General features: G+C 34.9%; 1 protein-coding gene and 1 long non-coding RNA gene across 2 annotated transcripts; both read left to right on the top strand.

The window, feature by feature from the left end:
- Window positions 1–26366: 26366 nt before the first annotated feature.
- On the top strand, window positions 26367–48319 carry LOC115449731 (carbonic anhydrase 3). The gene is made up of 9 exons (XM_030177617.2): window positions 26367–26401; window positions 34923–35032; window positions 35449–35532; window positions 35976–36030; window positions 37208–37234; window positions 38457–38624; window positions 42522–42769; window positions 47495–47707; window positions 48124–48319. The coding sequence occupies exons 2-9, from the start codon at window positions 35018–35020 to the stop codon at window positions 48232–48234; spliced, it is 921 nt and encodes a 306-aa protein (XP_030033477.2). The 5' UTR covers window positions 26367–26401; window positions 34923–35017; the 3' UTR covers window positions 48235–48319.
- An 8227-nt stretch (window positions 48320–56546) lies between these two features.
- On the top strand, window positions 56547–60683 carry LOC119191128. Its single transcript, XR_005113382.1, has 3 exons — window positions 56547–56758; window positions 58153–58179; window positions 60596–60683. It is a non-coding gene; the product is annotated as an uncharacterized LOC119191128 (long non-coding RNA).
- Window positions 60684–64058: the final 3375 nt, after the last annotated feature.

Here is a 64058-nt window from a genome sequence, read left to right as displayed (position 1 = left end):
AATAGAATAGTAATCATGTAAGTTCGAGTTGCACTTCAGCGGTATTTCAATGTTAACATTACGACGTAAATAATAGTGTTCATGATTATCATCACCGTTGAGCACGAAACGCACGCCATAGAAACGGATTCCGATATACTAGTAACAACTAAGATGCAGATTTGCGTCTTCCTTGCATGAGAATATGACACGTATACGGTAAATTATTTTCTGAAATGTTGCCAACTATGTGCAATATGAAACCAATCCACCGAGCTTTTACATCCTAATTTTCTTGTATTTGCATGCTCAAATCACTCAAAGGGGTATTAAATTTGGAAGCATGCGGACTATTACAAATCGATAACTGGTATGAGGATAACAGTGCAGGCAGATAGTCAAGCGTGGCGTGCTGGCCTCCCATTAACGCAACGTAATGAATCGTCCAGCGACTTTGTTCACCACTACGAAAGTAGGGTTGCCGTGTCAGTCAATTCGGACTCCCGGGGTACGTTCGCTGAAACATTTTGGACCATCGTTGTGGAGAGTGATTTATGAAATAATAACATAACAAATAGAACGTGCAGATCATACAATCATGTAAAATCAAGTGTACTATATAGAGATCGAGTTTGCTCTTGGTCGCATCGCTTCATAGCTGGTTTATCAAATGCTACCTAAAGGTTTTTGAGGTTTTAAATGAATATCCTACCAAACTCTTATGTAAGACAGTTTCAACTACACAACACGCATATGTATTACTTTCTACTTATATTTTCGAGTAAATAAATCCATAGTTGTTTTCTTTCTTATCTTTATATTTTATGGAGACGCGAGGCGCGAAGCGATTTTACACGCGTTTGCTTGAAATACAGCGTTATTTGCGGTAGAGGCTGCGCACAGAACGGCATTTCTCTGTTTCAGTGACACCCGCGGCGGCCTCCGCGGCATCGCATCTTCTGTACTGTAGAAATAACAAGTTCCAATTTTTCATCATTGACATTGCAAGTTGCAACAAGTACGCTCCCATCTCTCGCCAACACAAAACTAGTCAGTTTTATTGCGCATCTTCTCCCGCTGCATTTCGCGTGCGCCATAGCGATGCTCGCTTTGTGCACCGCTACACGACTGAGGATCTGCCACGGGCGCAGCGGCGGGCACCGCCACTCTTCTCCGATCGCATCCTTATAAACGTCGTACATTCCGTATGTTGGTGTTTACGCGTAAGATGACGAGGCCGATGCACACGTCGCCACACTGTAAATGGAAAAAACGTCCGTCGCGCCGCGAGACGTCACGCTACACGCGACGCGCAAAGCCCAGCATCTCCATAAACGATGCTTTCGATCTATCTCAGCCTGTTCTAAAACTCATGGTGATTGTGATAACGCCATTGATTCATAACTAAATTTAAAATTAGTATAATAATAATTAATTAACAAATTTTACATAATAAAAATATTAATTATTACGCAGGAAGATTTCAATTTTTCAGTAATTAAATTTTGATTGAAAGAGTGACTTGCGTGATATGCGTATAAACATGGGAGGTCTAAGATATTTTTTAAATGTTTAGATTACATGTATTTACCTTAAATACTAATATTATAATACAAAAATACTTCAAAGAGCATCCCCGAAAGTAACATGTACTAATCGTTTAATTAAAACCATTATTATTACATAAATATGAAAGGAAACACCCGTAATAGATTTTAAGTATAACGATTTTTATATTTACGCGAATGTTAAACATCAAATTAAACTAGTTTTCGGATTTGATCACCCTTTTGTTTATATACTTTGTATTTTAAGTAATCAACAAATATTTAATGACAGGTAAAATCATTACTTAAGAACTTAATGTGAAAAGTAAAGTTTACCTAAGACTTAAAATGTCCGTGCTCAAAAGTCAAAACGCGTAAATATTATAAATTTATCAACAAAAAAAGTATTATTGTATGTACTTATAATCCCACATAAGCAGAAGGAAGCCGATGGCGATTCTAACACGAGTAAATGTTAAAGAGAGGTAATCCAGGCGCTTATATAATATTTTTGATTTTGGTAACCCTGGCAGTGAGGGCGGCTCGGTGGAGCGTACCCGCGAGCTCGCCTCTCACGCGATCTTATCGCGCCTTCCGCGAACATCGCATCGTACTGCCCACCCGTGTCTGTTCCGTGACTGCTTTACACCAAGTTTGTTATTTCTTTATTCATACTAAGGACATTCAGTAAAATATTAGCCGGTACTAGTGTAGCACAACAAGCAATCAAAAGCACAGATAGTTCAACGTTGGGCAAGTGTGGTGTGGAACGCGCGTAATGAGCTACGGATCCTTTGACCGGGTGCACGAGTCGCGCAAACGCTAATTAAGCAGTGTGGATCTGAAGCTCCCCTAGAATTAGCGTGATTGTCGTTCATTGCTTTGCGGTCTGCTTTTTAGGCAAACCAAATAAATGTTTATTATTATTTTTTTTACGTTGTATTATGTTGTGACATTTAATGATATCATAATATCAAAATTCAAAGCGTTCGACATGGATCAGTGCGAAGGCCCAATAAAGCCCGTGCAAATATCAACGTGAACTTTAAATGTCACCATCGTTGATTCGTGACAGCCTTCGTCAAAGATACCAACGCGTAGCCATAAAAGCAGTCGTTGGACGGCAATATCTTTGTACAAATCAACTTCAGTGTCAAAATATTTTTAATGTTGCTAATTCTATGGTATATAGATTAAGTCGGGAATGCTTACTACACGGGTGTAATAATAAATGAAAATCATTAAACAAAAGGGCTGTTCTATCTAGATAGGGTGAAATAAGAAAACTTTGAAAAAAAACGTGTTGAAAAATAAAGCAACTCATATTTCATAGATTATAGTAACGAGAATAATGAGCATTGGGGAAGAATTTATGAGTGCTAATCTAAAACTAACACGTGCATTATATACTAATCAACCATTATATACTAGTCAAAATTTCATTCGAATCGAATCAGTAGCTTTAAGGTTCCTATGTTTGTTTTAATAATTATTTGTAAAAGCTTTTAATAATAAAAAAACGTGGAGGTGTTATTAAATTATTCAACTAATTATGTGACTAAGTGAGAGTAAGACCTTTGCATTTATCTCGATTAAAACTAGCCTTAGGATACTACGTTAAAACAGTATATGAGTCTATCCGATTACCGAATTTCATCCAAAACCGTCCAACATTTTTTGCGTTTAATTCCAACAAACAACAACTCGCCCACTCATTAAGATCATAAGTTAAGTAAAATAGACATTTCGATTGTTTATATCTACGTAAAGAACTAGCTATAAACATCAATGAGTTTCACATTAATTTTATGTGTTACATACGAGTGCTAATGACCGTTTATTACTTTTCTATTGGAACTATAAACGTAGAGTAACAATGAAGTAATAAAATGTCAATATTACCAAGGGATACCAATCAACTGCCACCCTAAATAATTCTACCCTCGAATCAAAGTTAATACGACACGTGAAATGAAACGTGTTACGTTCTACGTGTCTATTGTAAACTTTAGTCCCTAATAACAATTCACATACACAATGGTCAATGGACATGTGTAGAAAAGTGCGGAAAATAAACAAATTGGCCAATGTATTTAAGAGGACTTATTGAATTTGTTATTAAGAACATAACAAAAGTCGTCAATTCTTTTCTCGTAATTATTTGAAAGCTATAATTAATTAATCAAATTCACAGACAAAAGAACAATAGCACATTAAGAAAATTCGCAATTCAATTCTTAAATAGTAAACTCATTCATAACCCATACAAATGCGCGCGCGATGTCGGCTACGAACAAGGCTCATCTCATTAATCTGGGTTTCAGAATAAAACCGGGGTGTGCCAATGGTGACAACGGAAATCCTCGCGGTCGCGCAGCTCTGCCGTGATAAATCCTTTCGTGAAATTTGCTACAAATATATAAAGAGGTTCTTTGGTTCGAGACCGTGAACTCCAATCAGCACGGTCGACGACAACTGTGATAAAGCATCCCACGTAACTGTAACCAACTGTACCTGGCCAATGAAACTAATTGTGTATTACGAGAGATCAGTCTTTGTTGATTGGTGAGAAAAATTATAAAACAATATACTATTTGTCGTGAAACCCATGGGAAATAGTTGCAACAATAAGAACTGTAACGTATTAAACAGAAGTTTCACAATGTTATTATTGATGTCTATCAGTTTGTCGTGAAATTATTACAGTATACCGTGTAATATGCTACTGAATGGAACGTTTATTATCATATAAATGCATTTATCGGTGACCCTTAAATAATTGCATTCTTAGCCATAAAAATATTTGCTGTGTTTACTAAATAATGTATTAAACAATAACATCAAAGAAATAATGACCAAGTATCACCACAACAATTAATTAAGATGCGACGCGGAAGAAACAGCGCCGTGTCAGCAGAATACCTTGCGCGACAAAGGCACACTCAACACGTATAAAATAGTAGTGTTGGAAATTTAATCACGTTTGTGACCACAATGTCACACAGCAATTGCTCCCCGTGGTGGCGCACAACACGCTCGAGTTAAGTAAACAGAGGACATTGTGCGTGTCGGCAGCTTGGCCAATGTTTCACGGGAATTTGCGACTCACCTCCGACTAACAGAGTCAACAACTCGCGCTACATGAGACTACGTAGTTATTAATAATAAATTACTTTATGGGACGTTATGTGTAACACCCATTATAAGGTTGCTTCGACAATTGTTTACTCTGTGGTTGTTATATTATTGTTAACTCACAAAAGAATCACCAAAAGTCCTATCATCACGAAGTAAAAATAACCATATCCAAAGGTCGCTGCCACCAGACTACAGGTCGATAAGCTACGAATTTTAAGTTAAAATTTGCGACTATAAGATCCTCTAAAATTAATAAAAGGGTGCGTCACCCTCCTCACAAACGCGTTGTATAATTTTAAATGTAATTGTGTTGTCTAATTTTTTATCATTGATTAATTGTCACCAATATAATATATTCAAGACAAAAATAATATCCCTGTATGTATGTACCTTACATTTGATACCAGACAAAGCCATGGCTTTGGCAATTTATCAACGCACAACGGCACAAATGGTGCAGTTATGTTCAAGATGTTCGAATGGGGCTCTTGTGGGAGTAAATGAAATTTGTTTTTCTGTTATATCTGTACTTTGTTATGAAATTTTGACGATCACTGTACAGGTAAAGTGATACAGAATAATACGAGTAGTCCAGTCTAGATCAATGTAGCAATTTTTAGGCTGTCTGGTACCGCGTGGTTGTTTATTATTTGTAAGCTCCAATGTTTTTTTTTTAATTCCCTTAAATTTAACATCAGTGACAAGTAAACGATTTTTATTTTAGTGGCATTTGCATTTTGTTTCGCCGTTTTCAGGATTGTAAACTCAGCATGACTCGGAATTAATTTTCATGCGTGAAGAATGTGTCACAACACGCTAACAAAATACGTTTTGCTAATTTATTACAAATCATGTCTGCATTTCACTTAAATGCAATCAATAAAAAGTGAAAACCCAACCTCAGATTACATAACAACAACAATTTATTTTATTCTTTCGCTTTGGTTCTATATTTTCACCTTTGACAAACCTACTTACAGTTAGACATTTTATTATCACAGTTAACCTAAGAGCAAAAACCTAATATTGTTTTTGTAACTTACGTTATAGTCAGGGAATTCACTATGATACATATATATCATAACTAACGACCACAGTTTATTTGATATTATACATATTATTTGATAATGTCTTAATTATCAAGTATTTACATGTTGTATATTTAAGTCAAAATTCTCTTATATTTATCTTAGATCATAATATGATTTTAAAATCAATTATTAAAACCGAATAAAGGCAGATCTTCAACCCGTTCACTTTTTTTTATTTATATAAAGGTAATGGTTGCTAGGAATATATTTTATCGAACAAAGCTAAGCTTGCCTATAACTAAACACAAAATGTATGACAACACGTTTCGATCACATCGGGCCGTCGCTCGTTTATATGATAATCTATTTTACCATTTTCTGTTAACACGTGATATCAGACTATACAAAGCGACATTCTACAAAATTATAAGTAGGTCGGAAATTATAAAACATTACTACACGGTCCACCGTCACTCGATAAAAAGTAATCAATGACTGTATAGGATTTTAAACGTGGTTGGTTAAAGTTTTCATTATAAATTTCGAAATGTCTTCAATACTTTCAAGATTCATTGCAATAAGTGTGATGAAAAACTAATTCAACCATTTGATGTAACTGTTGTGGACATGCTGAAATTTTATTTTGTGAAAAGTTAACCAATCGCACCACGAGTTTACATTTTTGTGAAGATAAATAGTATGAAAGCATTGGACGGGCGAACGATTAATCTAAGTTTAGAAAGTAAACAAGAAGGTGAAGTGATCAGCGGGAGCGTTGTTCAAGTTTAATAAGCGTTAGTTAGCGGGCGGAGGCGCGGCACCGGCAATAACGCCGCTCTTATCTCCGGTACTCCGCGCCGCGTGGTGGTGAACAAATTATTGCACTCAGCGTTTCTCTAGCCTACTACTAATATGTCGATCAAATATAATTGCTTAACGCCGGATTACACCGTGTGAAAATCCGGCCACCTCTGTCGAACTTTTAAAAACAACCAGTATTCATTGGTGGCAACACGGCAGAGACGGTAACCAAGTGCGGAAAAAGTAACACTAAAACAGATGTAAACGATTGTACGCTTTTACTTTTCACAATAATTATCTAATATATTATTTTTTTAATACAATCACCCGGCTAACGATTAAATGGTTCATCCTTTGCCCCCCCCCCCTCCCTCTATGCCATAAATTACCAAAAAAAAAATTTAAAACACCAGGAGCATACCCCAAGAAATTTCACTTTCCAAATAAAATTAGGAGGCTATAAATACACGATGGTATTTTCTCAAAGACAATGGTATTATCACAGTTGAAGTGACCCATTCATACTATAGAAAAAAGTATGTCTACAGCGTTCTACACTTCAGAAACTTATGAGACAAAGATTGTTTATTTTTAGACATTTAAAATAGTGGATTTTCACTGTTTGGCATTCATGAATGTCCAAAATCTTATAATTTCGGGAAAAAAATTACCATTTTGAAACCGCGACAATAATCCTATGCCACTTTGATTTCAAAATTCTTATTCGCAATAATTAGGGACTGATTTCATATACATATTCGGACATACACATTACGAGATCAAAGAGAACACTTACAATTTCAATATACATAATTTAGCGCTGAGGCTCTTAAATTGAATTATGGAAGATGTCATTATAAAGTTTGTAGATAATTTTACCACCAGAATTAACACAATGTGGCATAAAACGGCCGAGCGTAAACATTAGCTCGTGAAACAGGCAATTAGGATTTTAAATGTAACCGAGGCTAGCGCGCAAAAGCGCAACACTGTGCATGCTGAGTACAGAGAAGGCAGGTCGTCAAAGCGCGAATAATCTCATAACCATCGTCCGGACGACATGGCCAGCTTATGCTGAGCGCCCTCAGGCTCACTGTGATATTTCTTTGAGAGAACGTTCCAAGTCGAGCGTCGAAATACTAACGCTACAATGTTTTTTATAAAACGCAAAATAAATCAATCTATATAAATTATGTAGTTATTCAATGGAATTTCATTTGTGCGCATCGAAATTATCCTCACGATAATTTCACCACAATTTCGGCTAAGTCAAGTGGGGACAATTAAACGGCTTAAAGTTTCGCAAGTAGTTATTGGCCGTATCGAGTTCTCTAGCGGTTCGAACACTTCAATTTCTCCGCAGTCATTGATGCGTAGCAGCAATCGGGCGCGGCTGAGCGATTCGTATCCGATCCACGGCCGCCACCGCCACCGCCGCCGCCGTGACGTGGCGCTGCGCTGCGTTGCAACACTTGCCTACAGCACTCCTTCCGACGTAACAAGGCGATTAAAAGAATCGGCGTGATCAAATGCAATAAATTTTGCCTACCCTCATTCGTGATTTGTAACGGTTATTAACAGCTATTTTGTATTTTACTGGTACAGTCGTTAAATTAACGAAAGTAAAATTATAAAAAAAGAAAAGGAAATTACCATTGCAATATAATATAAAATTATAAACGTGGAAAATATTTACGTATTAAAACAGTAGGACAACGCACACGTGGATGCGGAGAGGCCTAAGCAGAGGGGACTCTGCGAGCACCACACTGATTAAGGTTCCATATTTAATGAGCCACTCACATGAGCTCGGAACGAGCCGGCAAACTTATTTCAATACGACAGGGCTAAATGTTATTTGTGCCACATACGAGCGTAAAAACTTTTTCAACGACTAGTTACGAAGCATCACAAATTATAGCCGTCTAAATTAACCAGTATTATTCTTAAGCGATTGATTACACAGACATCCTAAAACTTAGTGTAGGAGCATTATTGTCAAATGGCTGGTGTTTTCGAATACGAGTGAAAAATCGGGAAATCGGCGGGAGAAAGTATTCATATGTGAAGAGGGGCGGTACGGCCGGGCGAGAGGCTGCAGCGGCGGCGGCGGCGGCGGGTGGCAGAAGACGGCCCGCGCACAGTTTAATTTCCCACGAGGTCGGTCTCTGCGCCGCAGAGCTCAGCCCGCGGGAATTAATTGCCAGTAATGAATAGTAAAGTGAACATCTGTTAATTATGAATATCTATACTTAAAAGTTCAAACGTCTTGACACGCTTAAAAATCATTCGTCACATTCATTTTAACTCCCCAGTGTCTTCTCTCAACAAAACCACATCACAGGACTTTATGCTTTTACCACATATAGAAAAGACAAATTATGACACAAACTTTCCGCACAGTAACAAAATAACCCAGATTGGTGTTTTCACACGGATTGCAGTATGGAACAATACACGTAGGCAGTAGCAACTACAAAGTCGTTGTTAAAGTTCAACGACCTCACAATCTTGTTAGAACGCTGAATTTCCTTGCATTTTAAACGATTCTAAACTGTAAAATGATCGTAAACGTAACAGTTTGTGTGCGCGAATTGATCTCGCTTGAAAAATAAGTAAAATGATATTAATAAAGTTATTTCCTATAATATAATAAGCAACATGTCTACGATAATTGTATAAGGCTCCAAGGTCACACACATACAATCAAGTTATAGAAAATTACTCAGTCTTTAATTTTGAAGGTCAATCATGCCAACATCTGCGTCGTGTTGTGCGGAAGATAAACTTGTTATTTTTTAGTAGTATAAAAATCAATTTTAGTATATGGCTAGCTATAAAGGAGCGGTGTATAGTAATGACGTAGAGAAAAAAACGTTGGCCCATGCGATGATGCGATACGATAAAACGTTATTGACACAAAACAGCGGCGATAGGTATGTGGTGTGGTATGCGGTGTCGGTGGATCCGCGCGCAACTATCACATGCTGCCGTTACAATCGGTAATGGGGTGTGCAGTTAAGGCGTGGGTTTATTGCTTCCTTGTGGAGGTGCGTCGTGGGAACAGGGCCGGAGATAGTCGCTCGTTAGAGCAGCACGCGTCGCGACTCTGCCTTCATAGGGGTTGGCCTTAATTCAGCAACTACTAATATTTTCACGATAGTTAAAATAGGTTATTATATTACACTTCTTAATTTGGAGACTATAGAAATAACGAGTTGATTTAGGATGTTAACATTTTACCGGTTATTAATAATATTCGGCATATAACGTTGTATGACTTCCGTCTAACACAGACGCTGGCGGGGCGCTAGTATTTCATCACGTTCCTGTGTCGGATCGGAGAAGAGAAGTCCGCCGTGTTGCACCATTGTGGCAACGGTCGCGAGATCACGGTCCAGCAAACTCTCTAAGAGTGCCCCAGCATGGGATCTCCAACGCAGAGCTCTAAGAGCAGTCATCGTCGCTCTTAGTGTCGGCCATGGTCGAAGGCTAGAGGTGGCAGTGACGAAGGAGGCGCCGGGTGGACGACTGTCTAGCGCCTCGTGCCCTGTTCGGAGACATCTAGAGAATTCCGTCACGGAATCTCCTACATGTCATAAAATACACCTAAATGAAGCTTAAGCCGCTAGACGAGCGGCTGTTGCTTACTCCAATTTATATGCCTAGAGGTGGACGACTATGTTGGTTGTCGGTCTTCCGCTGTCGAAAACGCTAAAGGCATAATTTACAGTTGGGGGGGGCATTTTAGCCACCCCCGATCTTACAGCCCAATGTAGCTGAGAGATCGATAAAACGTGCCAATCACTCCTTAGTGTTGGTAGAAAAAAATGTTATAAGGCAGAGACGATGCAATTTGCACATTTACTATATTAGACAGTTGTATTTTTTATTTGTAACTAACCTGGTTCTAAAACTTCAGTCGCAATGGAATCTGATATTAAGAACCTAAACAGTTTTAAAGTCAATTACAAATATCTTTAAATATGAAACCGAGGCACTCCAGGACCTAGCACAGGAATATTTGTGTGTTAGCAAACCTTACGAATTTGATAAAAAAGGATTTGATGGCGACTTGATGGTTCGTCATTGCACTGCATAGTTTGATTCTGGACACCGCCGTATTCAGACAGATAAATTGTGAAATGTCTTCGAATATTCATGTCTTGCTTAAAAAGTTGGAAAATGTTTTTTTTTTTCAATGAATGGTACAAATTAAGAGACGCTCCACACACTAACGTCTATAAAAAGTGCTAGAAACTGGAAATTAGAAAAAAAAATCTAGGCATAGATATTTCTCAGAAAAATGTTATTGTTTTAAGTTGCCTCACGCTTCGAAACCGAATGAAAAATTATGCGGTGTTCGTTCAAACACGTCGGAACATGACCATGCGACGCGCTTACACAACAAAAATATTAATTTCATTTTTATTTCAGACCCTAAATTTTTGACCAACAATAGCTGTGTAAACCATCAAAATGGCGCAAGTCAAACCAAAATCTATATGTTTGAATCGAACCGTTTTTCTATCTAGGGGGGCTCCTTTAATAAGTACGTTAAGTTAGTTTGGTAAAATATGTTTTGTACAAAAATTCAAATAGCGCGTTTTAGAACTAAAATTCGGCAGTTTATGACACTGGCCGCATGTAAACTTCAAATAGTGAATCGCGTAGCCATAGAGCATTCTCTCCAAATATACGGAAGTCAGTTACACGAATCTCTTTTTAACACAATATAGTCTTTCGTAACGAATGTAGAAAAATACTTACTAAGTTAACTTACTCAATACGAATAATACTTGTTCTTTTATAAACGAATCTTGGAGCTTTAGATGTTGATCTAACATTTTTAGCTTACTGCGTATACGAACGTTTTCATCGTGACTATTAACGAAGTTACTATAAAATAAAATGTTATGTAAAATCAAGCTCTTATAAGGTTTAAACAAACATTAAACCGAAAAACATCAGTTTTAAGGCGACCCCCTTATTAAAATTATAATTAATACAATTTATACATAATCATGGACGTGTAGCTCTGGTCATTTTCATGGGAGGAGAAAATTTAAGGAGGCCCCGCTCCCGCCAATGACTTTAGTCTTCTTATAATTGCAGATTTGATCATTTTCGTGGTTTTAAAACTTTTACTGGTGGTAGGTCTCTCATATGTGAGAGTCCGCCTGAGTAGGTACCAGCGCAACAGAATGAAGTCACTGCTGTGTTCTGGTTTTAAGGACATTGTAGCCAATGTAACTATTGGACATACTAAGAGTACGAAGACTTAATATTTCATGTCTCAGGATGGCGAGCGCAGTGGAATACTAAACAATACTTTATCATTCAAGGTGTTGGATGGTGTTGCTACTGTATACGGGGCGGTCGTATCGCTAACCATCAGGCAATAGGCAAGCTTTTCTTGTCATTCAAAGAATAAAAAATAGGCAGTATTAATAATAAGTACCTCATTATTCTGGGCATGAGTACCAGGCAATTCCAGAGTGAGTTCGAGCCCTCCCTCTACCTTCACCTCGGACAAGGTACACCTTTGTACACAATGAAATAATAAATAATAATAAGAAAATGTTTACGCCTTTTCCACACCGACGCGGCGAACCGCGGTAACGAAACAGCGATAGATCTGTCCTACATTAAGAAAAATATCGCGTATCGTGCATCTCGCTGAGATCATATCATAATCTAGCTGAGATTTCCTAGTATTGCCTCTGTCTATATAATATCGTTGTTACTCGCGATACTCTACACACAGACACCACGTTACCGCCATTTTAGTTTCGCCGCTGGGAGGAACGATGCGGTTTGTCTTTTGACAGATCGCGGCGAAACAAGACGGAGGAGGAAACTGAGAACATGATTCATGAAATTCGAGGTTATCCAGAATTATATTAAGTGGAGCATCCAGCTTATAGGAATTCATATATAAAAGAAGTAGCGTAACGAAAATTTAAAAAAAATACAATTTATTTTTCTCTCCATGTTTCTTTCTCTTATGATTAATTTCAGGAACCCATATCCTTTGTCTTCTTCTTAATATTAATACAATAAGTAATAATTCGTCTTCTTTAGATTCCGAAATAAACCCGTCTGGCTCGGACGACATATTGAATAGAAAATACGAAATGGCGAAATCAGTGTGAAAACGACCGCTTAAATTTCGCTAATATTTCGCGTTTAGTGTACGTACGCGTTTTGCTTCCGCAGTTCGCCGCGTCGGTGTGTAAAAGGTCTTTATTGTAACACTTCCAAAATTTACAAATTCGTTGAAACTCGAATCTGAACTAGGGTATCCTGTGTCTCAAAAATGTAATATTGGTATTGTATTATCCTATATTATGCAATAGCCATATATACGAAGTACCTGTAATAACAAATCGAAGAAAGTCATGTTTTCTTTCTATGACAAACACTAAATTACCTACCATAAGAGTGAAACTTCTTATAGGCGTAGACGTAAATTCGGCACAATAACATCAACTTTATGGCGCAGGTCAACATAAGGGGACTTTTACGTGCCCTAATACAAGAACATAAAACCTTACACCTTTAAAGTTACCTACATTTGGTGATGTGGATTTATAATAGGAATCTCTAAAATGAATAACTAGCATCGTTTTAATTTCATGTCCAGTGGCTCCATCTACATTCATCTTAAGTAAATATAGAACTCGTGAGAAAAATAGACTAATTAATTTTAATACATATACGGAATTATTGCCTATTTAAAATAATCACAATCCTGTAACTTCAATGAGGGTAGACAATCGCTCTCTAATCAGTATTTTTGTTTAGAATAATATGCTTCTATGTACTTTTAGCGTATCTCCTTTACAAGTATTGTCTTTATTGTACCGTAAGTGACATTATTACGAATATTTTTTATTTCCGATTTCAATAAACCATCGAAACAATGAACTACAGTTTATTCTTAAAAATTAACTAATAAAAATACGTAATCTGTATATGTTTAACAAATTATTATGATATGATTATGCTTCAATCTACAGATGGCGATTAGGATCATTTATAAAAATGCTTTAAGTAGCAATAATTAAACAATCCAGTTTATGCTATTCATGCTCTGTACTTTGTTTTAAAATAATTTTCTAATTTATAACGACTCTACATTCCAAATGGCTGTTTTAAAACTACATAACATACTTGCGAACAAGCAACAATGTATATATTGATGTACATTTATATTTTGGGAAATATTTTGTCAGTATTAACGTTGTAAGTTTGCACAGTCCTTTAAATACTTTAAGCACTGCGCAGACGTCGTCAAATTGTTGCCAAACACTACCATGACACACTAATATGGTTCATTTGCTAACGTTACTCTTTCAACAGAGTGTAGTGCTTCTCAAACACTTTGAAACCGTTTGCGTGACGCCTAATATACTGTAAGTTCATAATTTTGATACAAAACATTTGCTATTTTAATATAATAACTCGTTAAAGCCCCATTGATGGCTGCGTTGTTGAAAACGATCGAGGTCCTTTCTTTGATTCCCAAGTCAAATAGTATGTAAAACTATCGATACGAAAAAATATTAGGGGCCAATATATAAATAGGATTGCCGCCTATCCATACATTATATTCACGAACGAACGTAAATGAAGGCCTGTTGGTAGGTTTACCTCTTTGTTTAGCGTTATATAAAAGTATGCCCTTATGAATTAAATTAAGAGGCATTTGTAAAACGTATACTTTTATTACTGAGAGTGGGTATACCTATTTGTTTAGCGTGATATAAAAATACGCACATATGAATTATATTATACGTAAATTATACCTTTGTTACTTATGTCCCTTAGCAGAGCTTGTTTCGAGACATAATGTTACAAAACTTGTCTGATTTCGAGGCAATGTGTATATTCCTGTGTTTTGTAGACTTGTTGCGAAACACCACTTCCACTCGAGATAAAATAGTCTGCAGTCGAGGTAGCGTGTGTCGGGCTATCTCAGTGAGATATCACCTTATCTAGAGGCAAAATTGAATATAATTTGTCCGCGGTCATGCCAATGTGTGTTCTGCCTTGCCGTTAACCACTGCCACGACTTGTGGTAGAATGCAATACAATTTGTGCGGAGTCGAGGCAATGTATGTCTTCTGCTTCGCTTCAATCCACCGCCTCGAGTCGTCTGGATTTACTCTTTAAGCTGGTGTATAAAGACGTTTAAAATAACGGTACTAATAGTGTAAAATGAGATTAATATCGCATAATATTTTCTAAAGTAAAATAGGCTCCTAGTCTTAAGATATAGATAATGTTTATAAAATTGTGATTACTGAAGCTTGGATTACACGGTATTAGTATATTCACCCGTATACGCAAAAGGAATTCTTTTATTTTTAATTAATAGTAAATATAACATGAAAATGTTTATTTTAGTACTCTTCTTATGAATATTCTGTAACATAAGAATGAAAAAATAGTTATAACAAAAACATAAATATTAAACTGGTTATATTTCAGCGCGCCTATTCTATCCACGTGGGCCAAATCGTCATTTTGCAACTACGGGCTATCTGATCAAAAGACAATTTTGACAGCCATATAGGTAAAATAATTAGAAAATTCCTTTTTTATCCATGCGATTCTCAAAGCTGTTCTTCTATTAGAACGCCGGTAATCTCAAAAAGACGAATTTGCCCCCTTAGACGGAATAGGGCTCACAGAATTTACTTTATATAAATGCTTCGGTTGAAAATTACCATGATGTTTAGTGTAGAAAAGAAGAAATGCCGTGTAATTCAGGTTCAAAAATACACATGTAATAAATGTTTTGTTAAAGTAAACGGTGGTTTAATTTACTGTCGAGATTTTCTGTACATTCAAATTGCAGGCATACAAAGTTTAGTATTCAAGGGATAATGTAGTAGTACATACCTTTTTGGTGATGCAGGCGTGAGTTTATAAAAGGAGTTTTAGAACACGTCATGAAAAAATTTAATCAATTGGGTCACTGAACTTTCTACACAGCCTTCTCACTACATATTAACACTAGCTTTTGCTCGCTTCTTCGCCCACGTGAAGAAGTTTTCCGGACAAAATTCCCGCTAAAAAAAGTATGCGATTTAATTATATTTATGGCTCACTATTTTGGTCATTGCGGCTTCCGCATAAAAGGTAGATATATGCTGTCGCGGACTTTTATTTAGAACTATTTAAGACAAACAAACCTACAGTACATCATCTTTGTCTAACTGCAATGGTTTAGGCAGCGTACGCGAAGATAACATTTTTTTTTTCGACGTACTTGATTTGTATCGTTATATTATGACCAAATTACACAACATCATTATAAATTGTAGCCTTTGCGTTATTCTGATGTATAACCAATAATACTCTAAAGTTTCATCCAAATCCTTTCAGGAGTTTTTTCGTGAAAGAGGAACAAACATGCATAGATACATTCTCACAGACTTTTGCATTTATAATATTAGTAGGGTAGGATACCACATAATTCGAGTCTTTTTTGGTGAATATTTCCAATAATCCCCAAAGATTCCCCACAAAGAACCATGAATTTTTGTTCTAATTATTAATAACATGAACATTTTTAATCTCATCTTTGCAACATAAGTAATATTTTACATAAGACCTTGTCAAACTTGACTGTGTTGTAAGCCAGCGAATTGTATAGCACATGACGCGCAACATGTTCAACTATAATAATCTTAGCAACTTGAATTATGTGACATAACATATACTATACGTAGCATTTTCTAAGTCCATAATGTGTTCAATCAATAATAATATGTTATTATGTTTATAAATCAAATTGTTAACAGAAAATGACCGAAAATAAATAAACATCATAAAAATATCCGCTCCTCTACAATTTCTAACTTTGCCTAAGTTTATTTTTTCCATCTAAAAATCGTATACAAGGCCGTTGCTCATTATTTTCTCGTTGAATTTGTCAAATACAGCCCATATTTCTATAATAACGGGAATAGTCTTGATTGAAAAATCCGGGTGCTCTGACCTTACTTTTCATGAACCTTTAAATTATGAATAGTCTTTTGATTACTCTTTTGAAGTAAATTTACTTATTATTTGCTTACAGCGCTGCTTATAGTTCTCTTTCTTCCAAGCTAGGTTAGCCACATGGTAGTGGGGCCAGATTCTCTCGGTTTTCTTCTCCACTTCGCTCTATCCAAGATGTCTTGAGAAACTTGAGATTCTCCCATATTCCTCAGCGCTACATCCTTCCACCTCGTCCTTGATCTGCCATTGGGCCTTCGGCCAGGAATGGTTAATTGTAGTACTGAGTTTCCTACGTAGTCAGGCGGCTTCTTTTTCACGTATGCCATCACAGCCTGCTCTCCTGCATTTTATCGGCGATGTCGCGCATACCCATTATAGATATGAAATCAATAAAAAAAGTATATAAACTCCTTTATTCAAATGTGTACTTTGTATTAGTGAACAAAATATTTAAAATTGACACAACGACTTCTTATGTTTATGCGAAAATTAGATATTGAAATAAAATGACTTCAATGTTTTATTTATTTCATATCTACTTCCGACGTTTTGAAATTTGCTGCCTTCATGACTATGAGGCGGATTGAGGTGTCGGTTGTAGGAAAAAACGTACGGTAAATTTATTCCACTGCACTTAATGATACGCAGATTGGGAACTTCCTCGCCATACGAAATAATTATGCCGGCCTGTTTGAACTGGATATACACAGGCTAATTACAGAACGCGACATACTTACGTGGGACACTATGACGGGTTACATACCTTATGTATGATGGTCGCTATCTGGACGGATATATTCCACTACCAACAGATATTTATAAAAAATATATTTTTTTATTTTTTTTTTAATCTTAAAGTACCACTATATTCAATTCTACATAAGTACTGTAAATGTACATTTCGTATTCCTAATCATCTATATATATATAAAAATGAATCCCTATTTCCCTTGGTTACGCCATCACGCGTGAACGGCTGGACCGATTTTACAATTTTTTTGTTGTATTTGTTATTGTCAGAAGGTTCTTATGAAAGAAAAAAATCAAAAAATTGCGCGGAAAATTAGAAAATTTAAGAAAACTTAACAAAAATATTAATTTTATCTCAGAATTTTATATAACTGTCAATTGTTTTAAATGTCTGTCAGTGTCAGCAATTGACAGAATGCGCGCTGCAAATTCATAGTTAAGACGGGTCAACGTCTGTCGGGTCAGCTAGTAAAGAATAAAATATAGATTTTAGCACACCAAAATTCCTTAGTCTAGATAACTAAACACTAAATGGCAATGTAATTAGTTACTCCTCTCTTTTATTACAATCGTCCGTGGATTTGAATGTTCTAAAGCAAAATATATTCAGAATAATTAATTTAATTGTAGTGCAATGCGCGTTTAGGGATAGAATTCTCTAATTAGAGGTTGTATTAGTTATAACGGCTCCTAAATTTTATTTGTACGTTAACCTCCAATATATTTTATTGGCCATTGTATAATGAACGCTATGGTTTGGCGACCGAGCATCGACTATTGAGTGGGAGTACGTGGATTCGATTTCAGATTGAACACTATGGGATTTTCTGCACAATTTGCCTGAGGTACCACCGCAATGTGTATTTCTGCCGCCAAGCAGGAGTGTGTAATCACTGATTCACTGTTCCGATTTGAAGGACATTGCAACCAGTGTATCTACTGGACATTATGAGACTTGACTTGTCACGTTTTAGAATGGTGAACACAGTGGAATACTTACCAAACAATACTTTGTAATTCTAGGTATCAGATGGTGTTGCTACTGTTTATGGGCGGTCGTATCGCTTACCATCAGGCGAGCGGCAAGCTTGCCTCGTCATTCTAAGCAATAAAAAAAAAACATGCCAGAGATTGAATATGCCGAGCAGATTGATAAATAGGCGACGGGTTTAAAAATATGAATCAAATTATTACTGCAATAAGCATGTTGTTAACCCCACATCATAGGATAAAGGCATCAAGCGCAAGAAGGTGTGTATCTGTATATTGAATAGCTTTTTTTTTTCATTATTTACCTTGCAGAAAATTTAAGTCATAAAATCCACAACAAAAACAAACTATTTTCGAGTGACACATATTAGAAGCATTATTATATTAAAAACTTGAACCTTACTCCAACTCCGTCTTCAATATTCTTCCATTCTCTGCCATATTTCTGCTATAATACAAACTATGTTACTAAGACACAAATATTTACTAAGTATAAAACTCAAACAATTGCACAAAACAATGTAGCGAACGCTCGGCAGCTTATTTCTTAGTTGCATTCACAATTTTAATATCGTAAAATCATCCTTCACAACGAAGTTGGAGATGTTTAAACATCTGAGACTCCGACTTTCGACCTAATATGCTTCCATTAAACTGTCCGACTTCTGAATGTATTTGAATGTTGCAAGTTTTCAAAGTAAATATTTTATTTATTTAGTTTCCTTTGAAATAACTTACGAATTCAGTTAATATTTAATTGGCTGTTTGGTTTGTCTTGTAAGCCGATGACTGATTTTGATTTTTAAAGCGTCCATTAAAATCTTTGTTTTAGATAGAAATAAATGAAAATAAAGCTCTGTAATGCCTTTACGACCAAAACTACTATTATATGCCATTGAAATATCAGCAAATAGAACTTATAGTTATGACGAAAATACCCGAAGAATTAAAAATGAATGAAAATTGTTTATTACCTACAACAAAACACATCGAACATGACATACAAAGAAAAGTAAACGTTAAAACACTAGAACAAAGTTTATACTGATCGCAATGTATCAGCGAACTATTTTCTTCGATTTCCTCACTAGGCAAGCTTGATCGAAGAAATCGTCCTACGAGAATACAATTTGTGTTCTCGTAGTGTTAAATTTGTGTTCTCGTAGTGTTAAATAAGAGACATAAGGAGAGACAGCGACTAAATTAAAATCTCTAACTGTTCATATTTCCCTATTCAGGATTTACTCAAACGAACCGCGAGGTAAGCAAATATAATAATAAGTAATATATTTACAACCTACATCGGGTAGATTATCTGATAGAGTAGAGTACAGCAATTCATAGTGTATTTACCTCCAATATTAAGTTCAAATAACTGTAGCAAAGCTTTCATTAAGCTGTGTATTCACTAGAAAATTGCAACACAAATTAAAAGATTTTTTAAACGGATTGTATTATGTTCTACTTTAATAATAAAAGTATATTAACAAAAAATAAAATATGCTGGCAATATTACGTAGAAAATTCACAGGACGCTTATTTTAGGCGATACCTTTAATTTAGAAAACGGCGTGTTAAATATAGAATTATATGATAATACAATGTTATCTAAAATTCTTCAATTTCTTATTTTATAGCATCCTAAAGCAGACGAGCTAAAGTTCCACCTGGTAAGTGGTCACCATCGCCCAAGCACGTCGACAATGTCAGAGGACATAGCGAAAACTACTGTGAAAGAAAACTTAAACTTTTATAAACCTCGATTGAAGGATAAATCATAACACTGTGGAAGGGAGCTCATTCCAGAGCGTACAAGTCCGTGGTAAAAATGACCTCTGAGCAGTAAGCACCAGGCTGAATACAGTGGTGGAATTCTTCAAACGCTCCCAATCCACAAGCCGGAAAATATACGAAGTACCTGCCTCTTAATATATAAAAATATACTGATCATTACACGTGGTCAATTACAGGCAATATTGTGCCTTGTTTGTTAACGAGTGTATACGAAGCTTTATTTTTTTTTTTATTTCGAAGTCGCAGGTGGTATCGAAGATTATCTACTAGGAAACATGTACTAATAAAGACCTAGTTTGAGAGAAAAATCTTTATATATAAAAATGAATCCCTATTTCCCTTGGTCACGCCATCACGCGTGAACGGGTGGACCGATTTCACTATGTTTTTTTTTGTTGTATTCGTTATTGTCAGGAGAAGGTTCTTATGAAAGAAAAAATCAAAAAATTGCGTGGAAAATTTGAAAATTTAAGAAAACTTAACGAATGTATTAATTTTATATAACTGTCAATTGTTTGAAATAACTGTCAGCGATTGACAGAATGCGCGCTACAAATTCATAGTTAAGACGGGACGTCTGTAGGTCAGCTAGTAATTTATAATAATTGTTTTTGCCAATGGATAAATAAAATTACTAATCAATTAGCCCTTTTCTGCAACACGCTTTCATAATACACCTTGTATTGTAGATTGAAGAACAAATGAGGTACATAAAAAATCGATATATGTGAAGTTATTATCTCTCAAACATCGATCCCTCAAACATGACATGTTTTCCGAACTTGTATGTGATCCTATTTTCTTTAAAAAATAAATAAGTTATAGATAAACAACATTACATCCCAGTACAACGCTGCCTTGAAAATAGCTAGAAATCGTTCGTACATCCATACTTATAAATGCGAAAGTAACTCTGACTCTCCCTCTGTCTGTCTATTACGCTCTCACTGCTGAACCACTGAACCGATTTCGATGAAATTTTATATAGAGATTTTATATAGACATTTTAAATATATATTGAATTTTTATCCCGGTGTTTTGTTCACGCGGGAAATGCTTGACCGAACTGGTTACAAAATTAATACTTCTAAATATTTTTATCGTGAATTAAATTAAATCTCTATTGATGAGGTAAAGAACTAATAAAGGGAACACTATAATTGTAAAAAAGCAAATAATAAGAAAACTAACATCACCCCATTAAAGTGTTTCGCAAACGTGTTGCTGGCAAACTGTACTACTAATAATTTAGACCATCAAGTTATTGCAGCAATATATTACACAAGAAGTTCCAGTTGCAAAACCCAGCGAGCAGGAAAATTTTAATTACTCTACATGCATGCAACTTACCGCGAACTTCTTTACCATAATCGTTGGTATCTCATCCTCTCACAGTGACATTCTGAACCGATGTCCGTAATACGTCAGTAGGTTGCCCTCAGCATGGTCGCTTCATTTTTCAAGTATTGCGAACGCCTACAGCGCTCACCAAAAATCCGACGCGTTTGCATAAGCCGGCCCCTGTCAATCTAACGAACGTACTTGTAGTCAGGTTAAAAAAAAGATCTTCGTAGATGTCGGCTTATTGTGATTGTATACATAGAAGAAAAATGTGGTGGAAGACGAGTTTTGCTAATTCCAACCTCGCTTATAAAAACTAATAGTTGTTGAAGTTTAGTAAAATTTTCGGTTAAGACAGCGTCTGCTCTATCTCTTAGACAATTAAGTTAGCTATTGTATATTTATCATTTAATCCTATATGATAAACCTAAAGTAAAAATCTATTCAAAGCGTCAAACCTTTACATTCAAAGGACAAGAATCGGACGATACAAAAGATCCTTCAACATAGAATTCCGTCTAAAAATATAAAGTCGATAAAACCGCTTAAAATGTTTAAGACGGTGTTGAACGATTCTAACACTAACTAAATTTAGTCAAATGCAATCAGTCACTCAGAACATAAGAACGAATACAAAATACTAACCAAAACGCCGTAGGTACCAGCGAAATATAAAAAAAACAATTTTCACAATCTGTAACATATGTTAAGAATATCTAATTTATATTTACGCTAATTTACCTACTTTAAAATTATGTTATTGATATTATTTCTAAAGACATAATATTATAATAACATTATTTGTGCTCATATCACCGATGACACTTGATGTTTTTCTTATAGAATTTAAAACGTGTGGCATGGTAGTCGATGTTACGAGCGTTGGTCGAGGCACATCGACAGTTACAAAGAAATCGTTGTAAAAGTATACTTCTAATACTGTGAATAGCCCCTAGTACTGTGGAATAAAATTGTATTTTAAACTTTTTAGCGTCTCTTATTTATGTTTTAACACTTGAATAATTGTCGAGGGCAATAAATTTTCTCAGGTTATCAACCCCTAATCCAAGCACACCTTGAGAGCTTCCTCCAAGATTTTTTTATGTTTGGTTGTTAAGCGATGGTGACATCAAGTCAGCCAGCTCTGGAGTTACCTACCCGATGCTAAACACTCTTAAAATACGTCAGCAATTTACATAAACGTCTAAGTAAATTGTTCTTAGCACCGTCTCTGTAACTAATAAAATCTTATTAAGGAAGAAGGTCTAACAAACAATTGTTCTATTTATAAGAAAATTAAACCAAAGCCTACCAGAATAAACAGGATAGAAAAAGTACCTTGTAGGCGTAAGAGACGGTGTAAACATGCTACAAATATCTTTAATCAGTAAATGATTCTGTAAAGGTGACGTCATTAATAAAGAATAGATTTTTATATTGTTTTTTTCCTTTCACTGATATTATTGACCTGCCAGTATTATACTCGGCGTATTTGGCCAAATATTTGCGAATTTTGGCCAAATCAATATCGACTATGAACACCTTACCTTATAAATATAGCGAACGTCCTAAACGTGTCTACTGATTTAAATTCTGGTTTGTCTACACAATAAAACAATCTTGTCTGCAGAGTATACTTCAATGGTCTGCAGCGACAGATGTTTACTACAAAAACTGAACACAAAAACGCCAGCAAAAACAATGCTAGTGACGAGACAGCGACTACGACGACTGCTATAATTTGTGAACTGTACAATTGCTGAACATTCGTATTTATTGGCTCGTATACAAATAGCATTTATCGTCTGCTGTTCAAAGGTGATAAAGTACGGGAAAGTTGGCTTGTTTTTATAAAGAGTACACTACAGTATGTTTGGTAATATAATGTTTTAGAATGTATTTTTTTACAAAAATGGGTTAGCTTATGAGAGTTCGTCAGAATAGGCAGAATAGCAAGATGGAAATTAAATACTTATTAATATAAATGCACAAAAGTAAAAAAATGAAATACTATGTATATAATATTAAATATATTAAGCGACGTTAGCCTAGTTGGGTGTGGAACGGTCTGCCGAGACAAATGTCCTCAGGTTCAAATCCCAAGGGCACACAGTACCTCTGACTTTTCTAAAATTATGTTTGTGTTCTGTGAATTATTGCTTGCTTTAACGTTAAATCAAAACATCGTGAAGAAATCTGCATACCTGAGAAGCTCTCTATCGGAATTTTGAGGATGTGTGTAGTCTACCAATCCGCACTAGGCCAGCGTGGTGGACCAAGGCCTAATCCCTCTCAGTAGTAGAGAAGGAACGTGCCCAGTTGTGGCATAATACAGGGCTGATATTATTATATTAAAATCTTTACTAATATAAATATGAGTTACTCTCGTTCTCATACCCATTCACACCTAAACCATTAAAATAGATCTGAAGAAATTTAGTATGTAGTAAATATAAACTTGAAGAATACAAAGGAGACATATGCCGCTTTTAAAACAACATTTCTCGCGAGCAATACCACAAGCAAAACCTAATGAAAAATAAATAGGCATACCAAAGTTCTCACAATACCCAGCGACGATGTTTCAAGCTCACAAAAATGATAAGACAGCGTTCTTTGTGCGATATTATTTTGGCGGAATGCGACTCAACAATGGGAAGGGACGCTTGACGTAAGTCGTGACATCCAGCATTCATTATTTGGGATATCTTTAGGCGTTCATGTTAGAAAAACTCTCGAACCAAATTAACGTTTTCTGTTAAGATAATTAATTGAATAGAATAAAGATTAGGTAAAAATAGGAAAAAAAATGAATAACTGTTAAAAGATTAGTCCTTACTCACGCCTTTTCATTCCAAAATGAAAAAATAAGTTTTTTGCATTACATAGATTACTTACGTCCCGCACCTTTTGCAGGATTTTCCATCCCAACTTCAGCAGCCGCTGTAGCGAAAATGTCTATCTAAAATCGTTAACGCTAATAAAGTTCTCATACATGACGTTAGCGTTAACAATTGTAGAATTACATTCTGGCTATAGCCCGAATTGTATTATTCGCAGATTGTGCTCGCAAATCGCATATTCTGTGAAAAAATCTCCAAAAATGCTTATCGCTGAGAGGCAATGTGTAAATCAAAGAAAATAGATCATTTAGTACTCATGGAGTGTGACTTTTTTGATTGCTATATACTTTTTATCGTTTTATACTATCCATTGTATAAATCTGAAAAAAAATATTCTTATTTGAACCACTAATCTACACATCTATTCCTTTGATTCTGAAAGTTCTTTCACTAATAAAAAAACTGCAAACTGGATGCTGTGGTTCCGCCTCTGCCTACTCCTTCGTGGATAAAAATGTAATGGGTGAAATATACCTATTTTATGGATTTAGCCCCAGTTTTTTTATATTATTATAATTTTCTCTTGACGTTTCGACGACTTTGCAGCCTTCATGGTCACCAAAGAGAATTATAATATATATGGAAAATGGTCACGAAGGGAGAGGGTGGGGAACAAAAGCGAAGAGAATTATAATATACTAGCTTTTGCCCGCGGCTCCGCCCGCGTTATAAAGTTTTTTCAGGCTAAAGTTTTCCGTTATAAAAGTAGTAATTTCCCGGGAGCCTATGTCCTTTCCAGGGTCTCAAACTGTCTCCATACCAAATTTCATCTTAATTCGTTGGGTAGTTTTTGAGTTTAACACGTTCAGGCAGACAGATGCAGCGGGGGACTTTGTTTTATAATATATTTTTTAGAAATTTTTAATAGGAATAATCCCGTCATACATCATTGTTGCATAACTTTAACCGTTTACGCAGCGCACGCAACGGAAGCTCTCAAAACTAATAATTTTTCCCCGTTTTTGCAACATGTTTCATTACTGCTCCGCTCCTATTGGTCATAGTGTGATGATATATAGCCTATAGCACTCCAGGAACAAAGGGCTATCCAACACAAAAAGATTTTTTCAGTTCGAGTCGGTAGTTCCTAAGATTAGCTATTACTGTTCCGCTCCTATTGGTCATAGCGTGATGATATATAGCCTATAGCGCTCCACAAATAAAGGGCTATCCAACACAAAACGAATTTTTCAGTTGAAACCGGTAGTTCCTGAGATTAGCCATTACTGCTCCGCTCCTATTGGTCATAGCGTGATGATATATAGCATATAGCGCTCCACAAATAAAGGGATATCCAACACAAAACGAATTTTTCAGTTGAAACCGGTAGTTCCTGAGATTAGCCATTACTGCTCCGCTCCTTTTTGTCATAGCGTGATGATATATAACTTTGAGCACTCCACAAACAAAGGACTATTCAACACAAAAAGATTTTTTCAGTTCCAATCGGTAGTTCCTGAGATTAGCCATTACTGCTCCGCTCCTATTGGGTATAGCGTGATGATATATAGCCTATAGCACTTCACGAACAAAGGGCTATCCAACGCAAAAAGATTTTTTCAGTTTGGACCGGTAGTTCCTGAGATTAGCGCGTTCAAACAAACAAACAAACAAACTCTTCAGCTTTATATAATAGTATAGATTTATGGAAAACTGAAGTATTAGTCCGAAAAGTCAAAATTACAATATCTACCTATATACATCTCAGTACAACATTTTAATTGTTTTATCTATTGATGGTCGGATCTACGCAGAATGAGCTCCGGCGTCTTGAAACCTCGGGAGAAAATTATAGTGTAAAAAGAAATCTGCAAAATACTTTTATTGCAATGTCTAACATTCGCGTAAACATACGAAATCACAACGAGATGTGTATTTATTTTCCAAATTATAAGTAATTCGTTTCCGTCGTCGGAAATGTTAACGATCATACACGAAATCAGTAAATACTCATTTCAACAATAAATCAAACATTGCATGACATTTCGGACTTGTTGACGTCTCTTTTAAATTGAGTTTTTGTTTGCGTGACTCCAATTTGTATTATATGGTTGCTGATGGGAAGATTAGGGTTTTTGTATTTTATTTTTCGCACAAACATTGGAGTATGCAGGTAATCCTTTACATCAACGAGCGTAGCTTACCGTGCAACGTGATAAGAATGAGTTTTGGGAATATTCATTACTGAGTTTTGCCTGCGAATCCGCGTGTGAATGATCTTTCGTGGTATAAAAGTCGAATTGTGCACTCTAATGCGATCAAAGTATTAATATTAGTTAGATTAAACTGACGATAGGTTGCAGCTCCTTTTTTGACTATGTTCTATGTTGAGGAGTTCGTTTTTTCGTACTTAGTCCGTTGTAGGTCGGGCCATTGTGCGTGGCAGTTGTGGTTTTTTTTTATGATGTCACGAGATGAAACCATACGCCAACAATAAATTAAAGTGTGACAAATATTTTCTTTCCCATTCTCAATTTTCCGTATGATGCTAAAGTTATAATGTTTCATACATATTAGCTCTCTTATCTCATAGAAGCAGGCAGACGCCAGACACTAAGTGCTTTGAACCTGCGATCTTTACACTTTGTTTACCTCTTCCACATTGATAAATAATGGTACTAGTGACTTGCCTTTATAACAAAATATAAATTTTAAATGATTTACTTTAAAGTGAATTTTTGAAACATCGATGACTCCTGTGCATTGGGTCCTAAATTAAAAAAAGATTTTACATGAGATCCCTTATAATAAACATTAATTGTGGTAAATAAAATAATTTTTCAACTACCTATGTAATTTAAATAGATTATAAATGTTTTTTTAAGTATTAACTAAAACATTAATATTTAATTAAAATATGCGCTTGTAATATATTGTAAAACGCTCTTTTTACAGTAAACATTATATTAGCAAAATAATTACAGAATACAATTTTAGACATTCTTTTGACAACGTCCAGCCAGAGAGAATAATAATAGAATAGTCGCCACGTGACATATCTTCTCTTCTGCCAGCCTGCCCGCGCAGCCGAATACTTCCGGAAACGCCCGATGTCATCGGCTAGGATAGCGGCGCGTAACATCGGCCATCCTGCAAAGTGAATACCAAAGGTATTCACAAAAATAAATTTGAGAAAGCAGAACTGAATCGGATACTTATATTTTAAACATTTTTACCAGTAAATCACTAACTATTTCTGATCGATTAACTCTTTAATAAACCAATCAAGTCTTGCGTATCCACAATATCCAACAACTTATCCATTTTGCAATTAACTTTCACGCTATATGTGTATATAATTTATTTTACGTTAGTACCTAAACCCCGTTTCCTTACTTCATTCCCAGCAACCAAAGACCTTCATTCTATTTATCCAAGTTTACATACAGTTAATGCTGAATACTAGTAGCAATCATAGAATGCTGAGAACCAAACTTAAGTTTAAAATAACACCCAGAACAATTAAACCTTTCAAAGCAAAACCTCCAATTAGTAAGACAGCAGCAAATGAAAAGGAATGAGAAGCACAACTAAAGAACTCCATAGAAGTCGCAAAGGAAGTTAACACACAAGATAATAAAACACACAATAAGGACTTATCAGCACACGATTCATACATATAAATAAGCATACGCAACATATACCAACTCAATCAAATCAATTAATCAAATGGTTTACGAGTAACACAGCATAAAGGCAAGAAGCGTTAGAAAAGTCATAACTGAAATTAATAAAATATTTAAAACTAACATGCGGAAGATTGCCATGCTTCCAGATTATAAACACAGAAAAAAATGCATTCAAACGACCAGAGGCATTAAGAAAAAAAAGACGGGAAAATACAGACAGCGAAAAGAGATTAGATCCCCAGCATAAAGGATAAAAACGGCATAATAGAAACCACAATACGAGAGTCTCTATCAAAGCTACTTAATGCATCCAAGAATTATACACATGCAGAAATACTACAGAAACAACAGATCCGACCATTAAAGAACCGGTACCGGAGACAATCTCTGAAACATAAAAGTAGTCAAATAAAACTCCAGGTGCAGAGAACATCAGCAATGAACTTCTCATCGAGAACAGGGACATTATTAACACCTACACTCACATAGTTATTGACTGAGGTCTTAAGAATAAATTAATTTCAAGTCAGTGGACAACAATTACTATTATACGACTACACAAGAAGATTGAAAAGAACATTTTTTTTATTACTAGCTCTTCTAACCCTATCGATAACATAAGATGTACAGACTCCAAATTAAGAACGGATACATTAGCAACAGAACTGGGTGCACGACTTTCGAGAAGTGAACTCTACATGCAATAAAAGTAAATTAGGAAACAAGTTACATTGTGTTTGAATTAGTAATAACGAATTAGTTGAAGTCACAAATTAGGGACAGAATTTATTATTCCAAGTTTCTTAATCTGAGGTACTTTACCGCTAAAATACAAATTTCTTGAAGCATATTATTGTGGACTGATACATTCGCCACAAAGGCAAGTGATGACTATAATTGATTCGCCGTGTTGGCAAGTTGAAAGTCACTCTGTTATGGAGACGGTTGCCAGAACGAGAATCAGCAAAATTAAGTTTCATTAACAAAACAGAGTTATCAATGTCAACGTTAACCCATTTTTGTAAAATAAAAAAATGATATCTGCCATCTCGCGTCTTTATTCAAAAAACTGATTTTAAATTGAGCAAGTCTAGATTCGTAGCTTTGTAAACTGTGGCAGTGGTTATTCACGTGTGAAAAATGATACAGAAACTGCTTCTGGGCTCTCATACCAATCTCTGAATATGTTCGATGAATGACGGACTCCAGAGAGCATAGCAACATTCAAGATCAAATCGGACGAAACAACTAAAAATACGACAGAGATCTCGGGATCTTCAAAACTTTCGTTTGTTATAACAGAAAACCAATTGAAAGCGCAGTCTACCCCGTAACTATGAGTCGAATAGTCAGTTAAGCCACGTGTGTCAAGACACTTCCTAAATGGGATATTATTTAAAATATAAGAAACACTAAGAAGACTATAAATCTTAACAGTTTGAATAAATAACTATAGGTCTACAAATTGATGTCAAATATCTATAAAGTCCTCGCTAAAGTGGTTCTATATCGCAGGCATAACCAAGACACTGGACCAGATTCAACTAAGAGAACCAGCAGACTTAACCGTTACCCCTGTGTTTATAAAAAACTGTCACTGGCGATCGAAGCCGATGTGGAGACATGTGATTTACAATTACACTACTCAAGTACAGCGTTAGCTACACGTGTATGTTCCGCTTATATAAACAACCAGCACAGAGAGAACATGGCCAACATGGAATAAAAACAACTACAGCAATTTTCATATGCATTACACAATGTTGGCAACTCATCGGAACCAGGATTTGTACATAATTACATTCCGTAAATTGGGCTCCGTAAATAGTATCGATACTGAAGCACACATCCGTCGCTACTTCTACCGAATATGTTTCAACTTTTTTTTTATTATTATAACACTACTTGTAATTTCTCGCCATATAATTACATATATACAAAATGACAATAACTGAACTCTAAACATACTTTTTTTTTAACTATTTGATTAAAACATCAGCTTCTAATGACCCACTAAAATCAGAAGACATCCATCTCTGAAGTATCATCATGACATGAATTCCTTGTGCATGTCTGCTCGATAAAACCACGGTTAAAATATTTCTACAACTCAACAGGTTAACAGAAAATAACTTATCATAAGCAGTATAATATATGTCAGTCGTAAGGTTTTATCTGATATTTTACGTTTTTTTTTGTTCATAATGTTATTACCAACAATAAACCACCACCACCATGGTACACTTCAAAATTGCAAGAATACTCAAAGACAAATACAAATGTTTTTGCAATCTCAGATTACCATTCCCACTGTTTATCAAAAAAATTGAGCGAAGGTTAACCAAGCAAGCTTAGTGTTACAGCTAGTACGGCAACACAATCCAGTATACCATTTCAGAGTCACCATATTGTACCCTTATTCATTCGCAGAAATATTGCTCACATATTGTACCTTATTAGTATACTTAGAGAGCATCAATTGTTCAGAGCCATTGCGTAAGTGCTATGTAAGAATACCAAACATTTCAATTAATAAGCCAGTGCTTTTCAATTTATCCAGAGTCCAAGTACAGACAGAGTAGTTTTTTTTATCATGCTCCAAACCAGATCAGTGAGGGTATCTGGAACAGAAGATATGTATGTTATATTATATTATTATATTACATTTCTAAACAACAACGTTTGCTCTGTCTTATTTTCTTTACTCTGTTTTCCTAAATTGCATTTATACATCAACACAGTTGAATGGATTTTTGGGAACCTCGTATACCACAAATCACATAATATTGTACTCCTGCCGTATATTGTAGCTTAATCTCTTTATGTCAGACTGTAAGCTTTCCATGTAAGATTAATGAATTCACAGATATTATATATAGTTTATAATTAAATATAAACACTAAACCAGAAACAGAACTAGAAAACAGAAAAGAAATTAAGTAAAACAGAATTAATGAAGCAGATCAGTAAAATAAAGCAGTCAAATCAGACAGAGTATGTTCTGACGTAGTGTTACCAGGTGTCTCGATGTGCGCGGAATATCCCGTTTATCAGAGTTCTGGAGACGCGTCCCGATTTGCGACTGATTGGGACATTAAATGTCCCGAAAATCAATAAATTTATCAAAAACATTATTATCAAAAAAATAAACAACACATCACATCACTAGCCCTGTAGGTATAGTTTTATTTTGTTCTGTTGTTTAGAGACGCGACTGTATTGTGATCTATGATTCGATGTTAAAACAGAAATTGCAATGAAAACCAACATTAGTATGACTTGCAGTATTTTTTCTTTTTTTTTGTGTTTCGACCTTCAACCTGGATCCCGATTTGTTATACCTGTTGCCCGATTTCAAACAAATAGGACCTAGTAACACTAATCAGAATGCTCATGGCTACAGACAGAATATGATCAGAAGGCTCATGGCCACAGACAGAATATGATCAGAATGCTCATGACTACAGACAGAATATGATCAGAATGCTCATGGTTACAGACAGAATATGACCAGAATGGTCATTGCTACAGACAGAATATGATCAAAATGGTCACGGCTGCAGATAGAATATTATCAAAAGGCTCACGGCCACAGACAGATCAGATTAAATAAAATAAACAGTTACGCACGTTCGCATTGTCAGCCTGAAGTGTTGCGCCACTAATTTGACTTCACATGACTCCAGTCATTCCTGTCTCCAATGATTTAGTTTCTAAGAAAACACCCTCTCCAGTGAGCCAAGCAGCAGGCATAACGAAGTTTTGTTATGAATGTCGTTAATCGTACTAATGTGCAGACATCAATTCCATATGCATTCCCAACATATTTACTTCAACAGACGTAGACGTTGCCATGGTAACTAAAAATCTGAGAATCTGGTAATTTTAATTTTGGCATTCAATGATTCATCACAGATTTATTCCGATAGTTCTCTTCACATTCGAATTCAATGTAACTTCAAATTATCATTTGTATAATCCCACTTCTGAATGTAAAACGCTCTTTTACAGTAAACATTATATTAGCAAAATAATTACAGAATACAATTTTAGACATTCTTTTGACAACGTCCAGCCAGAGAGAATAATAATAGAATAGTCGCCACGTGACATATCTTCTCTTCTGCCAGCCTGCCCGCGCAGCCGAATACTTCCGGAAACGCCCGATGTCATCGGCTAGGATAGCAGCGCGTAACAATATTTTTATTAACATTCTAATACGTGAGAGCCATCAATGTAATACCCAAAGCACTTGTATTCATAAACCCATCCTTATAAAGTCTAATATCATGTAATTTAATTAATTGACTTGTAACAAATTCCGTGATTATTAATTAACATCATTTGTATACGTTTTCTGTTCACTCAATTTGTTCATTCATCGTTTGCCTTAATTGAGATTTATCTGTGTAAAGGTTTGGGTACAAGGCTACTTTCAAAATCTGGACTGGATTGTGTACAACGCACTATACAAAAAAATGACAAATACATTAAAAGACCTCGGTAGTGCTGTGGTTGCTTACGTGGTACAACTGTGGTGTTAGATTTTGGGTTAGATTCTCGAGTTAAAGTTATATTTTTCAGCTCAGTGCAGTCCTTCACGGTGCTAGCAAATCAGTACTACCCAAAACTCTTATTCTTATGAACGAGTAAAATGCGAAAATTAACACTACCGACCGAGCACATGTGCCTACACTACGACCTTTGACATAAGGGCGATAGTGCAGCATAGTGGGGTTTTTGTCGGTAAAACAGTTTAGTCAAGTGCGCCGGACAGATATCTGGATATTGATTCTCCTGTGTTGAAAAAAGGGTTGAACGAACGATTCAATTTGAAAACCTCCCGAGACGTACTTTCGACTATTTTCAATACGCTGTCAATTTTAATCTTTGATCTGATCAAGAAAATAAACCATCATAATAAGCTATTTTTAAACATTTTGAAAAATCTGATTATTTCGTTTACGCGATGGAACTAAAAGAACGGATTGGAATTATTTATTGCACAAAGCGTTTAAGATGCTCTTCCAGCAAAACAGCGCGATAACTGCATTTTTAGATAAACATCATTATTTCAGTCTTACTAATAAAAATTGCGCATAGTGATGCTTAGTTAAAATACAAATTTACTCGATCAGGTGTAGGTGAAAACCCGCTATCTTGCCATCTCATTAGGTTCAAACTAGGAACCGGTGATGTTTTTGACAGCTACTTAAGCAATTCTTAACCACCTCTTAACGCTAAAACAAGTTTATAAGTAACACTGTTAATTTTTTTTATAGTATGGATATTGTTTCGTCAATCTCATGATCTAAATGCCAGTAAAATTGTTGATTACGTAACATCTTCTACAGTACACCGCCATTATATAAACAATCAGAAATATATTGATAGCTTAAAATTATCATAAAGACCTAAGAATAGTTTTTAAAGAAGTCATTCGTAAATCTTTGCATATTCCCGAATGTAGCTTGCGCGCCGTCAAATATTGAGCGAATTGCTCAAGGCCGCTCGTTCGGGGAAGCTTCTTAATGAAAGACATTGAACAGATCCTGAGTGGCCCCTGATCGGCCGTGTGTGACGAAACTTCGTAATCGTTTTTCATTAATGAGCGATACGTTGTGTACTCGGCATTCCCTTTAATTACTTTTTTAATTGGCATACGACGCTTCGTTTAACAAGATATAAATACGGGCTTATTATTATACGAGAAGAATAATGATTTATGTGTATCCAATATTATATTGTTTTGTACTTGATCGATGCGCCTAAATAGCCTTGTAGTTTTGTAAAACACATGGTAATTGCTCTTCGAGTTAGTATTAAAATCAGTAATACTTTTTTGCTATAACATCATAGTTAATAAATTAGCTTAAGACCCTCTCCTGAGAAAAAGGCCTTGAACATTCATGCCATGCATCTTAGCGCATGAGTTATAAGGGGAACATGGAAAATATACTACAAAGGTCGGAACATGCAAAAATTAGGTACTGTTAATAAAATAACAAGGACAAAAAGTAATAAATAAGTACCAATATTAAGTATAAATACCTATAATGAATCTCTAGTACATAATATGTGACATGCGCACTCACACCGTGTTAACTATGGCAAATATATATTGTGGCCAGTGTTACTACTGGACATAATATTAAGATGTCATTATGTCTCAGGAGGGCGAGCGCAGTGGAATACCTAACAATTCTTTGTAATTCAAGGTGCTGGATGGTGTTTATACTGTTTATGGGCGGTCGTATTGCTTACCATCAGGCGAACGGCAAGCTCGTCTCTTCATTCAAAGAAATAAAAAAACTATGTGATGATTTCAGCATACGCTCTCACAATTTTCATATAATGCGCGATCAATGAATCTAGTGGTTTTTATGCCGACAATGAAATCTAGATTTAACAGAACGTTTCATAAGCCGCCTAATAAAATTCAAATTGGCTCCGAACATAGCTATAAAACGGTATATTACAGCTTACAGATTTTTTATTATCGGTTAACATTTAGCGGCTGGTGCTAAAATTACAATTCAACTTTATGATTCAGCGGAATTGTTCATTATTGCGGTTACCTAAAATTGCTTTTGCAACGTGAAGGGAACATAAAATATTTAATTTGCCATCGTTCTTGAATGTTCCTTTTTAACTTTGTAATTTATTGAGGAAATGTAATTGTAATTTTATTTTATAATTGTTGTAAAATAAGAGATGTAGTTCGACTTCAAAACATCGATGCACAGACGCAACTGGTTTGCTAATTAAACCAAGTCACAACAAATCAGAAATCATTACTTATTACTCATTACATTCAAAATTTACCACCCATTGAATCACACATAAAACCATCCATGATTCATTAATTTCATTCATTCATCCGTTCGACTCCAAATAATTATAACCATAACCTACTACCTGAATTTCGACCACGGCGGCCAATACCAAACACTCCATATAAATAACCTTAAAACAATATCCCTTGGAGCTTTCATTGGATTTCAGAGTTGACACAAGACCAGACAACGTCCCGAGCGAACACACTTTACGACGATGCGGATGACATCCAAAGGCAACTGGACAACGAAGCCAGGGATCGGATGAAATACGGCTTTGTGAGTCTTTGCAACAGCTGTTGTTCACTGCAAGTAATTTCTATGATTAGACTCCAAGCTGGTAGAGCCGCGTGTAACAGCGTGTAACCACGTTGAAATTAAACTGGTTTTATGGTTTTTATCGCGGTTTTCGACAAATCAGGAAGACTTTGCAGCCTTCATGGTCACAGGGGGATTCAGGTGTTTGTCATCGCAAAATTCGGTGGTAAAAAATAAAATAAAAACCTTAATAAAATCAGGATAACAGTTTTACTTTAATATGTAACATTCGCGTAAACACTTTTTTCCGTATATAATTCTATGTAAAAACGTATTTTTTCTTATGACGGAAAAACATATATTCTAATCTTACCGAGTAAAGAGCCAGTTATCAACAGGTAGCAAATATACGATTTAATTTATATTTGTTATTTTAGCCGAAAACTGTGTGGGTTTTCCATCTTCCCACGACGTTTCCAGACATGAGTTGGTTTCACGAAATGAAAACTCCACGGAATTCCGTAAGTAAATAGTAATACAAAATACACAACAAAATAACCTCAGTTGTTAGAAGCAATATTATTATGTTTCAATCAAGTGTTTTAAATGAACCTTCAGTAAATTTTTACCTTCCTAGTTACTCTATATAAATGGTAAAGTGTTGAGCAAATGCGGAATATGCGAAATAACAAAACAATTCCCGATATAATAACCTATATTATATAGTACGTACATCCAACTCCTAAGTAATCTGATGCTTTCTACGTATATATGCTCGTGGTACAACTAATAAAAATAAATGGCTCGATCAAAAGAATTTCTTGTATCGAACGTAAAACTATGTAACATAAAATGTAATTGTTGTTACGTTCGTGAATCATTAGTGCGTTGTCTTTTCGCTCTGTACGGAATATCAAATATTGCTTTAATGGTTCCAATGTACAATAAATGTTCTTTGTTTCAGTATTTATTCGGTAAACGTGCAACCAGCGGTGTAGAGACAGTGACGCCACTTTTAAGTAATATTTCATGTTTATTATACCCTAATGCCATATTCAGGGAATAAAACTAAGTATAATTAAAGCGCTTTGTCTCCTTACACGTTTTAATAGCGATTTCTTTGGAAAAAATCAAAATTTTGTAAGTAGTTAACGCAGCAATTGCTGATCGGATCCTGATGGTATTTAGCAGACAAATAGACCATGTTCTGTGTTATTTTAGTTTTTATTCCAGTGAAAATCAGCGGGATTTACAGGAATGTTTTAATACGCGGGGGGGGGGCGAACCAAATTTTAAATAACCCTTTAAGTCCGATTTTTCCAATAACAACGTATATAATATAGATAATTTAATATCTACATACATATTTGTTTACATTCTATATTTTCTTTTCCTGAATATGGTATAGGGTTTTTAATATCAATATTAATATACGTCTGTACAAAATGGTCGGTAGTTAAACATTGAGCAAACTGTTCTCATTCGCGAATCGTTTCGGTTCATTGGATATCGTCCGAAACTCCGCGAAGCGACACAAATATAATAGTTTATGCTACAAAGGCGACAATACGACAGATGTCGCGCAACTATTGAACCAACTATGTTGAACACCAACCAAAGCTGAACAAAGCGAATAGTACCGTTTGAGCAGTTTGGGATGGCGTTCTTGTTTAGAGCGTGTGTGATTTTCAAGCGAGCCACGCGCGGTCAATACACGAGCAGACGCAGTGATAGGTTATAACAGTCAGATTTTGAATCAGCCGCAATAATCGTTTGTGTGAATGCAAGCAAATTTTAATTCTTAGATAAAGGTCACATAGCTGAAAAAACGTGGCGAACGCGAATCATTTATGGGCAAGCAAATTCAATTTTTATTCTTAGATGAAGGTCCCTCAGTGAAAAACAGCGCAGCGAACGCAAATAAATCATTCGTAGCATTGTTTTGCACCTTTATTAGTTATAATTGTCAAAGGAAACCTTTGCAAAACTTCATTATCAGCCGAAAACTGCTCGACGCGCGTAGTTTACAGTCTGACGCGTGTACCTTTACTTGTCCTAATCTTGAAGGGCTCTTCAAATTGGTATTCATAAGCAACTGTAACTTGTGTTTTCTGAGAAAATCATACTTACCTCTGTTATAGCGCCTAAATTGTTTCTGGAATTTATAAATAATTAATAACTCCTACATAATTCTAGGTAATCTAAAGGCGTGGGATTACAAAGGTGAGAGTTCCGATGAATTTGTTATTGTTATAATATCAGTTAAGTGATTTTGATATAAATAATATCGTCGTTGTAGGTGGAGAACTAAATAACTCAAAATTTCTAGTTTCGAGATAAACGCGATTAACTGTTTTTTTTTTTCGTTATTTTTAAGCATTACTAAAAAACTATAAATAACTTTAATGTCGGTATTTTTATATATCTTGGCTCTTATTATCTATTATATTATGCATGAACAAAAAAAACTCTGACCTCAAGAATAAAAATATAAAAAAATAAAAACTTCTTATTTAATTCTGCCACAACAATGTTTTGTAAGTTTGCTGAAATAAACTAAATAACTCGTATAGTTATTTAGTTTTGCCACACTAGAAACCATATGGTAAAAGTAATTATAAGGTTAAATAATTACAATTATAGAGTTTATTAAAGTGAATACCATTAGGATTTTGAATGTCTAAATTAAACAAATCAAGTTGTTTAGTTCTTCTACACACTTGATTAATTTTGTTTACAAACAATAGACTCGAGAAAGAATTAAACAACTCATTTTATTTAATTTCTTTACTATTGAACAGATTATAAGTCGCAGTTTATTGATTTTATTATTTAATTAGTAAATAATTTCAAATATATTCAAATAATATATATTTTTCTACAGCAAAATATATATTATTTGAATATATTTATTTCTCCACTTTTAACATAAAAATAGCTATAATTTCGAAACGGGATAAGATAATGAAATGCTTGTTAGGCCAAAATATGCGCCATGTTTTGGGCAACACAAAAGTGATGAAAGTCCAAAATAGCCAAAATCCGAGTTATTTAGTTCTCCACCTACAACGACGATATATCGTATCTTGTTAGCGCCGAGTAATATAGACAATACCACAGACTACATGAAAAGCTGGTAGCTATTATCGTTTAAGTATTTCCCAAGAACTTTAAAAACTTAGTATTGCTCGCAGCTTTGCCCACGTGAAAAGCCTTTCTCCCTCACCCTTTCTATTTCCCGTGGGAGCAAATAACCGGAATAAAAGTATCCTATGTGTTAACCCAGGACGTGGTCTGTCCGTGTACCAATTCACCCAATTCCGTTCAGCTGTTTACGTTTTTCACAAGCTTGTATTCTTAAGAGACAGTATCAAAATGACCAAGATTTTTAAACTAAGACTATAAACAGATAGTCCCCCTACAAATAATAGAATTTTCATTGCAGATCAGAACAAATGGTCCACATTATTTCCGGAATGTGCCGGCAGATCTCAGTCGCCTGTGAACCTGCCGGCCAGCGGTCTGGTGAAGGCGAGGGGTGCCAGGCGACTGTTGTTCTGCAACTATAATGTGCCAGCCAAGTCCATGAGGGTGGTGCGGGATAGCCAGAGCTGTAAGTTGATTTTTTAACGATGTTTGGTCATATTACGTCAATGCTTCTTCACAAATCGAGCTTAAATGTGTGACCACTTTTTTAACATTGTTTTTGTCAAAATACTGCCATTGTAAACTATTTAATTGTGTGTTCCGTTCTATGGTACGATAGAGGACGAGCCTCTCGCCATATCGGACATGAATGCCAAACTCCAATGTAATAATAAATAAAACAAAATAAAGAAAATCACGAACAAGTAAAATCCTACATGATAAATACATGCAATGAATCTCATACTGGACAATTTATTCGAGGTAACTGTAACACGCAAATTGCACTCTGAAACAGAATGATCGTTCCCTCAAGGCTTGGGAGATTGCTATTTCATACAGATGCACTTAGACTTCTGTGGAAGAAAACTAAAAATAATTTCTGCACCAACTAGTAGAGAATGTCAGCATTAAGTCTGTACACTTTAACATAAGTAAATAAAAAAATGATAAGGCTTATCACAGGATGAATTGCGCACGGTGGAAAGTGGATACACCAGAGCGCGCCTATGCCTATCCCTTCGGGCATAAAATCCATGAGTATGTATGTGTGCTTGGGCGTAGCGATTAGCGTGCTAGGTGCACATGTATCCCCCTGGACAGAAATAAATGACAATAAACATAAGCCACTGGATAAATATGCAACAATGGGGATTATCGACCAAAGAGGTTTTTTTATTTTGCATTTGCATTTTCAAAAACCCGACCGATTTGAATTTGCAAAAAAATACTTAATGATATTATGTAATGTACTACGTACGTGTAGATGAACCCCTCTCTTACTAATCTTGGCGGCGCCCATGTATGTATGGTGCATTTTCACGACCGATCCAAATCGACCAAGAAAAAAAAGAAAATGGATCAATTAGAAATAAAGTTAGATAACAACGCTTTTAAATTATTTGGATTAATTATCGGGATCGACCAGAAAATAACTAAGCCTCCTCTACTACTGAGAGGGCTTAGGCCTTAGTCCACCACGCTGGCCTAGTGCGGATTGGTAGACTTCACAAACCTTCGAAATTCCTATAGAGAACTTCTCAGATGTGCAGGTGCACCTTCACCGTTAAAGCGAACGATAAATTCACAAAGAATACACACATGATTTTAGAAAAAGCAGAGGTGTGTGCCCTTGGGATTTGAACCTGCGATCATTCGTCGTAGCAGTCCGTTCCACACCCAACTAGGCTATCGCCGCTTAAAAAACAAAATACAATTGACAATTCACGGTGAATTTGGCGTCACATTGCTTGTTACTATATTTGTCTCGAGCGCAGGTAGATTGCACTTCTCGACGGAATACCAATAAGCTGTTTGTATATGCTAATGTCTTCTAAGAAGAAGAAATCAAAGATTTTTCAATGCAGATTTGGTACTTTTTACGCTGAATCCATAAGAAATCGCTGGCTACGTTGTAGACGCTACGAATCATCTTGAACAGGGACACCATCTTGAACTTAGACATGTTATTTTAATGATAAAACAGTTATATTATTCTCAACATTTATTTTTATTACTTTAACTATAACTTTAGCTGCGACAATGCTTATTACTGCTGCATAAATAAACAAAATTATGGTACTCAAACCAGAATGAGTAATAAATCCGAATAGCTTAGAACTTAATGGACTTACACCCATATTCACAAACAGTACTTTAGCTCGCACAGTTCGTCGGACGCAGTGTCAAAAATTTCATTGTTTTCTGTCTTTATTTAACTTTGTTTACCTGACATCCAACTGAAGTAAAGGGATTCATTGGTGGTAGGTCTTTCATATGTGAGAGTCTGCCTGGGCAGGTACCACCGTAATGTCTATTTCTGCCGCCAAGCAGGTGTATGTAGTCACAGTTGTGTTCCGGGAAGGACATTGCAGCCAAAGTAACTACTGAACATAATGAGACTTAACATCTCATGTCTTAGGATGGCGAACGCAGTGGAATACTAAATAATGCCTCGGAATTCAAGGTGTTGAATGGTGTTACTGCTGTTTATTGGCGGTCGTATTGCTAACTATCAGGCGAAAGGCAAGCTCGTCTTGTCATTTAAAGCAATATTAAAAATATATCTCAATATTAACTAATCACAGCGCCCCGTTATCTATCTATATCTATATCTATACTTATAATAAATCTGTAGAGAGGTCAATTCTGTACATGAAATATATTTCCAAAATAACTATCAGGGGGTGATTAGGGATCGATACTGATGCCAAAAATACAATTAGTAAAATTTTTGTCTGTCTGTCTGTCTGTATAACCGTTATAGAAACAAAAACTACTCGACGGATTTTAACGAAACTTGGTACAATTATTTGTCATACTCCTGTGCTAGTTATAGTATACTTTTCATCACGCTACAATTAATAGGAGCAGAGCAGTGAAGGGAAATGTTGGGAAAACGGGAGAAGTTACTCCATTTTTTAAGCTTCCGTCGCGTGTGCAAGCTTAATGGTTAAAGCTACACAGAAATCATGTATGACGGAAATGTTCTCCTTAAAATTATGTAAAAAATATCCAACCACAGCATATGTCTATCTTTTATGGTTGACTCACAATAACACGTGTAACTCCCGATAGCTTAGCAGTTCGAAGCATTCTCATTATATTTGTCTACTCTTACGTTTATAACACTCTCAATCATCCCTAATTATAAAAGTTAACATTATTAATTAAATATTCCATAAAAAAGAATCATAGAAATCGGTATAGAAACACCAAAGTTATACATGAAATACGCTAATAATAAGCCATCATGCGTGAATACTGAATCATGCTATAAGGATTATTTTTGTATATATATAAGGTCGCGAACGCACAGGCAGGCGGCTTGCTTGGCGCCTAGAGGCTAGCGAATCACCTAGCGAGTAGCTTCGTAAAACGAACATTCTCGAACGTTCGCGACCGGCTCCATTTTTGAAGTCCGAAATCCACGCGGGCGAAGCTGCGAGCGGAAGCTAGTATTTTTAATAAACTCCGTATTTAGCTAAGTAACGTTTGTGAATACGACGCTTAATATTGTACAATAATACTATAAGAAACAGAGACAGCGATAATATTAATGCCACAAGGTGAACAATGAACAGCTTTACGGCTTTAGAACGATATCTTTGAGCCAACCTTGCAGGGAAGAAATCGTTATGTCAGGATTTAGTCGCATTTTATACGTAATATCTTTCAATGGCAAAGATACTTAGTTAGTAGTTTATATATTATGTGAATTATTTATTAGAATGCTAATTATTGCATTTTTCTCATTATTTTCGATGACATAGTTTCTATCAATCTTCTTTCACACTTAATTGTTAATACTGCAAATCATTACAGTTTTCTTTACGAAATTTACTGGTAACAATTACTTGTGTATTAATTATCATAACTAATGATCGTCTAGTGCTTGAAATTCGACCGCCGAATTTAATATACCTATTATTCTAGTAAATATTAAGGATACGTACATTTTATTTTTCTACACTCCTTTATATGAACTTTAATCATACCAAATCTCACACTGTTCCGTGCGTGCTTTTAAAAAAAGGTACAACGTTTTTTCTCCATTTAAAATAACTTGTGTATTAATTATCATAACTAATGATCGTCTAGTGCTTGAAATTCGACCGCCGAATTTAATATACCTATTATTCTAGTATATATTAAGGATACGTACATTTTATTTTTCTACACTCCTTTATATGAACTTTACTCATACCAAATCTCACACTGTTCCGTGCGTGCTTGTAAAAAAAGGTACAACGTTTTTTCTGCATTTAAAATAACTAGATTACTATAATTGAAGTACAACGGTAGGTCGAAAATTATGGTCTGCATAAAACAAAACCCTTCATTGCTTCTAAATGTCTTATTTCAGTAACCCTCTACGGCAAATGGAACAAAGTAGACCGACCTCTAGTATGCGGTGGAGCGGCTCATAGCAGAAGATATCTCTTCCACTCACTAACTCTCCACTGGCCTTCGGAGCACGTGATTGGGGGCCTGCAATACCCCTTAGAAAGCCAAGCGCTACACATATCTGCTGAGTATAAAACCTTCAAGGATGCCGTGGCAGCGGCATCGAGAGACAAACTGGCTTTCCTTGGGATTGTAAATATATACAAGGTTAGAAGTTATTTTCTAATGATTAATAAACCTAAGCGCATTCAATTCGAAAATGGACGAATCAGAACGAAATTTGTAATTATGTTTAATTAATTAGTCACACATTGCATTGCGGTCACGTTTTGAATTTGCAAAGTTGAAAAGTTACTGCATCTGTGCAGGATGATCTATTCGGTAGAACTCCACGAATGAGAGAAAATATGATACGCGTATGATGTACGTCTGACGTGCTTACAAATTATTTCGATTGCTTTATTCAAACCATAATAGCGGCAATAACCTAGTTGGGAGTGGGATGGACTGCCAAGAAGTATGACAGCAAGTTCAATGAATGTCTGTAGGTTTAAAATATATTTCTATTTATTATTTTTATATTCAAACTATTGATCCGTGGTCATCGAAATCGACGTGTCCAACTAGAATTGGGATCAAGTCTCCATCATCATAGTCGTTGGGACTCAATTCATCAGCAAACAGTTCCTTGTCGTTTCCCGTTTAATAGTCATCAAGTCCGGTATGGACATCATTATCCAATCATTTAGGATCGTGTACGGTCGCGTCACTCTTGGAGTCTATTACTCCAACCCGTTGATTCTAAATGGTTATGTTGGAGGTATTTTTTAGAACACGGCAGATCATGATACACCCGAACTTTCGTCTGCATGGGCTTACTTTAAAGTTATGATACGTGCAAAGTATAAGGTGTCAGGAGAAGATAGATCGTCAGATGCGTAATGTAAGGCACGTGAAGTAATAAAAAATGTGAAAAAGAAAAAATCGCCCAAAATCAATCATTTGTAAGCATGTTAAAAAGGTTTTTCTGATTGGCCCATTTTCGCGATTGATCGAATAGCTATCGTGAAGTGTATTGAAAACTACGGTTAGTAGCACACCGTCTAAGACTACGTCTGGAACAGTAAACATATATAATAATTTTAAGAATTTTCCACCTTTTAAGGCTGATTTTAACCAAAATAGCCACCATGAAGGACTGTGTTTTTTAATGAATATGTAAGTTGAGAGTCTGGAGAAGTTTTTGACCTACTTTAGAACCACGAAGTCACCTGTTTACTTTTTTAAATTAAAGAAGAAAATTTAAGTTATAATTGATAGAACGTAAGTTTTTCATTTTATACCAATATTTTCATAATTTTCATTAAAGTTACGAAGCTGATTGATTTTAGCAAAAAAGTAAAACTAATGAAAATTTAGTTGCAATAAAAAAATCTCGAATAAGTCTTCTACTTTTTTAAAAAGAAAACATTTAATCGTTCAAATCGAAAATTCTCAAAAATTCAGAAAAATATTCATAACTCGAAAACTATGAAAAATCGCGGAACATACATGGGGGTGATTCGGGTAGCCCAAGGGGTGCTCTATCTCTGGACCTCCGCTTGACCCTACTTTCTGGGACACCCTGTATAATAACTATTGTACTACGCTATTGTACCTATTACTTGTAAAATAGTTGTATGTGGAAATAAAAAAATAAGACTAAAGAGTAAGGCGACGAAAAATAGTATTTAGTCATATCACAAAATACCTGACTTCAATTTGTCCTTTAAATACAGAATGGAGCTCATATTTAGTAACACTAGGAGCATGCGGTTGACTCTTTGTTATTTTAGGCTCACAGTAGTTTCTAATTAGCGTTCCGGTAGATATAATTAATATGCATTCAGAATTGTGATTGTGTTGATTTTGAGGCGGCCATCAACATCATGGCTTATGAAAATATAGGTGAGTGCTTCTAAAGCTAATGAATAAAGGTACACAGTTCAAATCATTCAATATCTATCAAAGTAAAAATGTATCGTAGGTACAATGTATAAGGTAGTCATTGGAGTCAAGGTCAAATTTATACCCTGAGAAAAACGTCGCCATGTCAGAGAAAAAATAAATACTTGTACTAAAAACGTTAACTTTAAAAGATAAAGCAAAAGTGACACCCTACAAAGCAAGTTTTTTATTTCCCTGGTTAGTATAAAATATACAAACATGAAAAAAAAGGTGAATGACTTTCCGATATGAAAGTGCTACTTTATTTTAAAGAACTATATACTATTATGACTTTAGTTTACTTTAAAGTGCTAAGTGTACCTTTCTGGAATAAATATTATCATAATATGGTGATCAAGGACATGGTCAGACTGACGAATTTCGTCTGAATCAGCACAGCGGTTTTTCCATTTACTCCAACAAACATCGAAATATTTTCGTTTTTTTTTATGTAAGAAGTAAGATTGTCTATACAACAAATTCAAACAAACAAATTCTTGATATATTCTCGAATGCTTTACTCGTGGGATTGTTTTTTGAAAGAAAAAATCACTTTCAATCGTTTATCCAGCAAACAGGTCCCCAAAGATCGTTTTACAAGGCGAGTCGTCAATTTTATTGCATTCAATCTTGGATTTAAAAGGAGTGCAATTTCACGTATTTTTCCAAGTAAATAAAGTTCGATATTGCTCGACACCTTCCGTTTGTCGCCAACGTCTCTGGAGAACTCTGAAAAATAAGTCTCAGTTTGAAAAATATTTTTAATATTAGATGTTGCTCGCGAATTCTTTCACGTAATACACCTTCCCTTAAATCAAAGTACAAGTGTGTGTACATGTAGCCTATACGTAAATTTGGGTTATGATGTACCTGAATGCTAAATTTCATCCGTTCAGCAGTTTCGGCGTTTACTTCAAACAAACATCGTAACGCCCTAAAAATTTTCACAAGTACAATATTAATGAGATCTCTTACGTTTAAAATACATAATGGAATCAGCATGACTTTTAAACACATGCTCACGCCTTTTATACCCGAAGGAGTAGGCAAAGGCGCAACTAGTGCACCCGCATTTCGCCGCCTGTATTCTGTCCTGCGATGTGATAGGGGGCGAACATATCGCCATTTGGGGCATAAATTCCAAAATTCTTGATACGTAGAAAAACCCAATATCACTGCCCGACCTGGTAATCGAACCTGAGACCTCAACATTGCAGTCGTACCGTACCAACTACGCTACTGAGACAGTCAGTGAATTTTAATATCGAGAATAATGTTTGTCACACACGGTCGTTACAGGCCATTAGCCATCTGATGTGAAAGAAATCGCACGGGTGCAATAAATATTGCAAATAATTTGCGTTGTGTCACGAAAGGCATCATTCTTTTAATACCGATATTATCTTAATGAGATTTTCATTGCTTTCAGAAAATAGCATTTATATCACAATTCCCATTTGTCGTGCATTGTTTTGGTAATTTATAACATATTTGTTATTATTATTATCGTATGGCGTTGTGTTCTGATAAAATATTCATCATCAAATATCTATATCGAGTTTCGGCAACCATGGTTCGGCCTCTTGTGTCTAGATATTTAAATTGAATATTATAATAAGTAAGAAGTTAGGTAAATTATGCCTGATGTCCCATTAATATATAATAATAATAATATCAGCCCTGTATTATATACTTGCCCACTGCTGAGCACGGGCCTCCTCTACTACTGAGAGGAATTAGACCTTAGTCCACCACGATGGCCTAGTGCGGATTGGTAGACTTCACACACCTTCGAAATTCCTATAGAGAACTTCTCAGATGTGCAGGTTTCCTCACGATGTTTTCCTTCACCGTTAAAGCGAACGATAAATTCACAAAGAATACACACATGATTTTAGAAAAGTCAGAGGTGTGTGCCCTTGTGATTTGAACCTGCGGACATTCGTCTTGGCAGTCCGTTCCACACCCAACTAGGCTATCGCCGCTTTTTTATGATGTCCCATTACTGTAATAGAATATATTAATCTTATATCCGATCCCTTAGAAAAGTTTTGTGTAAGCTCGATGATTGCGTAATTCATCAGAAAACATTAAATTCGCCGAAAATCATATTAGTTGATGTTTTATTAGCCCAATTTGAAAACGTTATTTATGCTTCTGATCTCGAAGAAAGTTCGGTGACACTATCTTTATTTATATTAATTATCGATACTGCCTTTTATGTTCTGAGAGTATTCAATGTAACATAGTACTGTTGTTTACTTGTTTTTTATAGATTTCTTATTTTAATATTACCAGGAGCAAGTCTGCCCTTCTAGAATGTTGTATAACAAACACGACATGAATGTCCATGTCGTGTAATTATAGTGATTTTGATTCGTCGAGAGACTAACACGTGACTCATGTGTTAGTCCCCCGACCAATTACAATAACACGACATGGACTTTCGTGACGTGTTTTTTGCCACGTTCTAAGAGAGCAAAAGTCTTTTAGGTGTTGGGAGACAAGCCTACCGCTATATTTTGTAGGACAAATTCTATTCTCTGGCTACTCTCATAAGTAATTTGAATCATTTTTCAATTATAATTATTCAATCCAATGGTTGTCTGTATGATTGCCTCGAGTGATAAGACCGCCAATTGTACCTCCTTTCAGCCTTTATTGTTTTAATATTAAGCACTGTGTTTTGTTTATAGTGTACAATAAAGCTATGAAATAAATAAAAATAAATAAATATTATAAATTTGGCAGATGCACAAACCGCGCCAAGCCGACGCGAGAGAAAAAAAAATTATAGATAAATTTTGACAGATTTCTAGACAGTCGAACACAACAATTCACTAACTAATTATTCCTATTATTAAATTTCTGTACTGAAAATCAAATCAAACAATCATCACATTTTTCAAATACGCTATACAAATCAGACAATAATACTATTTTCAGTTCACAAATCGCACTCAACAAGGCCTGAAGAGCATCTTGAAAGCGGCTACGAGCAAAAGGCCTGGAAATAATTATTCCATACCAGCCCATTCTATTGGGTTCTTCACCCCACCATTCCAAGAGTACGTTACCTACCAGGGGTCATTGACTTATCCCCCTTGTACGGAAGCTGTTCTGTGGTTCGTTAGAGCTCGCAGTTTGCCTGTAGAAAGAGTAAGTGTTTTATTACTGAATTAAAAAGTAAGTTATTTATTTGGTTCGTCTTTTTTTATTAGTCGGAGATTATCCATTTTTCTTCGTTTCGTGTTTGTATCTTTGTTAGCAAAATATAAGCAATAGGACATTTTATTCTTTGCAAAATAATGTTTTTTGCAATTACTTATATATAATTCAATGTCGTTCAAAATATACGCGAAAACTATTCGAAATGTAATGATATTTGCTCGATAATTTATAAAAACGAATGTCTTCAAATATTTGTGTCCAAATTGTAACTATATACGATATTCGCTAAATCGTCGAAACAATTTCGATTTAACCAATGTTTTTCGACGATTATAATCTATTTAAGACTATTCTTCGACTTTAGAAAAAAAATCAAGTTCATTTTAAACACAGTTTCTTTTCAGAATATAGTGAAAGCGGCTCATAAGCTCACGAACCCTTACAATGAACCCATGAAGCTACTGATTAGACGACTCCAACCTATGAACGACAGAAAAACATATTTTTTCGGATAGACTTCATACATATTTGTATTCTTAAAATCATACATAGATGGCTGCATTTTTTACTACACGAATGCAACTTATAGTAATAACTCTACCATTCTAGAAATATTAAATACACGTTTTTTATCAATCGTTATTCGTTTTTATATAAATATTTAAATGCCTCTGTGGCGCAGTGATTAAAATTTACGAATCTATATAAATCTCAGATATGTGACAACTCCGTAGCAACATAAATATATTATATTACTACCAGGGGCATGATTCTCTACGACAATGTCGAACTTGTAACACGGCGTGTTTCGTTATGACTGTGTAAGAGTATTCTGGATGCTAATTTGACATTTCATGAACACGATGAGGTGTGACACATCCGCCTTACGGGCATGTTACGAATTGTCAAAATAACGTGCGGCAATCCAGCGCGTCTATGCGCGTTTAGACAAATTAATTATTTAGATACAACGACTGTATAATTTCTATTGACGATAGTATCCTCTTTACATCGTGAAAACTCAAATATAATATTCTACCTTATCAGATAATAAAACAAACATAAATCCTAAATGATCGAATTAATATTCAAACCTATGTTTTTGTATCTTGATAGTCAAATTTGTGTTATGGGCTCAGCGGTGAAAAATAAGCTACTTTACTACTGGCAACCCGACTTTTGACAACAATTGAGGTCAATCAAGTTTATTTTTATTACTTCGATGTAATATTTCTATTAGTAAATAGATAGGCCAAACAAATATAAAACACTAATGAAGGTATCTTTTTAAACAATGTTTTCTTAATTATGTACATTACAATTAATACTATGTAGTTTCTTTGTGGTGAAAGTTTTGTACCTATAAAGTTTGATAACAATAAAGATTACTGAAGAAATTTTTACTAGTTATACATTATTGTTGTTATAAGTAATTGGTAGACGTCTTAATCAAGGGCTTAGGCAGCTTTAAATTAAATATCAAAATCTTCTAAATGTGAATATCGATCCAGGAAACAAAGCAAAAATTTCATGTAGGTAATCCCAATAATTTTACACAATTACAAACAAAAGTATGTAATCATGTTAAATCTAAAATTGTTTGTACAAACATTTCCTTTTTTATTTTAGGAGACCAAAGGCATCTTACATTGAATACTAATGTTAACAAAACTGATAATATCAAATGTAATAATAAAATAATTTCTTTTACAGGATAGTGAATGTAATGCAAGATATTCCAAATAAATAATAGTAAAATATACTCAGTTTTAACAACACATTATTTTTGTTTTATTTTTTATTTGTTGTTCAGTCTTAGATAACATAATATACTTAAGTAAAATTTCTATACATGAGTTTGAATGTTTGTTAATTAATCAGTTTCACCTTAATAACTAAATGAATGTGTATGAAATATGGTACTCAGACAGTGAGCTGTGGATTGAATAGAGTACTTTTTATTCCAAAAAGATTAATGCCGGTTGAGCGGCTAATAGAAGTTACTAGGTAATATAGCTATAAATTTTTAAAAATAACGTTTAATAGGCAATATACACTTATGTTACAACGCAGCACATGCCAAGCAAAGCCAGCCATGCAGCCACGTGTTAAGCCAAGCCAAAGCCAAGCCAAAGCCAAGCCAAGCCAAAGCCAAAGCCAAAGCCAAGCCAAAGCCAAAGCCAAAGCCAAAGCCAAGCCAAAGCCAAAGCCAAAGCCACAGCCACAGCCACAGCCACAGCCACAGCCACAGCCAAAGCTAAAGCCATGCCACGGAGGTTGAATGCCGCAACTTCCACTCGAGCCAGCCAGCAGTATCAATATTGCTTATGGTCCGCCGTTGATTGTTCGTGACATGACATCCAACTGTTAAATGACTGGTATAAAAACCCAAGGCATTAATTTCAATGGACATTCAATTGTGTGCACTAGTATAAGGCGAAACGCTGTCCGACTAATAAAACATAATCTCTGAAGTAATTTGTATTTATATTTCTCTCTTTTGTTTTACTTATTTTAATTATTGGTGGTAAGTCTGTTATATGTGAATGTCTGTCTTGATAGTTATAAGGTGTCTACGGCAATGTCTGTTTCTATAGCCAAGTTAAACTGTGTCCATGCACTGATGTGTACCAGTTTAGAGGAAATTGTAACTAGCGTAATTACTTTATAAGACCTAAAATCTTTGTCTCATTCTGAAAACCTACTGTGGAACGTCACATAGTGCTTTGCAATTCAAAGTTCCGGATGGCATTGTAACTGTTTATGGGCGGTCGTATCGCTTATCATCAGATAAACGGCATCCTCGTCACATTATTTAACTAAATAAAAAAAAAAATTGAGTTAATGCCTTAACGATTTTGCAACAAATTTTATGATGGAAGGTCCGTAGAATTCCTCTTAATATATGTTGTTAGCGCCAATTTAGCACAAACTGCATTAGCACAACAGCATTTACTATTACTCATATAACAGCATTCGTGTAAAATCTTCAGTAGCATTAAATATATCAATTCAATTCAATTTTTAAAATGTGGCTTTAGTAAACAAATCAAGTAAATAAGTCTATGACATTGACATTTGACAATCATTTTGAAGTTATATTTTTTCGTTTGAAAACAATCACAGTCTACAGAAATTTTTAAATTATTTTTATATTCCTTTCATGTTTCTTACATTTAAGTATATACAAAAATGGGATTAAATAAAGTTTGGCAGTGATTTATTCGAGTTACATCATTTAATATCACGAATACAAACAAAAAAGCCTTTTCAAAAACCGATACTTGCCGATTCGAGGGGATGAAAGATTTCTGAACGCATTAACACATCGTAATATAAAAATATTAAGCATAGACAACCTATCGTACGGCATACACAATACCTATTTTTCAATTACACATCGTGGCGCGTGTATGAAACGCGTTTGTGTTTAGAGCTTGTTTTGACAACACGCGTTTACGGTGTGTTATCGCGAGTAGCATAGGGAATCAACCTACTGATCCGACAGACGTTGTCCCGTCTTAACTATGAATTTGCAGCGCGCTTTCTGTCAATCGCTGACAGATATTTCAAACAATTGACAGTGATATAAAATTAATATTTTCGTTAAGTTTTCTTAAATTTTCTAATTTTCCGCGCAGTTTTTTGAATTGTTTCTTTCATAAGAACCTTCTCCTGACAATAACAAATAAAACAAAATAAAAATAGTAAAATTGGTCCAGCCGTTCACGCGTGATGGCGCGACCAAGGGAAGTAGGGATTCATTTTTATATATGTAGATAAAGATATTTCATTATAATATAAAATCAATCTATTTTATATCTTTTCAATGTTCCCAAAAGATCTCTAACTACAAAGAAAATATTAGTCTTGTTCACAATTAAAACTTAGTTAATCAGAAGTGTTAATACATTTAACATACTATCAAAATAAATACAATATTCCAAGTGAAATTTGGCATCCGAATAGAAACATATCCCCGATTAACATATTATAGGTAACTTTTATGTCGGAAAACTTTACAAGACAACTATATCCATGAAGAAATTTCCATAGGGCTAGAGCCTCGAGCAAAATATAGTAACTTTTTATCTGGAGAAAATTTTCTTTGGCACTTTATTCCGAAAAAGACTCATGCAGGTACCGCCAAAAAAAAAACTTATTTAAAAAAAATGTTAGTAATAAAACATAATAATTGAAATAAAACTCTTCTACGGATTTTATCGTGGTTTTTTAAATTACAATTTTCTCCCGAGGTTTTGAAGACTTTGCAGCCTTTATAATCACGGGGGAGACTGAAGTGTAGTTGTCCGAAAGTCAAAGTTACAATATAGATATTGTAACTTTGACTTTTTACAATAAAACTAAAGTTTTAATTTTTTTAGTTATTAACTATTATTAAGAAATCATTACAAAATAATAAGTTTGCGAAAACATAAGTTGAAAGGTGCAAACTCTAATCATTCTTTGTCTAGACGAGGTTCAATCGATTTTTTATAAATAATAACTGCATGCAATACGTTTGTCATGACGGCAAATAGTGTGGGCTGTTTCAATGCGACACATGGATATAGGTAAGTGTACATATAAAACATTTTATAATAATTATATAATCATACCAGCCTTGTATCATGTACTGTACCAATGCTGAACACATTTACCTCTGCTAGTAATTACTATAAGGGTTTATAGTGTAGAATTCTTAAGTAAATTTCCTCAAGATGTTTGTCTTTACCTTTAAAGCGAAGGATAATTGGTAAACAATACACAAGGTGTTAAAACCCGCCATAGTGGCGCACGCAAGTGTGTCGTGTTCCGGGATCAGCCTGTGTACATCCGGTTCCAACAGGCCGGCATAATTGTATCGATTGCTGAGGGGTGATCATCCCTTGTCAATCGACAGCCAATTCGACCCCACGCTACTTACCATCAGATGCAGTAGGGTGACTTTATCGGGCTCGTATAAAAAACTCCCTGTAATATTTATTGTTTGTCATATTTTCTCTCAATGTGATGTGCTTAGCTAAAAAAAAAGGAAGTGAGATTAAGAAAGATTGCGTTATTTAGGCTTCTGGATACGAAACTTATTATGAGAAACAAAACAGCGACACTCATCTAAGTGTGTTAACTCTATGTCGATCTCCGCTAATAAAACGATAATTCATTACATTAGTCGTTATTATAACACCAGCATCAGAGATCAATAAAACACTGATTAATGCAAAGGGGCTGAATAAAACTGTTTATCTGTAAAATCATATTATTATAATTCGTAATCTGAACATAGGGTACTTGACAATGAGGATTTCCCGCAGTTTAATCACGAAACTCTAGTAGTAACTATCCAAATCTGACTAAAAGGACAAAACACATTAGTTGCCATAAAGATAAAAAAAAAATACTTCAAAATAAGAATTTCGTGGAAATTGCTTTACGATTTTCGATAAACCGTGATTCTATCGAGTAGCTAAAATCAATACATATCGACAAGTGACGTAACACTGATATCGTTTCGAGTTTATTTTTCCGTTCTAAATTTAAATCTCAGTTCGAGCGTGAGTTTTTTAAAACGATTTCGAGGGACAGGTTTCGCTGGAAGGGATGATCATATTAAGTTCGGAAGCCGCTCGTGAAATCTAAAACAAAACCGCTGTGTGAAATGCTTGAAAACGTTTATTGCAATAATCCCACATTAAGGTTGGATAGTCAGAAGATTTAAATTAAATTTTACAGTTACTTGACGGATTCAAAAGATTATTACTACATTTTTTATCCAATGCCCAAAGACATGCAATAACTGAACTGACTTCCGATATAATTAAGGAATCAACTGATGGGGATAATAAAAATGTTAGATGTTGGCTCTCGATATAAATTGATACATTGGTTAGCAATCTAGCAACCTCACCCGCACTTACTGGCTAAAAATTAAAGTATGTCATCATATCAAGTTTGGTCATTAGGAATAAAATTAATGCATCAGCTGATCAATAAAAAACAAGGTAATCTCGGCTATCAAATTGTATAACATGTGGAAATAGAAATAAAAAGTCTAGGTTACACAAAAGGGGCCTGATAAAAGGTACTTCATTGATCAATTAATCAAATTTCGTGCAAAATTCGTGCCAAACGAATATCAACCCGATACACATTTGTATAAGGTATTTATTACATGTATAGAAACAGTATCTTATCACATAACCAGTAATCCATTGATAGCAATTGACATACACCATCTGTTTAAAAAAATGATCTACGTCCGAAGTTAATACCTACTCGTTCGATAAGAATGATCTATACCTGATGTGACATAAGAAGATGTATGCTGAATGCTGATTGATCTTTGTATAGGGATTAAGGAAAGAGTTGCGATAAATCCCACTCCCAATAGGAAACCCAACAGTAAATCATTTAACAACAGTTTTCTGCGGTTTAGCCTAAATATTTGTTGTAAAGCATAAACTATTGCCAAAGGTTACTGACTTTAGGAAAATAAATCTTAATTAAGGACAGGGAAGCCCTTCAAAATTGTTTTTACTTCAATTTTCTATAAAACAATAGTCTCACCTCAATCAAACCAGTCCTTTCATGTTGTAAAATAATCTTTTTGAGCGTCGTCTATATAAAAATCAACAGTAATTTATGTTAACTATGTTTAGAAATTTTATAACGTGCTGCATGCCATGACATTTCGTTCGTCATTTATTTTACTATTCATTTTAATTGCTTGGTTGTAATTACATGATCATGACGCTCCATACGTCCGCTTTCATGGGATTTCACTCTATTTTCACGAGGTCAAAATATTTTACTAAAACTCTAGCCCCTTCCGACGCAAAACCGACAAAAACTATTTCGGATGCCCACATTTATACTCAAATTAACACTGTCAGGCGACAGAAACTACGATAACCATTTCCGAAATAACCGCCAAAACTCACTAGTCACTAACTGATCAATAAAAATTGTACACTATGAATAATGAAACTGGTCTACATATACATGAGTAAAACCGTGTTGCTATCGACTAAAATTGTACACATTTAACCTATATCGAAATTGAATTGCAATTTGCTACTATGCGTTATCGATAATAAATAATATTAATACAATAATAAAATTAAAGTCTTTCCAATCTTAGATAAACGATATCAATGTATAGTGACACGGTGATCTAAAATGCATTTGCGAATTATCGACAACAAGATTTTTTGACGTCATTATGAATATATATTCATATTAAGACATCGCGCGGATCCTATCTATTGGCGAGAAATACTACGTCGCTAACTGAAACTCGCTTCAACAACTTTAACTACCTTGGTGATAAAGGATGTTAAGTTAATATTAGAAAAAAGTAAAAATTTTATGCACGCCATTAATCTCTTCTGGCTCACTAGATTTTGCCGCGTTTGAATGACTCTGACATTCTGGAGAAATCTTTAATAAGATTTCGATTTCGTTGGATGTCATTTTATACAGAACTAAAATTATAAAATAAATTACGCGAGAACAAATGAAGATGATTTACATTCCAACAAATTTAGGTATAGCCTTTGCCGTACTTTTCGATATCATTTAATTTAAAATCATTACTGAAAAAACTCATCTAATTTGCCTAATTCAGGAATTGACCCGTATTCTTTCCAATAAACCTTGACATTTGGATCAAAATCGGACTACTGTACATCATGAAGTTTACTCAGCACACCATTTTGAAGAGACGCTTATCGCTACGCAAAGAAATGATCATAAACTCTTGGATCTGATTTATACAAACAATTGTATTAAATATAATGGTACTTGATAAATTTTGATAGCCCTATGAATTATCCGTAACCTTGCTAGTCTGGTATGAAATTCAAAAGTGGTGATAAGCCGAATATCTATATAATAATTTATTAGGGAATTATATCGACCGGTTGTACCCGTAATTCACACCTTCTTTACATTGATAAAATAATATTATTTAATGGTAATACCAGCCCTATATTATATACTGCCCCACACCTGGGTACGGGCCTCCTCTACTACTGAGACAGATTATTATTATTATTATTATTGTGGATTGGCAGACTTCACATTACTTCGAAATTCTTATAGAAAACTTCTCAAGTATGCAAGTTTGTTCACGATGTTTTCCTTCACCGTTAAAGCAAGCGATTATTCACAAAGAATGCATTCATAACTTCGAGAAAGTCATCGGTTTTCGCACCTACCTTGATTTTGAACCTGCGGAAAATCGTCTCGATAGGCGGTTTTATTCCCAACTGGGCTACCTCCAGTATAGTTAAAAAAAACTTGTAATAAAAAGTGTTCTTATACATACGTAAGTAATAAATTTCGCTGCAATTTTCATACTTATTAATGACAGTGCCGTAACATGGATGCTTCCGAGCATTGCGAAATGTGAAACTATAACCATATGAATTCTGAGGGTATGTGAACTAACAAACCGGCTTGCGCCAATGTAGCAAGTTAAGATCCAAGAGTTATCAGAGCAACATTGAGCATAGCATAGTTGCGGTCTAGAGACGAGGAGAATTGGAAAATGGGAATATATAACAAAGACAGTTGAAGAAAACAAAATGGACTGGTATCCATCAGAAAATGAAGAATACACATCAAAAGAATCAATTAATCTATACGACACTCTAAGGGTCGATAATCACAAGATGACAAGTTTCCAAGCTCAGGAGTTAGTTAGTGACCTTCCAGTCATTCTTCCACAAGGTACTCTATCATTTCCACCATAAACAGAGCAGACACTTCCGCCCTTATTGCGTACATTTCTCTAACCCTATCGGCCACGGACACCGGTATGCTATTTATGTAACAGTTTTGTCAAAAACATGATAAAGTATTTCGCTGGTATCTAATCTATTCGAACGCGGAACACCAAGTCTGTTGTTTTCAGGGCATAATTTGAAAACTTGACGTGTCATTCGTACGTATAAAGAATAAATATGGAAAATAGAATTGTGAAAATCGATCCGAGGCGTATGACAGTGATCCCGAAAGAGACTTCAGCTTCTGATGGTAAGATTTGCTTTTTTTTACTAATTATAAATATATTATATGTAGATTTATTAGTATAATTATTATAGTTTTGGATATGTGATTATATTTTCGCTTAATTCTTTTTTACGTAAATTAATTGTGGTATTTGATTAAAATAAATTACAAAATTTAATACTTTTTAAACGCGCGTAGGCTTAGAAAACTATTTAATCATCTTTATTTATTAATTAATTTTAAAACAAAACTTAATTAATTACAAATGCTCAATGACGGTTTTTGACATGATACATTTTTTATTATGATGTTTGAAATGAAATAAGCTAATAAAAATAAGCTATATTTAATGGAAACGTATCTCGAATTGCTTCTAAAATTTGTGAGCGAAAATTAAAGATATGAGAATAATGAGGACTAATTACATTTGTTGTTTGTTTTTTCTTTATTGCGAATTTTGAAAACCGACTATTCCCCTGACTTCGTTTGAAAAGCTATTATATAATTGGCGAAATCTGATAACGACGTACTCTGATACATTTTGGAATGAACTTGTTAATAAGTAACTAAATACCACACCCGAAAGTAATTTTATCATTCAGATAAAATACAATCTTTTTCTGTGGCTGTCGAGATCTGATTCCACCACACCGAAAATGAATATTTGCGTACCCCAAAACATATTTGTCACTTTATGTAGATTTCAACCGGCCATGTCTCATGTCAAAGCTGGATATCACTAACAACACCACGAAGAGTTCGCAAGCTACTGGCATACAAAAGACTCAGTCCTTTATCGCGTTTGATGTTCTTGTAAAGGCCGACATCTTCTAGTTAAGCGATTAGTCATACCCACCTCTCACAACCTCGCGCGTTGATGAAAGAATTTTTGATAATTTACGGCTGTTTTCAATGAACAATCCCAAACTAAAACTTCGATTCGTTACCCTGAATAAACTAATCATAACTCATTTGTAAGTACAAAAATCAGATTAATCCATTTTCGTGACAGATCGATAATTGGGATTGAGATCGTTTGTTGAAAACGACGGACTGTCACAATATTTTGTTAATTTAGTGAGAGGCAATGGAAGTTGGTAAAATAAACGGGTATGGTTTAAGTTATGGTAGTTTACCGCGGGCGGTAGCCAGAACGCCTTTTAAGTCATTAACGATAATAGAAAATAAAACAAAAACTATGGAAATATCATTTCTATATCCGATCAATAAATCTATCGCTTAGATATGTTATTTTTAGCTTAGTTAACGATTGTAGAAAGGTGTCTTGGCTACGCCCTGAGTACTGCTTCAGTAAGTCGCTTACTTACCACACAGGATAATAGTCTAATAGTCTTTGCATAATGACCTTGGTTTCAATGCGTATTATGATAATCGTATTTTTTTTATTGCATCCGAAGGCAGTCGAGCAAACGGCCCACACGATGGTAAGTGGTCATTATCAACAAAAAATTCCTTCTTTCTTTCTTACTTAGTCTTCTCTTTTGTTCTTATTGTTGGTGTTCTCTTTACCAACTCATGCTGCTTGTTCCTTCTTCTTGTTATTTGAATGGTTATTCTTATTTGTCACTTTCTTGTATTTTTTTTGTCCGTGCTTGTAATTGTATCTTACTTCTTCTTTTTCGGCCAAAAATTCCTTTAATTGTATGTATGGTGTAATTTATCGTTTTAATGGAAAATATTGTTGTCTTGTAACAAACTTGTTGACCTTTAAATACAGATAAAATTGATACACGACCTTTTCGATAATACGGAGAAATGATAAGTTTATCAGACGGAACAATTTGCGTCTGATACCTGTATACTCATTATATTATCTGTATTGTTTATATTCTAACACTGTCCCTGAACAGTTGCCACAATTATACCGGTCTTACTTACTGTGATTTAATAATAAAAATAGTTAATGAAATTCGAAACTTCAAATCTATTGTAAATTGTGTCCTTGTCAAGATATTTTTCATTGACTACAAAAGGCTTTCTTTTAGTTAAATAAAGAAAAAGATGTTATTTCAATAAAACTTATGCGAATACTAAATAAGTGATTGAAAATTATAAATTTGTTTCATTTTTGTGGTTGACTATACTGCTAAAAACTAACGAGCCAAATATATAAACGAAAGTGAAAAACCTCAGTTAATTATTTTAATTTCAAGTGTTAAATGGCTTTTTTAAGTTGAATACAAGTTTAGAACGCCATTAATGTAATTAAGAATCTGTTTTTCTTTCTCGTCGAAGTTAACCACGTTTTAGTAGCGATAAACTGAAAGTTGTAAAGTTAAAATTTATAATACCGTAGGTATGTACTATATAATTGAATGTATGTTAATTTGCCACATTCATTTAGGTCGTGAAACCGATGAGGTACGGAATTCGATTCTCGAATTAGGCATTCCAAATTTATTTACAAGACTAATTCTATATAGCTTTTAAGAATTTGTAAAGTATACGCAGTCTCCCTACTTCCATCATTGAGAGCTCTCGCCAGTGAAAAGAAACAAAAGCTGAATTCTTACTAACGTAATTTGGACCAGCCTAATAGGTTTTGGGATGATTTAAAGTGTGTGCGGTTTCTTAACGTCCATTGTTGAGAACGCTGAGCAGTGGAAACGAATTAACAAACGCTGATATCTTACTAACACAATTTGAAGTCTAGTAGGTTTTGGCATGACTTGATACAAATTACAAATTTATTTCGCCCTTTACTGGCAGAAGCCTTATCGGAACCATGATTATCCTAGATAGGTTATACGAGCCAACACAAAGCGTCTGCGTCAGTCGCTTCCGAATCGATGGTTGACATGTTCACAATATACATTAGCATAAATTCCGGAATACTAATGAGGATACAAGTAGTCTCGGCTTTAGGGTGGCAAATAAGACAACCGAGAAGGGCCTGGCACTGGTCATACTCTTACAAGGGAGACAAAGAAAAAACAGTACTATCTTTTGGCAATTGGGTCAATATAATGAATAATAATATCAGCCCTGTATTATATACTATCCCACTGCTGAGCATGGCCCTCCTCTACTATCGAGAGAGATTAATGACCTCACAAAGATCTCCCGCCCGGAACTTCCATTGATTACGATCGAACCTTTACTTACTTGTAAATGATACCTATTGTTTTAATATTTATATTGGAAGTTGTTTATGGTTACACATAATTACAATTGGAAGCATAGAAATGTGTACTGTAGAGATTCTGTGTTTGAATACCAAGTCGGACGAAATTATCTGAGTTTTCAAACAAAATTTGTTTTGTATAGGGCGATGTTACGTTATGTTTTATCGATTATATATCTTGAGAAACGAATCAAATCCTTTTTGTTTTAACACTTTTTATTTGTCACAAAAAATTTATTCCTAAAATTAATTATAACCTAGCAAAATAGAAAACCAAAACGATAGACTGACAAAATCATTACTGTTATTTCTATATTCTTCTTCTGAGGATTAAAATGTCAACACGAGCCTTTTCACGTCAGAGAAATTGCAATTCTTCGAATATATTAAAGACAACCAAATATAAAAGACAATCTGTCAACTGTGCTTCCAAATAAATTAGAATTATCTAAATTAGCCGTCTAACATTTTAACGTTTTGAGTAAATTTTATTTGACAATTATTGTATTAACAGGCCAATGTAAATATTACGCATTGTATTCCCATTTATTTTGGAACTTTATAAATTAAAGTCACATTTGTATTTGGTCGAGTTATAATAAATTTATAAATCGACCCAATACAAATGTCACTTGTAATGACGAGTAGGATATACTCAGAGGTTGTGAAACACGTCCTAAGTCTAAATTTCATAACAAGCAACTTATATTGTTCAGCGGAGCAAATATCTAGACTGCGAGCGTCGCAGTCTCCGATCGCGATCTCGCTGAGCCGATGCCCCACGTGGTCCTCACTCCGACCCCTCCCGATTCCGAGGCTACTGGGACAGCGGCGAGAAGGCGATATTACTGAACAATGGATCTACTGGTAAGTTGTTTTATGCATGCAAATATGTACTCAGTTATAAGTATAATAAGGATTTTTTAGTATAAATGGGATGACTACAATCTTGCTATTGTCTGTCGTTGATTAAATCATATGACTGTAGATATCACTATCTCGATGGTGATTGGCTCGGTGGCGTAGTTATGTTACAGTACGACGGCAGTGTTGAGGTCTCGTATTCTAACCCCGGGCGGGCAAAGTGATATTGGATTTTTTTAAGTATCAACACGAAGTCTGGAATTTGTGTGATGTGGCGATAGGCATGCTCCTTACATTATAGGATGAAATACGCACGGCAAAATGTAGCCGCGCCATTTGCGCCTCTCTCTGCCTCTTCAGGGATATTTTCATGAATGTGTGTGTGACTATAGAGATAGAGTGTCCAAATACTTCGCCATTTTTATTGAACTGCAATATACTTAAATCGGTTGCAGTATTAGTTAATGCACCGAGACCACATAAATAACAAACTAACCTCTTTCTTCGCTCAATTATAATTTATATTATGAACTCTAATTATGTAAAATCTCACTCCTCCGTGCGCGCAATGTGCTTAGAAAGGGGTATAAAGTTGTTTCATCGCGTATTCATATATAGGAAATATATATTTTTAGGATCCGTTAATTCTCTCTTCTTATACCAAATTCACGGAAAAGATAAAATGTAAATAAATATTATCTTCATTTCAAATAAATCTCATGTTCAGATCTGTCACTTTCATCGAATATACAATAAAGATAATCGGAAACAGAATAGATATTTACTGAATAAGGTATAATTATAAATACTATGTGGTAGGTATATCTCTTTTAGATATTTACGATGGCCACAGAATATTCTTTGACCACCGGAATAATACCAAATACTAAACATAATTAAACATTGAATAAATAATTGTTTTCAACTGAACGACCGCCTTGGTGGTGTAGTTATATTGCGCATGCAGTACGACTATCGTGCTGACATCTCAGGTTCGAATCGGGTCGGGTAGTAATACTAGAGTTTTTCTGCCTAGTATCAGCCCGGAGTCTGGGGTTGTGGCCGGTAAATGGAAATAAGTTCTCTCCCAAATATATGGGACTTTAACATACCTGGCGAAATGTGGGTGTGTTACCTCTGCCTACCCTTATAAAGGGAAGAAGGTGTGATGATATATACGCCTGTTGAATACACTATACATTACATCATGTTTGAATACAAATTTGATCAAAACTCCGTTCACTACATACAAACTATTTGTAAATTAGGACACTTAAATTGAGTTCCTACTTAAATGCAAATTTGGCATGATTTTGAGAATAAATTATGTTAATACTGATTACAAATTAGTCTTCCATACGATTGCAAATTGGTTACACGTGTTGCTTATAGTAATTAGTTATGTTTGGATTCAGAATTAGGTAATATATCTATTACTTTAAAATTAAACTACTTTTCGGATTCTATCGCGGTTTTTTATATTTTAGTTTTCTCCCGACGTTTCGAGAACTTTGCAGCCTTCGTGGTCACGGGGGGGACTTCATGGTCACGGTGGTCAGTAGTTTAATTTGAATGTCTAACATTCGCGTAAACATAAGAAAACATTATATCTATTAATTGCTTTTCAAAATAAAACGAAATTTCCTAAGGGTTTCTTCACCTTAAAAGTTATATTTTATAGAAGTCCCACGGTGCACTTTTTGGATTAAAAATGGCATAAGTAGGTATATTGTTGCGTAGGGCTTGGACTGTTCGTGTTTTTATATAAATCTATGCAGCAGTCTCACCGTTTACTTCTAACAAACGTCTTCACAATCTTACACAATATATTAGTGACTATAAAAATAAATTATTTAAATTTTTGCATGACAAATGTTATTACTGTTTGAACGATTATCTTGATGATGTTAATGTTTAGAATGTATTCTGTCTTCTCTAGAATGTTAAATTGTTGTATGCTATTATAGCGGGTCATAGCTGTTCTGTAATATAAATGTATAACACCTTAATCCTACCTGCGTACCACAATAAATAAAATAAATACAATATATTATAATATATCAGCCCTGTAGTGTAGCGTAGTATGTAAATACTGTCTCACTGCTAGGCATAGGCCTTCTCTACTACCGAGAGGCATCATGCCTTAGCCCACCACGCAGGCCTAGTGCGGATTGGTAGACTTTACACACCATCATAATTCCTATAGAGAACTTCTCAGGTGTAGAGGTTTCTTCACGATGTTTTCCTCCACTGTTAAAGCGAGTGATAAATCATAAAGAATACACACATAATTTAAGATAAGTAAGAGATGTTATTTTATATGGTAGCAGTAAATTAGATGAGAAATGAAAAGCTGTATATGAGTATTTCCCAGAATAAATGTACGCAACGAAATAGTTTTTACGACATATTGTTACGGATTTTCTGTCTCATCTGTCTTTTTCATTTGTCTTAATCTATTCGTTCTGTCAAGTTATATACGAGTATAGAACGAATTTATTAACAAAAAAGGTAGAAAAATTCGTAATAACATTTCTTAGAACTATTTCGTTACGTACATTTATTCCAAGAAATACTCATATTCAATTCCCGCGGAGAGGCAAATACTTATGATATAAAAAAAGCAATAGATTTCAGATATTTTGGAGTGGAATTCTCTCCTCACTGATACCTAAGATATACCTTAATGTCAACCAACAAAACACACCTTAATAATCAAGAATAATATTTGTTAAGGGACAACCTTAATTATTTCATATGAGACGTACGCTATCACAAAAATAATATTCTATACGGTTCCATTACTGTCGATAATATATTGTCTATTTGAATAGGTACGTTTATCTATATTAGTTTATCTAGACACACAAATCCATGTGTTAATGTTATCAATCAAGTTAATTCGCGTCAGCCAGGCCTATAACAAAAATTTTTGGGGCCACGGGAATTTAAAGTAGTATCAGAAATATAACATACTAGCTTTTGCTCGAGGCTCCGCCCGCGTGACAAAGTTTTCCGGGATAAAATTTGCGCTATATATTTTCTTCGGATAGAAATAAGCCTATGTTTTTAATAAAATATTTTTGTAGTGTAGTGCAAATACACAAGACACAATTTGTACCCTGAACAGTTATTCTTTATATCAACATAAGAAATAAACAACTTTCATCAACAATATCACAAGGGCTTAGCAAAATAAACGATAATCCCCAAGATCGAAACAAAAACTGTAGCATTGTAAAAACGTGGTCGTGTTTCGAATGGACGTTTTGGTGAAACAGGCGGAAATGTCCGGAACCGCAATTTATAGAGCCT

Source organism: Manduca sexta, unplaced genomic scaffold (assembly GCF_014839805.1).
Source record: "Manduca sexta isolate Smith_Timp_Sample1 unplaced genomic scaffold, JHU_Msex_v1.0 HiC_scaffold_1070, whole genome shotgun sequence".
Classification (NCBI taxonomy): Eukaryota; Metazoa; Arthropoda; class Insecta; order Lepidoptera; family Sphingidae; genus Manduca; species Manduca sexta.
Note: the sequence above shows the minus strand (reverse complement) of the source record. Positions and strands in the feature narration are given on the sequence as shown.

Bases quoted from the DNA above. Each gene is read 5' to 3' on its own strand.
- LOC115449731 (XM_030177617.2), top strand. The intron at 36,031-37,207 runs GTAATATTTCAT...ACATAATTCTAG, and splicing joins GACAGTGACGCCACTTTTAA to GTAATCTAAAGGCGTGGGAT. The intron at 37,235-38,456 runs GTGAGAGTTCCG...TTTTCATTGCAG, and splicing joins AAAGGCGTGGGATTACAAAG to ATCAGAACAAATGGTCCACA.